At 49.3% G+C, this 72,089-nt stretch overlaps 1 protein-coding gene across 1 annotated transcript; it reads left to right on the plus strand.

The window, feature by feature from the left end:
* Window positions 1-14,728: 14,728 nt before the first annotated feature.
* On the plus strand, window positions 14,729-15,829 carry LOC119442676 (uncharacterized). The gene has a single exon (XM_037707643.1). It carries the CDS (start codon window positions 14,729-14,731, stop codon window positions 15,827-15,829), a length of 1,101 nt encoding a protein of 366 aa, XP_037563571.1.
* The last annotated feature ends 56,260 nt before the right edge of the window (window positions 15,830-72,089 follow it).

A 72,089-nucleotide genomic window follows, 5' to 3' on the forward strand; every position in this document is an offset into this window, starting at 1 on the left:
CGGGGGATATAAAATAAGGCTTGCCCTTTCTCTGGCCTGATGCTGCATTGAAACGCGCAGCAGCAAGGCATTTTCACGGAGAACGAATCTGAGATTCCTACGAAAGGATGGAAAAACTTGGGAAACACACGTTCGGAGCGGCAGGGCGACCACCACTTGGACTGCTCATGGCGAGCGGGAGAAACTAAAGGCGCGCGAAAGCAAGTTTCGCGCCGTTTTCGTGACGTCAGGGTCACCTGACGGGGTAGTCTCGAGCGCCGCAGCCATTCAGCGTGGCGGATGCGCTGCCTCCGCGAAAGAGGGAGAGAAAAAGAGGAGGTTGACCGCGCCGGCGAGGGTGTTGCGGCGTAGATCAAAGCGTGTCGCTACTTTCTAACATCAAGGGGCTTTAAAGCAGGCCTTTAGAGCAGGCTAAAGTCCCTTGATGTAGGAAAGTACCGCCACTCTTTGTACTTTGCCGCCGGCGCGCGACCTCCTCGCCTCCTCCTTGCCCCTCGCGAGTCCCCTCCGCGACAGACGGCCTTGGGCGCGTTTTCCTGCTCGATGATTGGTCTCCCTGCCGTTGCGCTTGGAAACGAGCGGAGCTTGCGTTTTGCTTGTGTTTTGCTTTTTCGTTCGAGCCATTTTGCGCCTCAGCTCGGCTGGCTCGGCGTATAGAGAACGTCGCGCGCTGACATTGCACGCTGTTTCGAGCATTGTCTGCTGGGGCTATGCCGTGCTGCTGCGCATATAACTGCAGCAAGAAGCGTGATGATGGCTATGCAGTTTTTACGATACCGCAAGGAAAGCGTGATGGCTTTCGCAAAGTATTGGTATGCGTGTTGCTGTGTCTACCATGAAGTGATGTGGTGGTGACGGACCATGAAAGACGTAAAGGGGCTGCAGCTGCCTCTATTAAGTCGAATGCTTTACCTAAGCCTTCGAAGAATGCTTAGCAGTCAAGCGTCAGACTCGCTACGCCACTTATACCAGTTAAGCCAGCTTTTTGTGTGGCATATGAAGCCAAGCTCACCAATGTTCACTGCATATATACAGCTATTTTGTAAATGTCACTTGCGCTTTTCATCAACTACACTCGGACAGAACTCAAAACTTTTTACTCATTTACCTTCAATCCGGTAAGTGGCAGCGGCCAATATTAATGATGTTGCGGTTAATGGTATTTCGAAGAAGCTCGTATCACCCAACTGCGATGTCACGCTAGGGGATTAAGCAGGACGTCATGACAAACGGTCGATACCCTTGGTTGGAAGACACGCTTTGAGGGGTGTTTGCCACTTCGTTCTTGGGCTGTATCCAACTATAGAGCTCTTAAAATTAAGGACTCGATTGAGCATGCGCGCCCAGTATGAAACGAATCTCCTGAGCATTCGCGCATGGCATATTCTTTGCAAATAGTGGCTCGGCTCAAAAGAAAACGTGGTATCTCTTACACTTGGAGTGTCGTTTTGATCGCAACAGAGCCGCTTTTTGGAAAGGACAAGCTCTTAGCGCAAGAACGAATTGCCCGTCAACTTTCGGCCGCACTGATACTGCTTTATCATGTATTAAACGGTGTAGGTTTGTGTCATGGGGTAATGTTACTACTGTTGTTTTCTTGGGCATGTCTTTTTCTCAGCTGCCATCCGTACTGCATGGCATATTTGTACACTAGCAATTTTTCTCATTCTGAATATTATATGATACTTTTCTACGTTATCTGTATCTTGTCAAATAAAGTTTTTTGCGCATGCACGAAAATGAAGCATCTTACTGACCATTCTTTTTGTTTTTTGTGTGATCAATGTTTTTCTGATGTCTAATCAAAATCATAATTTTAACTATCCTACTACATAATTTAACGGTATGTTGGTGTGAACTATCAAAATACCTTTTCCAGAGGCGTATCTTTTGCCTAAAACTATAGAATGCCTTCTCCCATAGGTATACCGAGTATTTTTTAAGCTTCATTGACACCGACGCCTAAAGAATAATCTGTAAATACCTTTCCTCAGCTTCTGTTATTGTGGGTGATGAGTGGCTGCCGGCACCGCTTCCTCGCACTGAAATTGTGCAACCGTCCTATTCAATGCAGAAACCACAGCGCAAAAGCTACTTTGACATTGAGACAAACATATGGACGGACGATGCTCTCGCCAGTAATTCATTATAAGAAGGCACACTGAATATAATACCTGCGGTGCACATGCGTGCACATACAAGAAAAAACTGCCAAACATAGAGCGATCTGCCACAAGCAATACTAGATCAGATGCAAAAAGTAAAGCAGCGTATCATGTGGCAGAAAAAATAACTGGAGTATATAACTCGCCTCAAAGCTCCTTTTACATCAGTGTGTGTCATTCATACGGCTTTAAGATAAAACCAACCTCATCATAAACGTTACCTTCAGCATTCTCAATGCTGTTATCATCATTTTTCAAAATATTCTACGCCACTGGGGCGCCAACTGGCCCAAAATAACGCGCCTCCATGGAATTCTGCGGCCCGTCCGCGGGAGCCCAGGCGCAATAGCATGCCGTGCGCAGCGCGCGCAGCCGGCGGGTGAGGAGAATTGAGGAGGAAAGCGGGCGTGTGGAGGAGAGTGTCGCTACTTTCAGGCCAGACTGCAGCGCTAACGGCGGAAGTGGCGGTAGACGCAGGAGACAAACGAAATATAGCCTCCGAGATCGTGCGCCGTGCCATGTCAGTGAGCTCGGAGGCCATTTACAAAGCGAGCTTCCGGCGTTGCCGTCCGCGAGTGCCTGTGCCTCGTCTGCGTCCCAAACAGCCGATCGCTCGCGCGTGCTCCGGCCATTGCAGGTGGTGCAGCTTTGTACGGCATCATAGATAATGATGTATACTCTTTCCAGACAGGGACATGCAAGGAACGCCGAAGTGCACACTTAAGGCCCGTCCACGTTACCGGCACGCCAACTCGCCGTACGCCGTTCGCGGGTCGCCGTTTGACGGTGGTTTCGCTCGCGAGCGGCGAGATTTCCTTGCCGTAGACAGGATGGGACCGGGACCCATTTGTGCTGCAGCTGTACAGCGAAGTGGCCAATCAGTGACCGAGGGGTGGTCACCCTGGCACCGACGGCAGCCTCACCGCCGCTGATCGTTCGGCGGCGCCGATATCGTCGCTAGGCCTTCTCCGGCTCACTCGAAAGCTTAAGCTGACGGCGCTTCGGAATAAATCCCCGATGCTCACCAGCCGCGATATTTTCTCACCGTTGTTGTCGCTCTTCGCTATAATTATACACAAAGAAGAAAATGCCCTGATATTAGCGGCGCCGTCGGCTGCGATGCGGGCACAACCGAGCCGGTCGTCTGCCGCCGGTAGCCGTGCACTGCAGCTGAGCTCGACAAGTATCGGAGCTCTCGTTCGTGCTTAACGTTCGACAGCGGATATAGTTTTTCATACAATGTAGAATTTACGCGTCACGTTATCTAGCGGAAAGTATTTTGCTAGGAACAGAAGCTGCTGGTGATGCTATCCATGCTATGCGACTGGTGCTACGTTTTTCAGCACAGACAACCAGCGTATATGTTTGCACTAGAGCTACGGACAATTTTTATGAAGTTTTAAAGTAGAAGAAGTCCTTGCTTAGTAAAAACAATTGTTCTGTTAGCGCAACATTTTGCAAAACTGACCGGCTAAATTCGGGGCCAAGGATCTGGCCACATTGCGCCACGCTTGAAATACGTCGACGCCGAGAGTCTCTTGTGGTTGAGAGCCGTCAATAAACCTCGTTGAGCGTCCACGCCGCGTGCCGCCGGCCGGCGCCGACGCCGAAAATCCGTCGGAAATCCGTTCCTTGTGGTTGGGCCTTAATTCTCCTACCACGTGTACGGTATGTTGCAGAAGTCGCGGGGTGCTTTTCTCGTCGCGACGATAGATTGGGAGCGTAGGTCTCACGTAGGACGCGCGGGCTTTGGCGAGCCCCAACACAAGGGCCAGCCCGGGTTTTAGCTGTGGTGTTCCCGTTGCCCCTTTGGTGTCCTGGAGGCGCCGACAATACGAAATGATGAAATGTTATTACAACTTGTAAATAAAAGCTATTAAAGAAATATTATCACGCCTAGGCACCAACCTGTGACTCAGCGCTACCGCGCCCGTGTGAGGAGAATTACGGAACGCCAACGAGGAATTTACCGAAGGTCGCAGATGACACGCGAAATTGCGTAAAATGATCACTTTTGATGACGGTACGTGGGTCAAAGAATGAACATACCGCTCGCAATAATGCGATAATGAGCGCCACCACGCCGACAAACGTACGCAGACTAGATGGATGTGGACGAAAGCGGCAGCGGCGGCCGCGGCAGTAGCAAAACAAATGTGAACAACTTGGACAGGCGCGGAAAAGATTTTCCGCCCACTTTGGCCTTTCCGCCCGCTTGCGCGCGCGAAACGTCTCTTGTTTGCGATTGCGCCCCTACGGAAGGCTGGTAATTACTGTTGTGTTGTTGAATCCCAAACAAGCAATTACAGAAGGCTGGTAGTTGCTGTTGTGGAATCCCAACACAACAGCAATTGTGTTGGGATCGCGTTTGGTGGTGGAATCCCAAACCAGCAATGTACACGAAGGGGGCGATGACAGCAGTGAAATTCCACTGACTCGCAACAGAATGCACGAAACAGACAGCCGACAAGCATGGATTACTGCTGTGCGCAGTACAGCGTAAGTAAACTCTTGTTGCATGCGCTGACAGTTCTCGTCGGCGTTCACGCGTCCTGAGAAATTGATTATGTGCACTATGCACTGAACAAGACCGGAGTTCATTCCTGCGTCACTAGTACACCAATCAGTCGAGATTCTGTGGCCGGCCGCTTCCTGTTTGCACCGGCGTAAGTTAAGCAGAAATGAGTTGCACGCACTACTTAAAATGCGTACACATGCCATATCTGTGCTGTGCGGTGAAATATTCTGTACAATTCTGCATCTATTGACGTAAAGGCAAATGACGGCTGCACGCTCGCACACAGCGGAAGACACAGCGGCCCATGCACTTGCCGCAGGAAATGCAACCCTCTCGTATGAGGGAGCAGGGCGAAAAAGGCTTCGAAAAAAAAAACCTTACGCGTTTTTGCGCGTATTTAGGTTTTCTAGCGCAAAGACGCAGCGAACAAGCTATTGCTATGGGAGTAGGTATAGCCTGGTCACACGTGCATTTTCACGCGTATAGCCGTCCTTGACTTGTGAAACGCACTTCGCCCCGACGAGGACGACGCCACCTATGCTTAACGGAAATTAACAATTAATGATGTCTAATCCGATCGGACGGGTCGTCTCAACGATGCGTTTTCGAAGACTGGTCCATTCAATGGCGCGACTAGAGACCGTTGCTCCAAACGCCCACTGTACCTGTCGTACTTACTGTATTTACTGAGCTTACTTTACTTTTTACCTCATTTCGTCACAAGCACACGCACACGCGATGGGGGGGGGGGGTCCCATGTCTTTGATATACATGTATAGAGTCTGCTTAAACTACCGATATTGATTATCGATCCCGTCACGTAGAGGAAAGCAGAAGCTCTACCCCCCCCCCCCCCCCTCTACCCCCCCCAGCAGCCTGACACAGCAGGGGACGGTGCGGCAGACGAAAAGATCCCGCATACAAGTACGCTCTCCAGTCCCCCCCTCTCATCCGCTTCCACGAGCCCTTCCGAGAGCTTCTCCTCCCCCCCCCCCCCCCGCCATCGACCGAGAGCACCCCCCGCAGCGAGGACACCTCCTCTCCAACTTGCACCCGATCCCCTTCCCCGCCGGATCGCGAGGCACCCGAGCTCTGTACCCGAGCTGTCAGAGGGAGAGGACCCAGTCGAGCAAGTCCACCACGTGGCCCACGCGCTGGCAGAGGTAGAGGAACCGGTTGCTCAACCCCCCGCACATCACGGGGCACCCAAGCTCCCGGAGGGAGAGAAACCGGTAGAGAGTCAACATGGTATAATTTTTTTACTGCGCTAACACACACTGACAAGGACGAGGCAGACACGACGTGCGCAGACTCGCAACTGAATGTTTAGTGGGTGAAAATGACGTATATACAGAGAAAAATGAACACATCTGATTGGCAATCCAACCATGGATACGTTGACGTCACACAGTAGCATCTAAAAACGCCATCTCGCAATCAGCTAGTGACACCGAAGGTTCGCTTACACACCCACGTGTAGTTTTTATCTTAAATGCCTCAAACAGTTCCCTAGTACTACGGTCCCTATGACGGTACAAAATTCTAGTTTGTTTAAGAAGTGGGAGGCAAGTTTCCTTGTTTAGTTTTTTACAGTCATTACAATGCTTAGCCACGTGGGAATAACCATCTGAAGTGCTGTTTGTTTTATGTTCTTTCAGCCGAACGCTAATACACCTAGCCGTCTGGCCGATGTATACACACCCACAAGAAAAAGGAAATTCATACACAACTGCGCAGGCACAGGGGACAATGGTTGACCCTTGCTTATGCTCAATTTTGCAGACAAAAGGGCTATGGTTAGATGCCCTGTCAATTACATTCATTACTCTAGCACATAAACGCGACATTTTCTGAGGGGCTGAGAATACGACGCTGACCCCATACCGCTGCGCTACATTCTTCAAATTGTGTGCAACTTTGTGCTGGTACGGAATCACAGCAAACGCTCTTTTTTCTTTATTAGTGCGGGGTGAGTGCACACCACTACTTTTAACTTTCCTTACTAGTTTCTCACATGTTGCTCCAATTACAAATTTTGGGTATCCAGCATTCGTCAGCCTAGTCACTTGGAAACAGATACTCTCCGTTACTACGTGGGGGCATGACTTCTGTAGTGTTGCATCTATGCACGACAAGGCAATTCCACTCTTTACAATCTTCGAATGCCTGGAGGAAAAATTGAGGGGGGACTTATGGGACCTTGGTCTATAAAACCAACATGTATGGAATAACTCAAAACGCAGACGTATGTCCAGAAATTGCAATTCATTTTCGTGGGGAAGTTCTGTAGTGAAATTGAGGCCTAGTCCCGACCTACAAAAAACTTCCTTTACTTGAAGAGACAGTTCTTCAAGCCTACTTCCATCTACAAAAATCAGGTAATCGTCGACATAACGAAAGACACGGGAAGCCATACTAGAGACTGTTGTATTAACAGCCCTATCCACTTTAACCAGGAAGATGTTGCTGAGAGTAGGGGCCACCCTAGAGCCTATGCACACCCCTGATTTCTGGATGTATTGCTGCCCTCGCCAGCATACATATGTGGACGACAAATACATGCCCAGTAATTCCAAAAAAGCCTCAAGGGAAACGCCACACTGCATGACAAAGCAATGTTCATCATTAAACTCCTTAATGCACTCTTTCACTGCTACCATAAGTTCGCCCTGCGGTATTGCATAAAACAAATCCTCAACATCTAGGCTGAAAGCTTTGCACCCGCCTGGGTTTTCCTTCTCTAGGTAGCGTACCAAAGCAGTAGAATTAGGCACCAAATACGGATCCGCTATCTCTAAATTGGCGAGGTGCTCTTGAAGGAACCCTGCCACAATGTACAGCCATGTACCCTTTTCTGAAACGATGGAACGTAACGGAAAGCCAAGCTTATGGGTTTTCACAGAAAAAAACAGCTGTAGAGTCAACCCGGTACTGTTCTTGATACACGAGCGTAACTTAGAGATGTTCAGGTCCTCCAAAAGGGCCATAGCCCTGTCCTTCATCCTTTTACACTTCACAGAGGCGGGAATGAAGTTTTTTGCCAATGCTGTACGGGCCTTGTCTAAGTACGCTTCCTCTGTAACCACCACAAACATGCCTTCGTTATCATACTGAAGAAGGTACAAATTAGAAGCAGTCAGGTGATCAACAAGCTGCTTAGCTTTCCCCGAATCATGTTGTCTTCCTGGTGCACTCTTGAGGACTTGCCATGCATTCCTGCGTTCACCTCAGGCGGACGTTTTCCGGCACCTGACGGCAGATGCCTCTTGCCATGGCCAGCTTCTCTGTGGGGGAAGACGCCGGTTCGTGGCAAAATTTCGGGCCTAGTTGCAAAATCCTTTTAAGGTGCTCCGGTAGTTCCGCACCATCTGCACACATGACATTTTCTTGTGATACACATGCTCTCCTTTTTCTTTTCACTAGCTGTCACTAGCTGATTGCGAGATGGCGTTTTTAGATGCTACTGTGTGACGTCAACGTATCCATGGTTGGATTGCCAATCAGATGTGTTCATTTTTCTCTGTATATACGTCATTTTCACCCATTAAACATTCAGTTGCGAGTCTGCGCACGTCGTGTCTGCCTCGTCCTTGTCAGTGTGTGTTAGCGCAGTTAAAAAATTATACCATGCATGTCAACCAACTAGCCCGACTTGGAGCTCTACTTCAGAGAGTCAACAACTTTCAGAGCACGTGGCGCACAAGCTCCCGGCGGGAGAGAAATCTCCCCAGCGACTCCCCCCCCCCCCCCCCCCCGGCGGACCAGGTTGACACTGCTTTGCCGGAGAGAGGGAAACCGGTCGGACAGCTGCCTTCCCCGGCGGAAACGGCGCGACGCAGCTGTGTGCTTGGTACCCTCGCCCCCCTGGTCGCGGATGCGTTCCCCCCTCTACCCCTCCAGGCAAGCCGCCCCTCCCCCACCCTGGCACAGAGGCAAGCCTGCCACAGGCAAGGAGGGAGAGAGACAACCAGCTGAAGGAGTCAGCTGTGGCTCCACGGAAGCAGCCCAGCGACCGGGCCAGCACACGTGCACTCAACGGTGCCCCGCCCCCTCCGGCGATGTGAAACCGCAAGCGCCGCCGCCGCGGATGCCGTCGACAGCGTCCTCGCCGCGCCCCAGCCCTTCTGCCTTTGCGGGAACCCTGCGACACTGTGTTGTATCGCCCCCTCGCCGGGATGACAAACTTTCTAGCACACTCGCAGGAGGCGATTGCGGCACAGCTGTCGCGGGTGGCTGGCGCGCACCGGATCAGAGTGAACTTCCTACTCAACATTGTCGCGGCTGATGCTGCCACCGACGCTCCACTGGACCCGCTCCTCGCAGTCACAGAAATATGTGGCGTCCCGGTTCGCACGACGACGGCCCCGGCCGACTCCTGCACGGGATACGTCTTCGGCGTCGAACGCAACCTCAGCGATGACACCCTGCTGGCCCTGAGTGGCCCTGAGTTGGCCCTGAGTCGGGTGTTGCGGTACTTGGGTGCTTCCGTGCGGGCAGAAACATTGTCCTCCGTTTCGCGGGCAGGAAGCTCCCTGCTGAGGTCGCACTGTTTAAGGTGCGCCGGTCCGTGCTCCGGAAGCGCCCGCGTCCTAGGCAGTGCCACCACTGTGGCGCCTACGGCCATGTGGCCGCGACCTGCACCTCGGAACAACGTTGCCTTCGTTGTGCGGGTGCCCACAAAACGTCCGGCTGCACGGCCAGACAAGCCACCTGCCTGAACTGAGCGGCGACAGAGCCACCTGCCCTCACGCGGCGACAGAGCCGCGCTGCCCTAGCTGGCAGCACGAAAGGAAGGTCGCTGAGACCCTCGCCTCGTCTGAGCTGCCGATATCTCGCCGCCAAGCTCCCGTCCTAGTCCGCACCACGGGACAACGCACCACACAGGGACCGCAACAACTCGCCGTCTCCCGTGTCTCGTCCCGAGTGCAACCTGGCCGGAGCTTATCCGACGCCGCGGGCGACCGCCCGGCGAGGATGCCCGTCGAGGGCAACACGTCGACGCCTCCGCCCCGATCGCCCTCGGCGTCTGCCGACTCACGCGACGCCGTCATCGCGCTGTTGACTGCCGCGCTCGCGTTCGCGACAGAGTTTTTGCCGCAGGACTGCCCCGCACGCCCACTGTGCGCGGCCGCCCTTGCCGCTCAACGAACACTGGCCAGCCATGGCAGTTAGACCTCAGGGTGCCTCTCGGCCGCGCATATTGCAGTGGAACTGCAACTCCCTGCGCCGCCGACACGCTGAGCTCGCAGAGCACCTTCCTCTGCACGACTACGAGGTCCTCGCTTTACAGGAAACTTACGCACGTGCAGAGGAGGTCTCGCTGCCGGGCTACATCGGCTACAGCAGTGCGTCGGACTGTGCCATGCCTGAGTGTAACGCTGCGGCGTGCTCCGATGACGCGCATCCGCCATGGCCGCCCCCGCGTCGCCGTCTACGTGCGAGCCGCCCTTCCTCATGCGCGGATCCACACGGACCACCTGTGCTCCGCGATGATCGAGTGCGTGGCTGTCACTGTGGGCGTGCGCGGCACCAACACCTCGGTGGCCAGTGTTTACGTTGGTGCGGGTTCCCGTCGCGCCGACTACTCGTTTGTTGTGCGCCTCACCGCGCTGCTCTCGCCCGACACCGTCATGTGCAGCGATTTCAACGCCCACCACGTTGACCGGGACAGTGCCAGGAGCAATGCGCGTGGAGGGGACTTGTCGTCTGCCGTCGCGGCTGCGGGCCTCACCGTCCTCAACAGTGGGGAAGCGACGTTCGTGCGCCGGGACGGAGTCGCCACAGTGATCGATCTGGCGCTTGTCTCGCAGCGCTGCTCTTACTCCCACCAGCGTGCTCCGGACACCGCCGGATCGGATCACTACCCGATCACCCTGTGCCCCAGCAGGCCAAGTCGCGGAGCCACGCGCGTGTACGCTGTCGTGCGGTGACCGCTTTCCCGCGAGATGTGTGCGAGACCGTCGCGCTCCAGTGATTACTTCGCGCACATCGCGGAGTGCGCGGGCCGTGCCACGACGCGCGTGATCGTCCCCGCCGGCACGCCCTGACCCGACATCAAGTTGCTGAACGTCCGCGCGACTCGCCGACGTGCTCAGCGACGCGCGGTCCGCTCCGATGCCGCCGCGGACAGGACTACGTACAACCGTCTTGACGCGGTGTGCAGGCGACAGGCGAGGCAGCTGCGCCGACGTAGCTGGGCGGGCCTCTGCTCGTCGCTCGCAAAAACCCGCAACCAACACCGCGGCTGGCGCGTCCTGAGTGCGCTGCTGAACCCCAGGACACCACGGTTCCCTGTGCTCGCCATCGCTGTGGCGCACGGCATCAGTGAGCTGGCGCTCGCCGAACAGCTGGCGGACGCCTTTGCTGCTGTCTCTACCGCTCCCATCCTTGGTGTGCCTGCGGTCGCACTGCGGGCGCTCTACGTGGCTGTGTTCGTGCGGGGTGGAGATCAGTCAACCCACGCGCAGGCAATCACAAGTCTGTGCGAGGAAGACTTCACCTTTCACGAGCTGCTGCGCGTGCTGTGCCGAGGACGGCGCCGCAGTGCACCCGGGCAGGACGGAGTCACCCACCAAATGCTGCGCAACCTGGACGAAGATCAGCGACACCTCCTGCTCAACGCATTCAACGGTGTCCTGCGTAGCGGGTGCCTCCCGGAGTCCTGGCGCTCCGTGCTCGTGGTGCCAGTGCTGAAGAGTGGCAAGCCGCCTCGCAGCCTCGTTTCGTACAGGCCCGTCTCTCTAACGTCAGTCCCTGGCAAGACGATGAAGGCGATGGCCTTGTCGAGGCTCCAATAGATTGCGGACATCCGCGGTGTTTTTCCGCCTGAACAGTGTGGGTTCCGCACGCATCGCCCCACGGCCGACTGCCTTGCCGCCGTTGTGGGCACGCTGGGGCAGGCGAGTCGCGATGGCCACGCCGCGTTCCTGCTGCTCTTGGACGTCCAGAGCGCGTTCGACTCCCTGCCCCACGACACCATCATCTCGGCTGTGCGCGCTCTTAGTGTAGAGGGCAGGCTTCTGGCGTACGTGCGGGCCTTCCTAACCGACAGGTCGTCCGTTGTTCGGGTTGGGCGGGCGACCAGCTCGCCCCGTTCAGTGACGTGCGGTGTGCCTCAGGGGAGTGTGTTGAGCCCCTTTGTGTTCAACCTCGCACTCGCGCCCATCAGCGAGTGCGTGCTCAGCAGTGGGCACCTCCCTGTGCGTGCCGTTGTCTAGGCGGACGACGTGGCGCTCTTCGTCCGTGGCCCGCCGGCGGCGATGGCGCGGATGCGTGTGCGGCTCCAGGCGGCGGCGGATGCGGTCGGCGACTTCCTGCGGGCCATTAGCCTGCGCTTGTCGGCGGCAAAGTCGGAGGCCATCATGGTCAGGAGGCGCTGTCATGGTCCATCCGCGCGCTGCTGCCCGGCGCCGCACTGGGTGCCTCGATGCCAGCGCAGCCGTTCAGGGTGGAGACAACCCCGCTGGCGCCGCCATATTGAATCACACGAGCTCAGCCTGAGCTACGCTTGCGTTCATAAATAGTGTTACTCGCGGCGCGCTTCCAAGTGCTTTGCCTTGATGAGAATTTTTTTATCGGTATCGCATCTGCACATCTTTATAACCAATAGCCGTTAACTCGTCGAAGGTCGAAGACGTAAATGTATGGAGCCGGGAACATGCCCCAAGTTTCCTAATTCAATTACATTTAACATGCCATGTGCATGTTTGAAATACGCACTACTTTTTTTGCGCTTTGATGCTTGGTATATAAGGTGTGCGACCCCCTGTGTGTGGAAGTTTTTCTTTTTCGTTGTTGTATTTTGGTTTGCGCGTCACGCCTCCTTTACCGTAGCCAGCCACTCGTGCACAGCGGTTAGTTTCCCTTGCGTTGCGCGTGCTCTTCGCGTTCGTTGCAATTATTTGACGATATCTACGCGCAATTTTGCTTTTTTGCCCACAAAACTGTGTGCTGACAGGATTAAGCTGGTGTAAAAATAACTGCGGTTTGAAAATAAGGTTTAGTTAGTGCTGTAGAGAAACATGTAACGTAACTTGTCTCTGTCAATCTTGCGTAGTACACACAAGAAACCAAACGATGGACAAAATACATTTACTTAGTAATGTCTAGTGCAGTCAATCATGAAAGAGATATGTACATGAAAAATTATATGTACTGTGTGGCGCCTGAAGGTTATGTTGAAAGACGAATTAAAAAAAATCGCAAGGTAGGTTTGACAAACACAATGCGGGATAGGGAGAGTTTTTTTTAATTTATTCATTACATGGAGGAGAGGGGGGATTTCAAGTGAGTACATCAACCTTATTACACACAATATCAAACAAGAATACAAACAAGAAAACGCAACCGCGGGTAATCTGAATCACGATATTCAGCCAGAATACATCAGCTACCATCGAATACGACGCATCAGCCAAACACATCGATGGCGAGTACACAACATTTTATAAATAACCATTAGAACACTGATAACTACATTGAAAAAATAAACAACACTGCATACATATCGCGTACAAAAACCTTAAATGAAACTAACACAGTCAAATACAGATTAGCAATGTTTTTCACTTCGAAAATATAGTCCATGATGATGTAAGGCTGTTGACTTTAACAGACGGAGCCCATCCTGTCGATTTCCCTCGTACTGGTCATCTTCAAAGTGTTTCTAAGTACAAGCAAAACAAAAGTGATTATTGATATGAAAAGTTGCCTTGTAAATACAGCTAGAGAACCCATTACAGTGCTTAAAAATAAATTTTTGCAGAAGTAATGCTGTATTACCTCGCTTCAGACGTTTCGAAGAAACGCACAGGCTACAATAGACACCATGCCAGAAAGCGCCGAAACATTTTGGTCCCATGATGCCCCTTAGCTCTACTACACCTGGGCATACCGTGCACAGGCATTTAAAGACCGTCACAGTACCCACTACGATCGGGAATGAGCACGAATGACCATCGGCTTACGAGCACCACGCTACAAATATATTCGTCTAAAAAATCTCCTATATAACGTAACAGCCTGAGATCCGCAAGATATCTGCTGATAAATCAGAGAAAATCACAATGCTTAGCTTGCCACGTACACAAGAGCCGCTCTCCCCAGAAGAAGCACTGCGTTCTTTAGTCCCAAATAACCAGTAGCGAAAAAAGAAATTGAGAAAAAAAGAAGAGAGACACACACGATGTGTGCTACCCGTGATAAAGTAAAATAGGTGGTTTACATGACGATTTGTAGCTAATGTAAGACTATTTCGCGGAGAAGCATCTTCGTCAGTCCTTAAAATAAGGGTACTACTCGCATAGACTGCGCCGATCAAAGCAACAAAAGCCTATGTGACGCGCGCTCGCAAACCATAGGCTACTCAGACAACATCGGTGCAGTGCTTAGTTCGTGAGCGAACGTAGGTACGTGAGCGAGGATCAGAGAATACTTTCTTATTTAAATGAAAAACACGGTGCGATAGTCTAAACTTTCTTGACACTTACCTCGCAAATGTAGAAGCTATCCATTGCCTTCCAGTGATACCGCTTTACTTGGGCTTCCCATCTCTTCCTTCGCTCTGGGTCCCGGGGGAAGCGTAAACAACGAAGCCCTTTACGCGTCGATCCGGTGCACTTGGGAACACAACAGCCCGTCATGTCGACTCGATGTACTTGACAAGCTTGCCATTCATGCGGCTGAACACTGTCCAGCAAGTAGAAGCGTCAGCGAAGCATCCGCGCGCACGGTGTCTCGAACTAAGCACCGGCACCAAGCAATCGCAACCGCTCGCTGTGATTCAAGATGGCGTCGCAGCGAGAAAGCGGCGGCGCGGGGGCGGTCAAAGGATGACACCACCCTGAACGGCGGCGCTGGCATCGAGGCACCCTATGCGTGGTCGTCGACGGTGTCCCCCTTACCCGGCGGCTGACGGTGCGCTACCTCGGACTCACCATTGACCATCGCCTGACAACTTTCCGCGCTGCCATGCGGAAAGTTGAGGGCGCGGTGCGCGCGCTCCTCGCGCGTGGTGACGGCTGCCCCCCCCTCCTTCGCGGTTGGCATGTACGGTGCAGTGGCGCTGTCCAGGGTCCTGTACGCACTCCCACTGTGCAACCTGCGACCGCATCTGCGGCGACGCATCGACGGCGACCACCGACGAGTGCTTCGCATGTGCCACGGCCTGCCCAGCGCTTCTCGTGTCGCAGAAACGCTCGCGGAAACCGGCGCCTGGCCCGTCTCCCTCACTGCCAATCTGCGCGCCTTTGGCCACTTGGAGCGCCTCTCCCGTGCCCCTGGTGCCGGCCCCATGCTGTCATACCTGCGCGAACTGCCCAAGTCGCGTGTGGGGGAGCTCCTCGAGCTCTTCGACAGCCTGGTGGTCGACGCCCCGGCCTCCCCTGCAGCCTGGCCGCCACCAAACCAGCGTGTGCCGTTGCGCGTGTGCCTCGACCTGCCGGGCGTCCGCTCCAAGCACCGCACGCCTCGTTGCGCTGTGGTGCAGGAGGCTGCTTCTCGGATACACGATGACCTGGTTGGGAGGGCACACCTGTACACTGACGGTTCTGTCCGCCAGGACGGTGCCGCGGCCGCCTCCTGCGTTGTGCCGCACCTCGATGTCGCGAGACAGTGGCGCCTGTCCTACCGAGCTTCCTCCACCACAGGGGAGCTTGTGGGACTCCATCTGGCGGCCGACATCCTCGAAGAGTCGCCGTTCCTGAACCGAGTGGCGATTCTTTGCGACTCGAAGTCCGCATTGCGCCAGCTGCTGCTCGACGAGCGCGCGCCGCCGCTGGCACAGCGCGTTGCCTGCAGGCTGCATGCTCTGCAGCAACGAGGGTGCGACCTGTGCCTCCAATGGATACCGTCGCACGTCGGTGTCGCCGGGAACGAGGCAGCTGATGACCTGGCAAAGCGCGCTCACGATCCCCTGCCCCCGCTGTCGATGCGAGTCAACTCGTTCGACGTGGCGCGGCTTCATTTCAAACAGGAGCTCGCGCTGCGCCACCCTGACAGCCGCGTCGCGCGCGGTCGCCCGCCACGTCTGCTTCCGGAATCCGGCTTCACGAGGAGAGAGCGAGCCTTCGTCGCACTCCGGACCGGTTCCGTCTGGCCCGCCGAGCGCAAACACCGCCTCCGCGGAGCCTCCTCGCCCCTGTGTTAGGACTGCGGTGCTGTCGAGACGCTGCAACATCTGATGTGCGAGTGCAGTGCTTTGTCGACGGCGCGCGCCACTCTTGCCCGCGTTTACCGCGCGCAGAACCTCCCCTGCTTGACGGTGGAGGACGTCTTGCACCCTTCGGGCTGCACATCGAGCCACGGCAAACTCTTCCGCGCACTGCTGAACTTTGCCGACGACGTGGGTTTGGTCGACCGCCTGTAGGCCTCCCCTGTGGGCTCACGGCGGCTCTTTCGGGGCCGTCCGGGATGCTGCGGTGGCGTCGGGGTCCGGCGGGTGTCTCTCGGCGGCTACGCCCTTCCTCTGTTTGTTTGTTGTTGTTGTTTTTGTTTTTTTTTCATGCGGCGTGTTCTCTCTCTGACAGTGTGCGACGTAAACCCCACGCGCCTGTGGCGCCTTAGATGATGCTGCTGCTGCTTCTGCTCCTGCGCCTGCGACCTCTTTCCCTTCTCTTATCTTTCAGTCCCCATCCCCCTGTGCAGCGCGGTTGAGGTGTCCTCTATTGAGAGACAGTTATCGCGCTGCACTTTAACCCACTTTTCCACCATTTCCAACTATAATTCTCTCTACTGAGGGGGAAAACTGATTTCCGCAGTTCCTGAGGCACGAACTGCGTCGTCGACGGAAAATCGAAGTCCTCGCTTCTCCCCCGTTAACGTTATTGAAGTTTCAGTGGATGGCATCAAATCTTTTGCGCTCGTCGATGCAGGTGCCGCCACATCCGTGATTAGTTAAAAGCTTTGTCGTTTATTACGTAAAGTGACCATGACGCCTTCGGTACTATCGCTTCGAACAGCCACCGCTCAACAAGTTCAGCCAGTCGCTATGTGCACTGCCAGGGTGCTGATTCGAGACATTTTGTACTCTATTGAATTCTTTGTGCTAACCTGTTGCTCCCACGACGTGATTCTCGGCTGGGGTTTTCTGTCGCGCCATCATGCCGTCATTGACTGTGCACGTGCTGAGGTTCAGTTCTCCGTTCTGTGCGATTTGCCATCTCACGACTTGCAAGTTCCTGATGTTAGCAGGATCTGTGTAGCTTCAGACACTGACCTTCCTCCACACAGTGTTGTCCCTCTTTCATGCACATCGCGTGCCGACGCGACGGTCTTGTTCACACCCGCTGCCGTCTTCAGTCGCCGCCACCCTATATCGTTGCCTTTCGCCCTCCTCACGGTTCACCATGGTGCTTCGGAAATACTGGATTCTAACCCAAATTCGCACACTTTGGCTTTGTGCTGTGGCGAGACTATTGGCACCATCCAGACTGTGGACGATAACGTTATTGTGTCTTTCCCTGCTGCCGACGACCAGGCTACAACTAACGTAACAGCACTGACGCCCCATGTGCCATCTGACCGGATCTCACCAGACGTTTTTTGTCGCTCTATTGCCGATGACCTCGACCCGACACAATGTGAGCGCCTACTTACCCTTTTAACTGACTTTCACGCCTCTTTTGACTTGAACCAAGCGTCATTAGGCCGCACAAGTACCGTTTGTCACCACATTGATACGGGGCGACACGCACCATTACGCCAGCGACCGTACCGCGTGTCATCCACCGAGCGTCGTGTCATTACTGAGCAAGTTGCGGACTTGCTTGAACGTGGTGTTATCAGACCTTCATGTAGTCCTTGATCGTCTCCCGTGGTACTAGTTAAGAAAAAAAGATGGCTCGATTCGTTTCTGTGTGGACTATCGTCGCCTTAACAAGATTACACGAAAAGATGTCTACCCTCTGCCGCGTATAGATGACGCCCTGGATTGTCTACATGGTGCCGAATTCTTTTCTTCTTTGGACTTGCGATCGGGTTTTGGCAAGTCCCGATGGATGAGTCCGACCGCTTGAAGACAGCTTTCATTACGCCTGATGGCCTGTATGAATTTACGGTGATGCCATTCGGCCTATGCAATGCACCCGCGACATTCGAAAGAATGATGGACAATCTTTTGCGAGACCTCAAATGGAAGACGTGTTTGTGTTACTTAGACGACGTGGTAGTTTTCTCCCCTGATTTCACCACTCACCTCACTCGTCTACGCGAAGTTCTGACTTGCCTTGCCACCGCCGGCCTTCAACTTAACTTGAAAAAGTGCCGCTTCGCAGCCTGCCAGTTGACCATACTTGGTGACGTTGTTTCCAAAGACGGCGTCCGTCCCGACCCTGACAAGCTTCGTGCTGTCGCAGAATTTCCGCGGCCGACTACAGTGAAAGAGCTCAGAAGTTTTGTCGGTCTCTGCTCTTATTTTCGTCGCTTTGTGCGCAATTTTGCCTGCATCGTCGCACCTCTGACGAAGCTCCTGGCTGGGCCTGGTGACCTTCGTGATTGGACTCCGGCATGTGAACAAGCCTTCATCACTCTGCGTCGTCTACTTACCTCACCGCCAATTCTCCGTCACTACGACCCGAGTGCTCCGACCGAAGTTCACACGGACGCCAGCGGCGTTGGTCTTGGAGCCGTCCATGCGCAACGCAAGCCTGGCTTCCCGGAATATGTGGTTGCCTACGCTTGTCGTGCCCTCACAAAGGCAGAAACCAATTATTCTGTCACAGAAGAAGAGTGTTTGGCTATAGTTTGGGCTTTAAGCAAATTTCGCCCTTACTTGTATGGCCATCCCTTTGACGTTGTGACAGACCACCGCGCGCTGTGCTGGCTTGCGTCACTGAAAGACCCGTCGGGGCGTCTTGGACGTTGGGCTCTTCGACTCCAGGAATTTGACATTCGCGTCATCTATCGCTCCGGGCGTCAACATTCTGACGCGGATGCCCTCTCCCGGTCATCCACGCGATCCGACGACCCGCCACCCGCATCCAGGGACTGCCCGGTCTCTGCGCTTACTGTTTCTGACATGCCTTCTGAACAGAGAAAGGATCCGTGGATTGCGTCTCTCACTGACATTCGAACTACTTCTTCAACGGATACTTGCCCTCGAGCCCTTCGTCGCCAAGCCACCCATTTTGTGCTGCGGAACGCCATATTGTACCGCCGGAACTATCAGCCAGACGGTCGCAAATGGCTACTCGTCATCCCTCGCCATTTGCATTCCGACATATGCACGTATTACGCCAACCCACAACAAGCACATGCTGGCGTCCTGAAAACGTACGAGCGGCTCCGCCAGCGGTACTACTGGCAAGGCATGTATGTATTCTTATGTGCGCAAATACATTCGGTCATGTGCAGCCTGTCAGCGACGCAAGACAACTTCTCATGCAACAGGCCCACTGCAACCTTTACCGTGTCCTGCACGTCCTTTTGACCGAGTCGGGATCGACCTTTATGGGCCCCTTCCATGCACTGCTAACGGAAATCGTTGGATAATTGTCGCAGTAGACCATCTAACAAGATACGCCGAAACTGCTGCACTTGCTTCGGCTGCTGCTCGCGATGTCGCAGCGTTCCTCTTACGGCATTTCATCTTATGGCACGGCGCACCGCGAGAGCTGCTCAGCGACCGAGGCCGCGTCTTCTTGTCGGACGTTATTAATGAGCTACTGGCAGCGTACCGCACTATTCACCGCACCACTACGGCGTATCACCCACAGACTAACGGCCTCACGGAACGGTTCCACTGCACTCTTGGTGACATGCTCACAATGTACGTTGCGTCGGATCATTCCAATTGGGACGACGTCCTCCCTTTTGTGACTTACGCGTACAATACCGCCACTCAGGCTACCACAGGCTTCTCACCATTTGTTCTTCTTTATGGACGTGAACCATCATCTACCCTTGACACCGTACTTCCGTATCACCCGGACGCCTCTGAATTCACCCCGCTTTCAGAAGTTGCTCGACATGCTGAAGAGTTACCGAAAGTTACCCAAAGTTTCATGCTGAAGAGTGCCGTCAACTGGCTCGCTCATTCACGTCGGATACCCAAGGCATCCGAAAAAGTTGTCGCAGTTTCACCTGAAAGGCGAAGCATCAATTGCGATAGCAAATTTGTAGAAAGCTATACGGAGTAATGATAGTAGATTTATCAGCTGTATATACTTGGACATGCAGCAGCACCGGCAACACGCAGAACTGTTGTCGACGCAGTCGGCGTTTTGCCCGCGTTCGCACAAAATGTGCGCGGCGTTGGTGACTGTTGCCGGAGCCTCTGATATAAATAGGCACTTGGTGCCGCAGCTAAACGTGGCCTCCCTTCCCTCTCCCCCCCCCTCCACGGCCTTTCGCGCGTCGGAAGAAGGCGCGTTTGCTCTACATACATGGTGATTGTAAAGGAGGAGGAGGAGGAGGAATGAACGTTTATTGCTAGAAACAGCGAGAAAGTGTTCTTTCTTCGCCCTAGGTGGGCGGCTCTCTCAGTCCAGAAAGCCGTTGGCTAATGCCGCAGCCCGGGCCCGGTCCACCAGACTTCGCTGATCCTCCAGGCTCTGTGCCGTTAACATTGCCTCCCACGTTTCTTCGGTGGCTTGTATCGTTTCTGAGGCATCGTCTTGACTGTTTTTCTCGCGGTGTGGGCACACCAACACCATGTGTTGTAGGGTGTCTGGTACATCACAATATCTGCATAGGTATGAGAATTTAGTGGGATGCATCCGGTGCATGATAATTCCATGGACATATGTATTTGTTTGTAGTCTGCGGAGGGCGGTGGCTTCTTTCTTGCTTAATTTTGGATGTGGTAAAGGATATTCTCTTCTTTCGAGTCGGTAATGTTGCAGTATTACGGCGTAGTTGATGGGAATGTCCTCCACCCTCGTCGATTTCCGGATCCCGTGCGGCAGGAAATCCCGGCTGGTATGTTCTCGGGAGACAGCATGTGCTGCTTCGTTTCCTGCCAGGTGTTCGTGGCCTGGGGTCCATACGACGTAGGTTTCGGGTAGTTCTTGGCGTCTTGATAGCTCTTTTAGAATTTTCACGGCTGCGGCAGAGATTCGGCCTTTTTGTAAGTTTCTACATGCCGTTTGCGAGTCGCTCAAGATGACTGCGGTGTCCTTGCATGTGGCGATGCCGAGGATGATGGCCACTTCCTCCGCCGTTTCTGGATTTCTGGCCGGTATGGTGGCAGCGACTAGCTCATTCCCTTTGTTGTTGGTCACGGTAATTGCGTAGGCTCTTCTACCTGGGTATTTTGCCGCATCTGTATATCTCGTGTTGGGGTTCCTTGAGTATTTCTTGCTTAGCGCTCGAACTCTTGCTTGTCTTCTGTCTTTGTGGTGTGTTGCATGCATGTTTCGAGGTATTGGAGCGACTGAAATAGAGTCACGGAGAAGTGGTGGCAATCGGGCTTTCACGTCTGAGTCCGCTATAAAGTTTTCGCTGTATGCGAGTTTGCGAAGTACTGCTCTTCCTGTTTGAGTCAGCTTAAGGCGTTCCAGCTGGCTGGCCCTGTGCGCTTCACTCATTTCTTCCCAGGTGTTATGGAGGCCAAGTTTGAGTAGTGTCGTGGTTGAGGTCGTACTGGGAAGTCCTAGTGCGCTCTTGATTGCCTTTCTGATGACGATGTTGAGTTTTTCAATTTCAGCTTTCTTGAGGAGTAGATACGGGGTGCCATATGTTATCCGGCTTATAAGGAGTGCTTGGATAATTTGGACGGTTTCTTGCTCTTTAAGTCCTCTTCTTTGAGTGGTTATACGCCTAATGAGATGAGTTACTTGTGTTAGGGTCTTCTGAAGCTTCGGAAGTGTAGCTGCACCAGAACCATCTTTATGGAGGGTGAGGCCAAGGACGCGGAGGGAGTCAACTTGAGGTATATCGATTCCATTGAGTGTGACGTTGGGATCTGGGTCGACGTAGGCTGGTGGTCTTCCCCGGGTCCTTGCCTTGAGTATAAGTAGCTCTGATTTTTCGGGGGCGCACTGGAGACCGCATCTTGATAGGTACTGTTCTATTAGATCGATTGCCTCTTGCAGGGTAGTTTGCTGTCGGCCGGTTGTCGACGCTTTTGTCCATAACGTTATATCGTCGGCGTATATTGCATGGCTTAAACCTTCGATGTCATCGAGTTGTTGCGGGAGCTTAATCATAGCGAGGTTGAACAGCAAAGGTGAAATGACTGACCCTTGTGGAGTGCCTTTGTTGGGCATTTCGAATTTGTCGCTTCGGATGTTGCCGATGCCCACCGTAGCCGTGCGATCCTTGAGAAAGTCCTGTACGTAATGGTAGGTCCGGATTCCGCAGTTTGTGTCTTGGAGATTCTGGAGGATTGCATCATGCTTCACATTATCGAAGGCTCCTTTTACATCTATTGCTAAAATAGAGAACTTTTTGTGGCGTTCTAGGTAGTCCAAGAGGTCTTCCTTGAGCTGTAAAAGTATATCTTGGGCTGAGAGGAGCTGTCGGAAGCCAAACATTGTGTCAGGCATGAGTCCTGAGTCTTCGAGGTATGTGGTGAGGCGATCGTGAACCATGTGTTCGAGAAGCTTTCCAGCGCAGGAAGTCAGGGATATGGGCCGTAGGTTGCTGATTTGTAGTGGCTTGTTGGGTTTTGGAATCATAATGACTTCTGCGTGCTTCCATTCTGCCGGGAGCTTACCTTCTTCCCAGCAGTTATTCATGTAGTCGAGGAGCCAATTTAGGGCCTTGTCCGGGAGGTTTCGTAGGATCCTGTTGGTCACCTTGTCATTTCCTGGCGACGTGTTACGGGTCAATTTGGCAAGAGCGGCGTGAAGTTCAGGAAGCGTAAAAGGGCTGTCGAGGGTCAGGTTTGGTTCGCCTTTGTACGGTCGGGGATCCGAGACCTTGGGGGCATTGTCTCCGACAAGTTTACGCTTGAGTTCTTCCAAAATTTGTTTCTCAGTTCCTGGATGAGAGTGAATGATTTTCTTGAGGTCATGTCTTTGTTGTGTCTTGGTTTTGGTGGTAGCTAGAAGGGCTCGTAGTATATGCCAGGTCTTCTTTGTGCTGAGTGTGCCTTGAAGTTGGTCGCACTGTTTATGCCAGTTCTGACTGCTGAGTTTATCTCCGTATTCTTCTGCTTGCTTTGTTATGTGAGCGATCCGTTTCTGCAGTTTGCGGTTATGTTTCATCTTTTTCCACCGCCTCAGTAGGCCTCTTCTGGCATCCCAAAGATGTAGGAGATGAGAGTCTACGGCCGGTGTGTCCATTGTGAGTTGGATGACTTTAGTATGCTTCTCCGCCGTCTTGACTACTTCGGTGAGCCACTCTTCAATATTTTTGATGTTCTCTTCTATGTCATGCTCTCTAAAGGCCTTCCAGTCCGTCAGCCTTGCCGTTCCGGTTCTGCTCGGCTTCTTATGGTGCAGGATTTCTAGCTGAAGGATGTGGTGATCGCTGCCGAGATTTTCTTCCAGTCGGGTCCATTCGGCCTTGGAGATACCTATTGTAAAGGTGAGGTCGGGATTTGTATCCCTGGATACACTGTTGCCTATTCGAGTCTTTAGTTTAGGATCATTCCAGAGTGTGAGGTGATTCTGTTGTGCCGAATCGTGCACTCGCGCTCCTTTCTTGGTCGTGTGCTGGTAACCCCATGCTGTGTGGGGGGCATTAAAATCCCCCATAATTACAAGTTTATGGCCTTTAGATAGCCTTCTGGCTTCCGTGATGAACTTTACAAAGTCAGATAACGGATCCCTGGGTGGACTATATAAGCATAGGACATATAGACTTTGGTGTGTCTTCTTCTCAGGTAGCACTTCCACTAGGGTGTGTTCCACGGTTGTTCCCTGGATTGTGTGATCTTGCGTGGTGAGATTTTTCTTCGTCAGGATGGCTGTTCTCTGAGATCCGGTGTGTGTATCATATCCATGTATGCGTAGATTGGTCTGATAAGTTTCTTGGATAGCGATGATATCTGGTTGTTCCTGTTTGGTCAGTTCCTGGAGGTTTGTTCTTTTGGTTCGTATAGAGCGACAGTTCCATTGCCACAACTTCATTGGAAGTTGTGGGAATCTCTTCTCGGGATTACTCGCCATCTTGATCAATATCGGTGTTATCGCCCCAGGCCATGGATTCTGGTCTGGCAGCATTATGGAGGTCTTTACGTGCTTTCTTGCGAGCCGTGTCGGTGTTGTTGAGCAACTTTTCTACTGTGGCTTTCGTTACGTGGTTCTGCTTGGCATAGGACATGAAGTTGCTGAGGTCTTGGAGGGTAGCATGGATAGGGGCAAGCTGAGTGGTGATGTGTTGCTGTAGCTGTTGGGTTATTTCCTTTGCAAAAGTGGTCATGGCCTCCTGTATCTGCTTCCGGACCTCCATTGTTACAATTTCCTTGATTCGTTCTTCGGTAAGGGGCGGTGGCATGTTGGGCATTCCTTGAGGTTTCGAGGCTTGATTGGCGGTGTCTTGTTCTTTGCACCTTCGTAAGAGCTTGTCAATGAGGGCTTGTTGATTTTGGAGTTGTGCCCGCAGATCTCGTTCGGTTTCCGTGGGTTCTTGTGCTCGTGTGTTTCCCCCTGCAGCGTCTGCATACGTAACTCGCTTTTGTGGGTTGCGGGTACGTGATCCGGACCGTGATCTTGACCGGGTTCTTTCGTCTGCTTGACCGCCTGTTGATTTGGAGTCACTTCTAGATCTTCGTGGACTCTGTAGTGAGGTACTGCTTGATTCGGATAGTGCCGGAAAGTCGGAGTCGGAAGTTGAGTTCCATCTGCGTTGCTGCTCTTGGTTCTTGTTTTCCCAATGCAATCTGATCTTGTACGGTGGTGGAGTTGGTTTGAGTTTATGGCGGCACTCCTTTCTTGCTGTCTCATGGGGTTGTTGGCAGATTCTACAGCTGGGTTGGCAGTCATGATCTTCCTGTCGATTTTCCATCCCGCATATATAGCAGAAGTTGATAAGGGGTTTCGGGCAGATATCTTGCCGGTGCCCTAGTTCCCCGCAGGCTCTGCAGTATTGCACGGATTTCCTGTATGGTTTGCAGCGGTAGTCACAGCATTTATATATGATGTTGTATGGGACGTGCGGTCCGTCGAAGTAGATGAGTGCTGTTGACGATCTTCCCAGCATGCGTGCTGCGAGAACCGTGTATCTTGCGGATACTCGTAGCCCTTGAAGTAGTTCTTCTTCGCTCGTTCCTGGCGGGATGTTGTAGATTACGCCCTTGCTGATGCCATCTGGTGTCTTGACATTTGCTTTAACTTCGTAATTGGATCCTAATCGTAATTGGATTGTAAAGGAGGAAAAAGACGCCTACTTCTGCAGCCCTTAAGGGAGCACGGCGCAGAACGCGCGTTTGTTCTCCGCCGTGCGTTCACTCCCCGTGAAAGCGCGCATCCCTCGCGCCCTTTCAATCGCACATACAGCGTTCGGCGCGCGGCAACGATTTCATCCCCATTGACGTCATACGGAACCTCACGGCGACGGCGACGACGACGGCGACGCCGACGGCAGAAATCTGCTTTGGAGTGTCCATATAATTGCTATCGCAATAAAAGATCGCCGCGACCACGATCAGCCAACACAGTCCTTCGCCGTGGATTCTCACGTCTGGCTTCGGCTACCATTCCAATCTCCAGGCCTTAGCCCAAAGTTTGCTCCAAAATATCAGGGTCCGTACCGGATCGTCGAATGTACATCGCCTGTCAACTATGTGGTCGAACCGGTGACACCATCTTCGGACAAGCGCCGCCGTGGCCGCGAGACGGTTCTCATCAGCCGCCTGAAGCCGTACCACGACCCCCTCGTCGTGTCATCACCTTAGGTCGCCAGGATGGCTCACCTTTTGCAGCGGGGGCAATTGTAGTGGGGAATATGCATGTAGGTGCCGTGGGCACTGCCATCGCTTCGGCGCGAGACCCGAGCTCGATCTGCGGATGCCAACAGCAAGGACTGTGCCTAAAAAGCAACTTGCGATCCATCGGACGAGTTTCAATAAATCCCCCTTTCAATATATATATATATATATATATATATATTGAGCTAGAGTTATTCTATCCGGCGGACATTAGTAGCACGAGAAATCGAAACTCATATCGATCTAATTCACAAAAATTGACCAATTATCTTCTTGGTTAATTACTTTACGACACATATTGCGACTTAGGAATTGGAGCCGGTGAGCTTGTCAGGCGTATCCACTTGGAATGAATTTCCAGAATGACGCCAGTTTGGAGATATGCGCCATCAAACTCGCCGTAAAATGTACTGTTGTTCCACTTACTTTTTTTACCAAAATGCTGTTTTATACATTGAAGCAGGAAAGTGACTGGAACGCCCATGTATTTTGTTTCACACTTTGGGAAATATTATCTCGAAAGTGGCGTCATCCTGAAAATTCATTTCAAGTGGATGCATCGTCTTGCAAACTCACCGGCTATAATTCGTAAATTGCAATATGTGTCGTATGGTAATTAACTAAGAAGTTCATTAGTCAATTTTTGTTAGTTGAATATGTGTTTCGATTTCTCGTGCTACTAATGTCCGCCTCTTCGAATAACCCAGCTCAACGATAAGAATTATATGCTACCTGACGACAGGCGATTTTTAAAAATTCCGTAAAACTAAAAATGAACCCCCCAGTGGCGTAGCCAGGGGGGGGGGGGTTGGGGGGGTTCAAACCCCCGAAATTTTTTCCGCAACCCCCCCCCCCCCCCACTTCCCGCCCTTTGTTTTCGTCGCTTCGCGCTGACATAATTCATGAAACCGGTGCTACTGTCACAATTTCATTCTTGGGCGCTTCCGTTTGGTTGGTAATTTACAGCGAATCATGTCTGCATATGGAAAAAACTGTCACGGTGTTTGTCAAGGCTTTGACACTCTGTGAAGTTTTGGGCGAGAATGTGGCGGGCCGCATTCTGAAGCAACAAATGTGCAACAAATGAAGCAACAAATGCGGCAGCCGCATTTTAGATGATGGCGAAAACGCTCGAGGCCCGTTTACTTAGATTTAGGTGCACGTTAAAGACCCCAGGTGGTCGAAATCTCCGGTATACATTTCCGCCGCTTCCCTTCAGGTGCCGGTTAGGCCGCGCTCGCGCAGGATCTTAGGCTACGTTCACACTTGGTCTCGAAGCTGTAGGAAGCGGCAGAATCTTGCAAAAATCCACCCGTCTAGGCGGCAAAACAGGCAGAAAAACAGGCTGCGAGCCAAATCAGTCTCGGGCCGATTTTTTTCGCCACGGCGAAGCGGAAACGCGGCGGAAAGTCGTTCTGCTTCACTGCAAGCTACACTAGCATGTAAACAACCGGTCGTAAAATTGAACATGGCACCAGAAGTGTACGCTGTAATGCTGATCGACGCGATCAAGAACCAGCCCTTGCTCTACGACAAGAGTGGCACTAAAACGTACTGTCAGCAATACTCGCGATAGTATTCAACGTCGCGCGACCGGAGGTGCGGCAACGAAGCCTTGGCGTGACCCAACTTCTCGCGCTTTTGCAATGCCAGGCGAACCCACCACCGCCGTTTCCGAGGTTCCGCGTCTTCCGTTTATTCATTGTCCATTTCTAGAAAACAAGTAGGTAGAAGTATAAAAGCCATTTCTTCTTCCACTTCCACGGCAGACAATAGTTAGGCAGATTCCTCGTTGGCGCTTCATAATTCTCCTCGCACGTGTACGGTATATTGCAGAAGTCGCGGGGTGCTTTTCTCGTCGCGACGATAGATTGGGAGCGTAGGTCTCACGTAGGACGCGCAGGCTTTGGCGAGCCCCAACACAAGGGCCAGCCCGGGTTTTAGCTGTGGTGTTCCCGTTGCCCCTTTGGTGTCCTGGAGGCGCCGACAATACGAAATCATGAAATGTTATTACAACTTGTAAATAAAAGCTATTAAAGAAATATTATCACGCCTAGGCACCAACCTGTGACTCAGCGCTACCGCGCCCGTGTGCGGAGAATTACGGAACGCCAACGAGGAATTTACCGAAGGTCGCAGATGACACGCGAAGTTGCGTAAAATGATCACTTTTGATGACGGTACGTGGGTCAAAGAATGAACATACCGCTCGACATAATGCGATAATGAGCGCCACCGTGCACGCCGACAAACGTACGCAGACTAGATGGATCTGGATGAAAACGGCAGCGCGCGGCGGCCGCGGCGGTAGCAAAACAAATGTGAACAACTTGGACAGGCGCGGAAAGAAATTTCCGGCCGCTTTGGCCTTTCCGCCCGCTTGCCGCTTCCCAAGTGTGAACGTAGGCTTAGTCTGCGCGAGAAACGTCTCTTGTTGGCGATTGCGCCCCTACGGAAGGCTGGTAATTACTGTTGTGTTGTTGAATCACAAACCAGCAATTACGGAAGGCTGGTAGTTGCTGTTTCAGTTGTGGAATCCCAAACCAGCAATGTACACACGAAGGGGTTGATGACAGCAGTGAAATTCCACCGACTCGCAACAGAATGCATGAAACATACAGCCGACAAGCATTGATTACTGCTGTGCGCAATACAGCATAAGTAAACTGACAGGCGCTGACAGTTCTCGTCGGAGTTCACGCGTCCTGAGAAATTGATTATGTGCACTATGCACTGAACAAGACAGGAGTTCATTCCTGCATCACTAGTGCACCAATCAGTTAAGATTCTGTGAGGTACGAGGCCGTTTCCTGTTTGCACTGGTGTAAGTGAAGCAGAAATGAGTTGCGCGCACTGCTTAAAATGCGTACACATGCCATATCTATGCTGTGCGGTGAAATATTCTGTACAATTCTGAATCTGTTGACGTAAACGCAAATGACGGCTGCACGCTCGCACACAGCGGAAGACACAGCGGCCCATCCACTTGCCACAGGAAATGCAACCTAGAGCACTGCACGGGCCTGATTTTTCGGCCCGAGCCCGGCCCGGGCCCGCTTTACGAGGCCCGAGCCCAGCCCGGGCCCGTAATACAAAGCCCGAGCCCGGCCCGGGCCCGAGCGTACATGACCGAGACCAGCCCGGGCCCGGCCCGGGCCCGTGGTTCCAAGCCCGGGCCCGACCCGGGCCCGTGTTACTGAGCCCGGGCCCGGCCCGGGGCCCGGGCGTTCATTACTAAGCTTAGCTAGGGCCCGCATGTGCATGACCAGGCCCGGCCTGTAAGAAAAAATTCCTTTTTTTTTTACTTACAAATTGTACCGTATCTGTCAGCCTCACCTTCTCGAGGTTTAATCAGCTGCAGTATATAAGCAATAAAAGGCCGAAATCTTTGTTTCTCCCACGGGAACATCAGTAATCCGGCCCATTGCCTGTGCTACTATTTTTCTGGTGGTGCGCACGTACTTACCTTGATTTGTACGATATGGTTCTATGATGTCATTTAGCATGCAAATATACAGGGCGTTTCATTTTAGCTGAACCAAATTTTTAAAGATTGCCTGTGGCAGATAGCACAGTTACAATCCTTGATCTAAACTACTCTATGAGGCGGCCATTACTTCCCCGAGAAATCAAAACGCCTAATTGAAGAATTAACATAATTACGCTAATTAACGTTTTAATTAATTATTTCATGGCACATCTTTCAATCCACTAATTATATCCGCCGAGTTCGCAAGGCGTATCCACTTGGAACGAATTCTCAGGACTTAACCTGTTTCGAGATAATAATTTTCAAAGTGTCCGACGAAATCAATCAAATCAAATCAATTTATCGTCCAGTTTACATGCTGAACGGTCATTTTGGACTAAAAGCTTCATATGTAGCTTGACATGACCCGAAAGACCACACATGCAAAATAATTCACATAAAGTTCCAGCTATCGCTGGAATTCCTCATAGACGAAATAGCTATGAATGGAAAGGCAAAGAATATTTGCGTAACGGCGAGTTAACAGAATTGGAAAAGTTTTAACAGAATGCATTTTAAACAACACTACAATAACAATACTAGCTATACAAAACAACGCAGCACCAGCTATACAACATAGCATGAGACTGAATTTTACAAGATCAACATTTGCTAAGAAAACGAAACAGGATTTACATTATATACTCAGAACCATACAGAAAGGCAGAATAATAATCACATCAGATACATTACAAGTGACCAAAGTGTCAGCTGAGTTCCTTCTTACTGAAATTACCGCCATTTTTGTATCTTTGGAAAGTGAATGGTAGGTCATGTATTAACGACTGATGCTTATAGGGTGTTCTGAAGTATGGAATTGACCATATCTCAGGATTTATTGTGTTCGCATTAAAGCGACGACGCTCTAAGGAGGCTAATTGTTTTTTGTAGTTACAAGCTAATTATGACATGGATGGCCTAATGGATGGTAAAAACGCCTACTTGAATATTTAACATAATTACGCGAATTCACTTTTTAATTATTTTACCGCACATCTTTCAATCTACGAATTATAGCCGCTGAGTTCGCAAGGCGTATCCACTTGGAACGAATTCTCAGGACTGAACCAGTTTCGAGATATTAATTTTCAATATGCCCGACAAAATTCATGGGCGTTCCAATTAACCTTTTGAGGAAAACGCTGTTTTATGCATTGAAGCAAAAAGTAACTGGCCTTAGCGCTAAAATAATGCCATATTATCGACACTGGTAATAGTGCGATCGCAAAAGCGGTAACATGGAAATGGTTTGAGGAGTGGTTCTTTGTATAATTTATTTTTCCTTACGCGGAAACAATGTTCGTTTTTGCGGAAAAGGAAAAAACAAATTAGCGTAGCTTGCACTGACTGCGCAATGCTAAAGAGACAGCGGAGATGATGGGCACCTAGCTAGTCCTGGCTTTTGGACTAGACTAAGCACTACCAAGTCATCCCCAGAATTTCCCGGAATTTATTTATTATTAATTATCGATTAGCTATTGATTGGCTATTGATTGTCTATTGCAAAATATTGGCCACGTATTTGGGATAGGCTAAGCACTACCAAGTTATCAGAATTTATTGATTATTGATCCATTATCGATTAGCTATTGATTGGCTGCCGATTGGCTATCGTAAGGTATTGGCCACGTATTTGGGCTAGGCTAAGCACTACCAAGTCATCCCCAGCATTTTCGGGAATTTATTGATTATTGATCGATTATCGACTAGCTATTGATTGGCTATCAATTGCCGATCGATAGGCAATTAGTCCCCACTATTCTTAGCTAGACTTATCCAGGCTCAGCTTCGCTAGTTCACAGGTGTATGTGCCATTGCGCTTGGACCCTTTCTGCACTGCTGCCAGGATCGGCCCACATTTTTGGACTCAGCGGACACATTAGGCCCGGCTGAAACAGCTCCGCTATTAAAAATGAGAACTTCATCTGTTTTACTATTTTCTTTGATAAGATATAGTCATCTGATAAGATATACAGTCAAGAGAGCGGTGTGGATCTGAGAACAAACGGGGATAACCGATATTCTAATTGACATTGAGCGGAAAAGATGGAGCTGGGCAAGCCATGTAATGAGTAGGATGGATAACCGATGGACCATTAGAGCTACAAAATGGATACCAAGAGAAGGGAAGCGCAGTCCAGGACGACCGAAAACTAGGTGGGGTGATGAAGTTAGGAAATTCGCAGGCGCAAATTGGAATCAGCTAGCGCAAGACAGGGTTAATTGGAGATCGCAGGGAGAGGCCTTCGTCCTGCAGTGGACATAAATATAGACTGATGATGATGATGATGACAGTCATCTTGCACGTGTCACTTCAGCTTGGCACAGAATGCATTGAACCATGCAATGCATAACGGTCGCGTGTGCTCGAAGGCCTACTTAGGCCCTTCAATGAGCGGGCGCGAGTCTGGCCCGGGCCCGTGGCTTCAAGCCCGAGCCCGGCCCGGGCCCGTGGCCTCAAGCCCGAGCCCGGCCCGGGCCCGCGGCTATAAGCCCGGGCCCGGCCCGAGCCCGCCGACAAAAGAATTCGGACGGCCCGGCCCGGCCCGCGGGCCGGGCCGGGCCCGGGCTTTCGGGCCGGCCCGGGCCCGTGCAGTGCTCTAATGCAACCCTCTCGTATGAGGGAGCAGGGCGACGAAAGCTTCGAAAAAAAAAGCCTTACGCGTTTTTGCGCGTATTTAAGTTTTCTAGCGCAAAGACGCAGCGAACAAGCTATTGCTATGGGAGTAGGTATAGCCTGGTGACACGTGCATTTTCACGCGTATAGCCGTCCTTGACTTGTGAAACGCACTTCGCCCCGACGAGTTGGACGCCATCTACGCTTAACGGAAATTAACAATTAATGATGTCTTCTCCGATCGCACGGGTCGTCTCAATGATGCGTTTTCGAAGACTGGTCCATTCAGTGGCGCGATGAGAGACCGTTGCTCCAAACGCCCACTGTACCTGTCGTACTTACTGTATTTACTGAGCTTCCTTTACTTTTTACTGAATTTCTTCACAAGCACACGCACACGCGAGGGGGGGGGGGGGTCCCATGTCTTTGATATACATGTATAGAGTGTGCTTAAACTAGTGACATTTATTATCGATCACGTGACCTAGAGGAAAGCAGAAGCTTGCCCCCCCCCCCCCCCCGTCGGGCCGGTGAACCCCCCCCCCCCCCGAAAACAATTTCTGGCTACGCCCCTGGAACCCCCTGTATAATAACATACTGCTATACAGATGGTTCTATTATCGCGGAATGCAGCTGTGTAGATCTACAAGACACTTCTCTTCATCACCGAGCACGCGAGTGAATATTCAACTACGGCTTGTTGATTTACTTGCTCACATTTTTCTAGTATAGCTGCCAAGTTAAAAGTGAGCGTACCCTTGATTACATGATGGAATATGGCAGTCCCACACAGCGCTCGTGTTTGTTCATTCTGTGTTACGTCGTTGCTCCATTGAAGAGAAAAGCCGGCGAAGCAGTGCCCCCGGGCCCGACCAGGTTACTTGCAAACTTTTAGCTAAACTCGAAGATCAGGCCCTATATAGAGAAGCTTTTACTCCACTTCAATGACTTTTGGACATCACACAAGCCAGGGGTTTATCCAGAATTTCGACTTTGGGGGGGGGGGGGTGGATACGAAGTATTGCTTATCTTTTTTTTTGAGCGAAAGGCGGGGGGGGGGCGCTCTTTTTCCCACGTTGTGTTATTTAATTAAGGCTTAACGCTTTTTTTTCAACAAATGGTGACGCAACAGCTGCTAATTAGCAGAAGTACACTACTTATAACCTTTTAAGCAAGTATATTAAACCACATCTTACGAAGGAGTTTGTACTTGTTGGTGCAGCATGTATTGCTGATATTGTTGCGCAAACAATACTACAACGAAGGTGGAGGCAGGCAGGCACGAACGAGGGCTGTATAGAAGGCCGAAGTGTGTGCCTAGTTTTTCGGGAATATAAATTCAGTACTATATTTTAACACCCATGGCATTCTGCCACCACGTTTGAAGATTGCCCGTTTGGGCAATCATGCCCGTTTGGGCAGCCCCGAACTCAACGACCAAACCCTCGCCGTCCAGAGTGCCCGCGATCGGGCCGTCAAGCTCGGCTTGCCGGTCCCTACGTGGGACTAGCCGGGTGGCGCGGGTTGTCCCCTGCGTCTTCTCTGGACCCCAATAAACTTATTTCACTCACTCACTCACGTTTGAAGATTGCAAGAACATAAGGGACAGCATTTAGAGTTTTCATTTGATTGCACCAAGTTTATTTTTTTTTCTATGCAGAACAAAGTTCTTAATCTACAAGTACAATATCACTTTGCACGAGAAAAAAAATAACAAGCACAATAGGCACAGAGAAGCCATATACCTTGAACAACACAATTAAAATATAACTAAGAACAAAAAAAAATCCGGCAGAAAAAAAAAGTCGGCAGATCCCACACTCTGTGGGAATCTGTTATGCGAAGCAGTATGTGGGGAGCCTACCAAGTTAACGAAACGACCATGAGAGCACCAAGACGTAGGCGGCTTTTTCATTGCCTACATGACACGCATGTCATGACCTATCATTTATGTTGGTCATACACTCTTGTCCTACTATGCCAATCTTGGTACATACCAAGTTAACGAAACGACCATGAGAGCACGAAGACCTAGGCGGACAGAGAGACAGATAGATAGATAGCTAGCTAGATAGATAGATGATAGATAGATAGATAGATAGTGAGATAGATACCCTCGAAGTGGTATATGATCGCCAAGAAATGATTCGCATTTAAAAAGAAGATATGCGCATCATGCCCGCTACAATCCGGTACATACAATATCCACTGAAACTACTGGGCCAACTGTGACTGCCACACTCTCAAAATAATAATGAAAAAAAAAGGATGGGACTACACAATTGCACCGTGTCACCCCGCACGTCTCTACAATACCCGACGTGGTTTCTTGGTTCACATCATATAGGTTTGGTTTGGTTTGGTGCATATATGTATAGCACAACCCGCTACGGAGCATTGGCCTTGAATCGGGCTACAGTGAGTAGAGAAGGGAAGAATACTCTAATAGTATTTTCTTATTTAAAAATGAGATGGCATATTATCTTAAAGTTTGAAGTTAATACTTTTGTTTTCATGTAGGCTTGGTCCACAAACTACAAATATTCATCCTTTTCTTCGTCTGTTGCGTTCCTAATATTAGGGATACTCGAAGCTTCCATAGAAATTTTCATCAGCGCGTCGACATGGGCCGGCGTCATGTGAGATCTATATGATGTTAGCCTGTTCATGGCGGAAAAGCTTCCTTCAACGGCAGAGAGAGAGAGAGAAACGAGAAGGGAAATGTAGGGAGGTTAACCAAGGACGTGCCCGGTTGGCTACCCTACGCTTGGGGAGAGGGAAAGGGGAAGAATAGATAAGGAGCGAGAATACGAAAAAAACACACACATAAAGAGTCAGTTATTCACACAGTCAGTCGCAGAGGAAGGTACACTGTCACAAGCGCTTATATAGTCCAGTCTCCTTCAAGAACTGAAGAAGAGCTTTTGTGGCCTTTCGCATGCAGGAATGCGTAGGCCATGGTCCCAGAATCTTTTCCTCTGACAGCACTCTGCTATCTAACATGCTGAGTTGAGTTTGAAGAATCCGTCGTTGAGCGTCAAAAGCTGGGCAATGACACAGAAGGTGCTCTAGCGTCTCATCGCAGCCGCACAAATTGCATGCCGCACTGTTAGCCATTCCTATTAGGAATGAATAGGAATTTGTAAATGCGACGCCCAACCACACGCGACACATTAAAGTTGCTTCTCCACGGGAGAGTCCAGGTGGCAGGCGAAGTCGCAATTCAGGGTCGAGAGAATGCAAGCGTGAGTTGCTGAAGCCTGGTGAATTCCATCCACAGACGGCCTTGTAGACGAGCATCCGCAGCGGCTGTGGGAGGCAAGTGCTGCCGCCGGGTACCTACCGGTAAAATAGGTACAAGCGCGCTCCCGGCCTGGTGCTCGGCCATTATGGGACCTGAACGCTTGGAAAGGGGTGTTTGACCTCAACCCGAAGGTGCCCCCACCTCAATAGGTGCTTGGGGCGCCACATGGGAAATGACCGCCATGGGAGCGGCCCAGACACCACTTTTTTCCGTGCTCACGTTGGTTTCGACGGGAATTCAGGGCGCAGGCTCTTTTCCCAAGCGTATCACCTCTGAAGGAAGCCGAACGCCAGGCCGGGGTACGCTTGTACCCTTTTGAACCAGTGGGTGCCCGGCGGCGGTGGGAATCGAACCCACAGTCTCCCGCAGCCGAGGTGGGCGTTCTACCACTTCCTAGAGGAAGAAGCAGTATCTTCATTGCAGCTGATGACAAAGCAGGGAACATTCTTTTTCTCTCGACTTCGCACGCAAGCATCATCAGTGCTTGCTGTGAAGCCAGCTCTCCAGGATACCGTCTGTAAATTTATTCAGCTCATTCCCCAGTCTAGTCGTTCGGAGCTTAAGGATAACGAGAGGAATGTGCCACATTGTAAATTTTACGACTAAGCACAGGAGTAGTGCTCGTACTGTACGTATTGTGCATACGAGTACGTTTACTTAAATATGGAAAAACAGAAAGACCAAACATGAATCTCGCATCTCATTCACGCACAAGCGTTTACCGCGACCTCAAGGATTCTCCGCTCCCTGCAGGTTGCAGTGTAGCACTGTCGTCTGCGCACTGAACATCAAAATTGGGCCTCAAGATTAGGGAAAGGTAGCGTCCACCTCCGCAAAGAGTACATATTTCTTAAGGTGGCGGTCCCACTCCGGCGGCACGCGCTCGGCATTTTAGTCATTGTTTGCGGGCACACTGTGCTTCCTCGCTCATTGGACAAATGTGAACTTTATTGCATTAGAAAGCTTACTTTCTGCGCTTTCCAATGATACTTAGTATTATTGCCTAGCCTGAAGCGTTACCTAATGGCAGTCAAAACAGTGGGAGCAAAAAACTGCGTTTTTGCTGTACTAGCCTCCGCTGTACTGCCATTCCGACTAAACTGTTGAACATAACAAAATGAAGTTTGCTGTGTCTTTAAATGAAATGTTATACAAGGTTTCTATGAAGAGAAATTGCGTGTAAAGCAATTATAAATTTATATAGGCGCCAATAAATATGGGCAAAACTACAAAAGTTTATGAATGAATATCTTTTTTCCTTGTAAACTCAGGGCAACAACATTTAGTTGTTTTCTAGGCTACAGTGTACTTATCATCTATGCAGAGTTGTTTTGTGTTATAATGAACAGTTCGTGAGGTATTATTACTTACATTTGGCAATTTATAACTATACTTGGTCACGCATTACTGGCGACGGGACAAAACTATTCGAGCTGAAACTCTGAAATTTTCAATAATCAAGCAGCAAGCCCTTATCTCAAATTCTATGAAGAGAAAATTGGCTTATGTTAATTAGGGAATCTACAGGGGAGTAGTGAATTTAGCTAATTTATCTGCTTGCCAGGTCCGTGCAAATTGACATTCTTTTTCATGTACACGCTAATTCACAACAATTGTTGCACATTACTATAACCGTACAGTGTCATGTAATTACTAGCACTCACGAGTTTTACTAAGCAGTGCTTGAAACAGAAGATTTTCAATAAATAATAAATCTCACAGGCGATTTTTGGTGGTGGCGCCATCTGTGCAAAAAGATATCAAGCTGTTTCACGTCAGTTCCAACGTTTGTAAAACGTGGTGCCACTAAACATTACAAAGCTGGCCAAACGCGGAGGGAATTCTTTCTCCAGGTTTGAGTGTTTGGCTCAGTCTAGTCACGGCGCCTCCCCCACTTCCTTCAAGCTCACGTGTTTGCAACCAGGCCCCCCTTCTAGTACACTTTAACCACGCCTTCAATGTAGTCCTACATGAGTTCACTAACTTGTGGCTGCGGGGAGAAAAATAAAGAAAGAAAGGAAGCGCCGTGCATGGTACACCATGAGTGCATGCCAAATAGCCAGCAGGTTAGGCTATTGTGCCAAGGAGAATTGCAAATTGCCCTCGCCCCCTCCAAAGTAGTACCTTGTGAGGACGAAATTCCAAAGTAGTACAAAAAAATTCAGAGCCCTTCCACTACTGTGAAGATGGAAGCCCGCGAAGCTGTGACAATGGTGGGTCTGCTGTAGTGAATGTTGCTATAGTGAATTCATATATTATTATTATTGACAATATCGAGCGTCCTCGGCATGTTCGTCAAAAAGCAAGGCAACCAGCATCTTGTTTTCGCCCGGCGCGATGGCCAAGTAGTGCATTTGCGGCGCCAAGTCCGCCCACGATGCGCTCCGCATCGCGGGCCCGATCTTCTGCCGAGGCGTTGGCGCGATGCCGACGAGATCTCTCCCGCTCCTGTTCTCGGAAGCTCATACCCACATATCCAACGCGGGTACGAGCCACACGTGATTTCTTTCATACCTTCCTTCTTTCTCTCTTTCCTTGCCAATTTTGCTATATACCAAGTGAACGAGACGCCACAAAATAGTTGCCTACTTCCGGTGTACACGGACGCGGAACCTAGCATGTAATAGCTTCGCTGTAACACAGTCGATTCTATGTGCCTTCTCGGTGGGCCTCTTGTAAAAGCTGGGCCGGTATCTTGTAGCGATGCCTTTCCGGTAATAATGCCTTTTCGCACTTATCGCGCGTTGTCAGTGGTCAGCGCGACGGTCCGCTCGCGTTATCAACGGGATCAGCCGGCCGTGAGCGGTGGATGATAAGACTGGTATGGAATAGGTCATAAGGCATCGCTACAAACTAGCGGCCCTGAGCTAGTGTTCGGATGTCGGTTCCCCATGCGCGCGGTCGCGAAATATGCAGTAGCTGTCGGAGAGCAACGCCGCCCCCCCCCTCCTCTCCCATCCCTGCACGGCCTTTCGCGCAACGGAAGACGGCTTCCTTTTAGCTTCCCTCTTTTGCGGGCGCCAGATTGAGCCGTGATCGTCGGCTCCCCTCACGCGCTTTCACTCGCACATATGGCAAGGTATATGTAAACTGGTAGCGAAGCTTCCATAGAAGCCCATACGTTCAAAACATGGCGGCTTATCGGCGGTTCATGGGGCTTAGCGCCACTAGCGCCACCTGTGTGAGGAGGGAACACTTCCGGCGGAAGAAAAAAATAATTTGACGTCATATCCGTTAAAAACAAAAAGTGACGTCATTTTGTTCTCATAGGCGCGAAATTTGATTTCGGAGGCCTGCCATTAGATCTGTATATTCAAATGCCCCGCCATTCGACTTGATGGGCGTTCCGAGCTTTCAGCGCGGAAAGCGATGCAGGAAAAGGTCAGCCGTACGGGTGACGAAATCGCATCGCTGCACAGAACATACTTTCTTTGGACGCCGACGAACGCTTTGGGCGTAGATTGCGTAGAGTGCTCGTCCTTTCGTCGGACGCCAAGCCCGTCGGCCAGCGCTGTCGCACGAAAACAACTAAAGTAAACAAGTATCTGACGGTCGCAACTCACTGGTTTTGACTGTACAGGTTAAGAAACAATAAAACTACCCGCGTCACCTACTTCAGTCAAATGTCGACATGCAAAACAACACAACATGTGAGGGGGGCGTATTGTAACAGGTGAACTTTACGAGCGTGCCTTTCCACTCACTCCCAATAGCTGCATTGCATTGCAAGTGATAGCGGCGTCAACGCCCGCCGCTATCGATGGGCGCTCTCACGGTGGGCGCTGAAAAAATGTATTTATTAATAATGATCAAGTAAAATAGAGTTGTATCTTCTCGCCATGCGTATATAAAATGGATTAGGAATTTTATTCTTGTTGAATGAATATAACTGCGTGTCGCTTTAATTAAAAAACGTCTTTTTCTTTCCCAGTGTTTATTCCCTCCAAACATAGTCGCGCTTCAATCGCTGCTCCCATAACCACCCTTGCTGATGTTGTGACAATTGGTTCTGAACCGCTTTTCGCCCGAAGCTTCGCGACCTGTGTGGATCGACCATGCATATGGCGTGCGGCGACGGTGTTATCGCACTGAACATCACGACGACGACGGTGGCGGCGGCGGCGGCGGCAAAAATGCGCTTGGAGTGACCATATGCTATCGCAGTAAAAACTGCCTCCCATATAGTGTTTCGCTGAAGGTCAGTAGTGCCTTAGTGTGTGTGTGTGCCCTTCAAGTATGTATGTTGCGTTGCTTGACATTATCTCCATCTCTCTGCCTTCTCGATTGCTTGAGGCCACTCTGGCGTCAGGACTGCAGGAAGTGTTCGAACACACACATACACTATATATATATATATATATATATATATATATATATATATATATTGTGTGTGTGTGTGTGTTATTGGAAATTCCGCAAAGAACGGTTTGAACTTCAATCAGAAAGTCGGTAAGTCACGGTAACGGTTTCATTGGCTGGCGATCACAAAAGGCTAAGGAAAAAAATAATATATGCCGTAGCGTAATTATAGCGCACCGCACTATACTATCTCGAAAGGTGCGGGTTTGGGGGATAGTGGAGGAGAGAGAGGACTCCCCGAGAGCCGGCGCTCTTCCAGGTATTTCAACTTGCGGCGCCGCAACTGGCAGTTTCCATAAGGCTGCCGGACGTGAATGCAGAGTCGACCCGTTCCCCTCCCCCTAGTGGCCGCGACGGCAAGACATTATAGAGAGAAAAACTGGTGGAGGGGGGGGGGGTAGGTGGATGAGCAGGAGCTGATAGTTGGGACAGGATCATGCAACTACTTTGTCCTACGGCCCAGGTGCTACGCCCACGTCCCGATGGCATTCTGCTCTTCGTACTAAGTGCTGTCTCGTGTTTTCCGCGAATTACTGACAAAAGTTGGTGCACGTACCAAGGTTTTCAGACGCCTGGCAAAGCGAACGCCTGAAAACACAACGTTTTCCGAAGTGTTTCAAATGATATTGAACAGAACAATAAATATGCACCTCAGTGAACAACGAGAAAAATGATTGAACGTAACTGGAGCCTCAAATTTCAAAACACTTACCTGTGGTTGGAGACATATTTGTTCCCACTTGAATGGGTCCTGAAGTGGCAGGCAGTTTCGTACATGTGGGTAGCGCAACCGCAAACACGGACAGAATAAAAGAACACGAGTGCTGTCAGTACCGTCATGAACTGTTGCAGCCAGCTTGTATTTCGGTTGCTGCAGATTGACATATACAACGACATGAAATATATACAACGACATGAGATATATACAATGAACAAAAAAGTTCGAGGCGTATAAAAAAAGTGTATGTGTTAGCGATCCTTCCGTGGTACTTTCTGATTGTGAAGTGCAATTTCTGGACGCAAGAATGTGACGACAGCGTTTTGGATGACCACTGAGCATGATGAGGTCTCTTTTGTTCATCGCATATATGTCGTCTTTCACCCAATAAAATTCAGTTGTGAATATGCGCGCGTCCTGGCCACTTATATTTATGTTGCCCCTGTTTTTATAGCGCAGTATCCCTCTTTTACAAGATGAACATCCACTAACTAACCCACTAATCCGCTCTACTGTATCACACAAGGTTAAGATTTGAACTATTCCACGACAGGCGGAGCTATCATCAGTCGGCGTTCCTGGAAGTGGTCTCCTGTTATACTAAGCTTATATCAACGCTCAGGAACCGGTACTCTGGCAGACTGGCACCATAACATGACCGACGCCCTAGGAATAGGTTCGCCAGCCCATTCCATTCCATTCCAGAATGGACGGTTGTCCGCATCACCATTGGATACTTCGTCGTGTAACTCTGTAAAAAAGTCAGCAATTGCCTGTCAAACTGTTTCCGGCCGCTCATGGCACCGGCCGTCGCAAGAGATGCGCTGCACGCGATGCCTAGACCCCGGCGCGAGTTGACGATGATGTTGATGATCCTGATGCAAGATACTCATTCAGTAAGAGGAATTGGTTGATAATCCGGCAGTCAAAGCAAACACATAGCTATTAGGTTTTCTTTGGAGAGGAAAAAGGGGAAACGTGTGCTAGTAATCCATGCATAACGCATAATTAAGAAGCCAGAGTGACTTAACCTGATTTATTATTTACATAATTATTAAATGATGAAAAAATTGAGGCCGGTGCGAAAGGAATTTGAAGTATACAAAGAAACTGAAGTTAAAAAATAATGTCTGTGGTTTTGCGTGCCAAAACTGTACGATCTGATTATGAGGCAGGCCGTAGTGAACCCTGGATTAATTTTAACCACCTGGGGTTCTTTAACGTGGACTCTATGCACGGTACACGAGCGTTTCTTTTTTGTGTGTGTGTGTTTTGTTTTCGCCCGCATCGGAACGCAGCCACTGCAGCCGGGACAAAAAAGTTGCGTTGTCAAGAAGGAAAGAAGGCGAGTTCGGTTTCAGCCAAGTCTCTGTAGCCGGCTTTGCTGCCTTCAGTCCGCGTCGCTAAGCAATTCCTGGGAGCCGCAGCCTGCGTCCATTTTCAAAGCGGAGAGCATGGCCGTATTAAGCATCGCAAGTGAGGGCGTCTTCTCCCTGCTTTTACTGGCGCTGGTTGAATTTTCACCAATCACCGAGGAACTTGCCAGCGCTTTGGCCGAAAAATGGAGTTGTCGGCTCATCCTGCGATTACGGACCATGAACTGTAGAAACGTCCGCGTCGAAGTTGGAAGTTGTACTGCTGCTCACTGCCCCACCGAAGTCCAGGAATGAATCGATGTTGTCGTCGACTACGGACTGATTTTGGGGAGTCGGAGGTGACCATGCACAGGCACTGTTTGACTGAATCTATATATGTATCTGTTGTAACGCCGTGGCAGAGGGCGAAGAGGAGGGTCGAGGCCGGACTTGAACTCCTGCAACATCTGGGCCTAAGTTGTAAGTTGGGGTAATGTGCTAGTACTGGAAAGGTTGCGGTAATACTGGAAATGTGCGCCGCGCCATCACGCCACCGCCACGCTATCGCCGCCGCCACAGCTGGTATGACGTCATGCTCCCCCGCACCTTCGCGCTACCGCCGTGCACCTTTTCAGTATTACAGCCGCGTCTTTCCAGTACTAGCACAGATGACGTACCCGAGTTTAGGCGTAGCTACAACGAAGGTTAAACCTCTACATATCCAAGTTCAACCTATAGCTACAACCAAGAGACGCAATCAATTGGCCAGCTTCGCTGTGTCTTGAGCTTTGCGTGGCCTAGTGCAAGCTTTCGCCTTTTTTTTCTCCTGGCTCAGCGCGCCGCGGACAGAAGAGAGGTGGGGGTCGGGGAAGGAGGGATCTGGCGAGCTGGAGACCGCGTGACCAAGCGCCGCACCGCCCTCCTGGTTGTCGCCGCCCTCCTGGTTGCGATGGCTACGGCACGGCAGTTTCTTGATACGAACCTCACATTACGGCTGGCTTAAAAACCTTCGCTGTTAGAAGTTCTTGAAATTTTCTCGGGTTCTGGGCAGAATTGAAACCGCGTCATATATATATTCAGACGATCTTGTATGAATGTATGCATGTATGTATGAATGTCTGAATGAAGGGGCTTGGCGGCGGTGTCACCAGAGGGCGCAGCGTGGACAGAGGGAAGGGCGAGCCCGGCTGCAAACACGACTCACATACGACAGTGTCGACTGCCCAGACACGCCAGCTCGACTGCAGCGGAGGTGGCAGGCCTCCACCTGGCCGTCGATCTACTCTCCGAGGAGCTTCCTGAGGTACCGGCGGCCATCCTCTGCGACTCCAAGGCAGCCCTCCTCGGCCTGCAGAGGCCAGAAAGCGCCAGCCTTGGAGTCGCACTGCTGTCTACCCAGCTGACAGCGCTGTAGGACGCAGGCCACCCGGTGTCCCTGCACTGGATCCCCGCCTACGTAGGGATCCCGGGCAACGAGGCAGCCGACACCCTGGCGAAGGACGCCCACCACACCACTGTGCCCCTCAGTCGGGCCGTGACGGAGGGCGACTTCACATGATGATGATGATGATGATCTATTGGCATCCCCTTTGAAACGGGGCGGCGACAAATAGTCACCTAGCCTGCTTGATTTAATCAGGTATACTATACATGTTCTTTATCTTGCATTTTTGTATACCTATCATTATTTTTCTTTTTCAAAAATTTACCTTGTACCGCTGCCTATGATTTTAAGAGATCAGGTCGCATCCATCTTTTCCCTACTTTTTTTCCACCAGTACTCTAATCGTTTCTTGCTGATCTCTACGGCTGATCTGTTTATGTTTCCTTCCACTTTAAACCCAAGCGCTTCTGGGAGTTGCACGTTACCTACGGTTCTCGCTGGGTGGATCCCGTCGCATTCCATTTGGATGTGCTGAGTGGTCTCTGGATCTTTACTGCAGCATACACATGTCTCATCTAATTCCGAATATTTGTTCCGATATGTTTTCGTCCTTAGGCAACCGGCTCGAGCCTCAAATAGCAAGGCACTGCCCTTTGTGTTATCTTCTAGCTAGCTGCCACGATAGAAGAAGGAGAGAAACAGGCACGTGACGCAAACGCCAAACGTCTCAAAGGGATCGTTGGCTTTGGTGCGAGAGAATTAGGTGTGAGTTCGTGGTCTGAGAATGGCGAAAGTCCTCCAGCAATGTGTTGTCACTGGGATGTTAGTGTGCAACAGTATAATGATTGTCAAAATATTCAATAGAGAGAAAAAAACGATCGTGGCCTAATTCTTCGAGCATCAGGATGCTATGCTAGAAGACGGAGGTTCGAATCCTCTATCGGTTTCGCATTACGTTTTACCGAGGAGGCCCGAAACTAGGCGACCCAAAAATCTTGCTACCCTACAGTGAAGTGCCCATGAAGCGAGGCAAACAATCATCATCATCATCATCATCATCATCATCAGCCTATATTTTATGTCCACTGCAGGACGAAGGCCTCTCCCTGCGATCTCCAATTGTCCCTGTCTTGTGCTAGCCTATTCCAACTTGCGCCTGCAAATTTCCTAACTTCATCATCCCATCTGGTTTTCTGCCGACCTCGACTGCGCTTCCCTTCTCTTGGTATCCATTCTGTAACCCTAATGGTCCACCGGTTATCCATCCTACGCATTACATGGCCTGCCCAGCTTCATTTCTTGCGCCCAATGTCAACTAGAATATCGGCTATCCGCGTTTGTTCTCTGATCCACATCGCTCTCTTCCTGTCTCTTAACGTTACGCCTAACATTTTTCGTTCCATCGCTCTTAATGCGGTCCTTAACTTGTTCTCGAGCTTCTTTGTTAACCTCCAAGTTTCTGCCCCATATGTTAGCACCGGTAGAATGCAATGATTGTACACTTTTCTTTACAGCGACAGTGGTAAGCTCCCAGTCAGGATTTGGCAATGCCTGCCGTGTGCACTCCAACCCAATTTTATTCTTCTGTAAATTTCTTTCTCGTGATCAGGGTCCCCTGTGAGTAATTGACCTAGGTAAACGTACTCCTTTACAGACTCTAGAGGCTGACTGGCGATCCTGAATTCTTGTTCTCTTGCCAGGCTATTCAACATTATCTTTGTCTTCTGCATATTCATCTTCAACCCAATGCTTACACTTTCTCCAATGAAGGTCCTCAATCATTTGCTGTAATTCGTCTCCATTGTTGCTGAATAGGACAATGTCATCTGCAAACCGAAGGTTGCTGAGATATTCGCCGTTGATCCTCACTCCTAAGTCTTCCCAGTCTAAGAGCTTGAATACTTATTCTAAGCATGCAGTGAATAGCATTGGAGAGATTGTGTCTCCTTGCCTGACCCCTTTCTTGATAGGTAACTTTCTACTTTTCTTGTGGAGAATCAAGGTACGTAGCTGTGGAATCCTTGTAGATGTTTGCTAAGATATTCACCTATGCCTCCTGTACTCCTTGATTACGCAATGCCTCTATGACTGCTGGTATCTCTACTGAATCAAATGCTTTTCATAATCTATGAAAGCCATATAGAGAGGTTGATTGTACTCCGCAGATTTCTCGATTACCTGATTGATGACATGGATATGATCCATCGTAGAATATCCCTTCCTGAAGCCAGCCTGTTCTCTTGGTTGGCTGAAGTCAAGTGTTGCCCTGATTCTATTGGAAATTATCTTGGTGAATATTTTATACAATACTGAAAGCAAGCTAATGCGTCTATAATTCTTAAATTCTTTAATGTCTCCCTTCTTATGGATTAGTATAATGTTGGCATTCTTCCGGCTCTCTGGTACACTTGAAGTTGTGAGGCATTGCGTGATGTCTCCTCCATCTTTTATTAAATCTACTGTTATTCCATCTTCTCCAGCAGCTTTACCCCTGGTCATGTTTTTCAAGGCCCTCCTAACTTCATCGCTAGTTATAGAAGGAGCCTCTGTATCCGGTTCATCACTATTTCGAATGAAAGTAGCTTGGCTGTTTGTGGCATTGTACAGGTCAGTATAGAATTCTTCCGCTTCTTTTACTATGTCATCGAAATTGCTGATGATATTACCATGCTTATCATTCAGTGCATACATCTTGCCTTGGCCTTTACCAAGCTTTCTTCTTACTGATTTAATGCTGCGTCCGTATTTTACGGCTTCCTCAATCTTTTCCATGTTATAATTTCGAATATCCCTTACTTTCTTCTTGTTGATCAGTTTTGACAGTTCAGCGAATTCTATCTGATCTCTTGAGTTGGACATTTTTATGTTTTGTCGTTTCTTTATTAGGTCCTTTGTTTCTTGGGAGAGCTTACCTACTGATTGCCTTGGTGCCTTACCTCCCACTTCAATTGCTGCTTCTGTGATCAACCTTGTTACGGTTTCATTCATTACCTCTATGTTGTCTTCATCTTCCTTTTCTAAAGCTGCATATTTGTTTGCGAGCACCAGCCTGAATTCATCTGCTTTTACCCTTACTGCCTCTAGGTTGGCTTGTGTCCTCTTGACTAATTTCACTCTTTCTCTCTTCAAATTGAGAGAAATCCTAGACCTCACTAACCTATGGTGACTGCACTTTACCTTAACTAACACTTCTACATCCTACACTATGCTTGGATCGGCAGAGAGTATGAAATCAATTTCATTCCTTGTTTCTCCATTAGGGCTTTTCCAGGTCCACTTGCTGTTACTGCGCTTCCTGAAGAAGGTATTGATTATTCGGAGCCTATTCCTTTCCGCGAATTCCACTAACATCTATCCTCTTGCATTCCTAGAATCGATGCCGTAGTTGCCAATTGCTTGCTCACCATACTGCTTTTTTCCCACTTTTGCATTGAAGTCGCCCATGACTACAGTACACTGAGTTTCCACCTTTATCATTGCTAATTCAACATCTTCATAAAACTGTTCTATTTCTTCATCACCGTGACTAGAGGTTGGGGCGTAGGCTTGTACTACCTTCATTTTGTACCTTCTATTCAGCTTTATTACGACAACTGCTACCCTCTCATTAATGCTGTAGAATTCATCAATGTTGCCCGCTATGTTGTTATGGACTAGAAATCCTACCCCGGATTCTCTCTTATCTGGAAGACCTCTGTAGCAGAGGACGTGGCCGTTAGTCAGCACTGTGTAAGCCTCACCTGTTCTTCTAACCTCACTAAGGCCAATAATATTCCAGGCAATGCCTGATAATTCTTCAAATAGTCCTGCTAAACTAGCCTCACTCGAGAGGGTGCGCGTGTTGAACGTTGCCAGGTTCAGTTTCCAGTGGCGGCCTGTACGGACCCAGAGATTCTTAGCATCCTCTGCCGCGTAGCAGGTCTGACCGCCGCCTTGGTCAGGTGCTGCGCAGCCACTGGGGACTGAGGGCAAACAATACCTCGCAATAAAACAAAGCAGGTACTTGGTCTACGATACCAGGCTGGAGACTGCGTGACCTACCTGGTCAAGGTGAATATGTTTGCTCACAAGCATTGCCATTAAAGCCAAGCGGACACTTAGAGATATCACTTTCTTCGCCCGGTAACACACGTTCCAAGCGTTCAAATAGCCAAAACGTAGACGCCGTACATGCCGAAGTTTCTTGAAGAGGCTCTCAGGCAGCTGCGACCAGCTCTTGCACTGGGGACCCCCAACAAGCCGAGCCTTGTTCTTATTCCTTAGTGAAGTGGTGCAATCCACTCTGGGGGATCGACCACGAATCGGACGGGGAGAAAACTGTTATTATAATTTTTTAGGGAAATAATGTGAAACGAAATAACTATCTTCTAAATGTGAATTAACATTTCTACTTTTACAGATATGAATAATGATCAAATATCTATGTATTACAGTACAAATTACATCCTATATGAAGTAAAAAGAACAATTTTAGCATGCAATTCTGTTTGTCTCGCGCAGAAATTTGCGGAGGCTGCCAAGCCTTTTCAGAAATAGCATTTCGTCTATTTCTTCAACTGATCACGCGCGCATGTGTGCCATATGCAGACGCGACAAAAAAGGAACCTCAGCACATGCCTGGAAGCTTCATCTGCTGCTTGCGATGCTGCGTCAATCTCCAGCAAGGTGTCCTTTCCCTGTAAGTCCGAGACGCCTTGCTCACTCGTCAAAGCACCATGCAACGAGAGTGCGTATGTCAGGCGTGCCCACCGGCCTTCAGCTTCACATGTTCTTCAGCACTGAGACTTCCGGCGAGAACTGCTGCAGCTTCGTCTCGTCGAGAAAGGTGGACCACTGGTGCCGGAAATCGCCTGCCTTGGCCAGCGAAACATCGCCAGCTGGAAGGAGCTCGACAGCGCGAAGCACGCCGACGGGAACTGAACACGCCGCACCGAGAGCCACGACTAGCAGGTCGGCGTGCCAGCAGCTGCATCAACGTCGTGCCTAGCTGCTTCCGGAAGTTAAGCCTGCGCGAGCACACCGGCGACAGCGTGAGCGAAAGAAGCGTCGTCGGTGAGCGCATCCAGGGGACTGTGACGGGGTTCGGCCTACAGGAATTCATCGCCAATACTCCCCGAGTCCTGCCCGTGGCGAGCCCAGCGTCGGCGTCCGTGGCTACCGCTGGCACAAGTTCTCAAACACGCATTTTGGCGCTGAGCAGACGCTGTTGAGGTTCCGCAGCTGTGCTCGCCTAGTCCGACGCCAACGAAGACTCCGAGGTCACGGCGATGCGAGAGCGTGAGCTCGCCCCGGACGGACTGCGCAGCAGCGCAGCAAGTGGCCTTGCGTGTTGCAGCACCAGCGGCAAAAGATTCGCACCTGTAATTTAGAGAACATTTTTTCGGTCTTGTGTTATTCTTGTTTTTTTATAATTGTAAAACGGTATTTATGAATAAGTGAAATATAGCACGTCAATGTGTTCAAGCAGTCTCTTACTTATCAGCGCCCGCGTTGTGGCTCACATACGACCACCATAACTCACACTTATGGGTTACACGCCATTTAACTTGTAAAAGTATCGCGGCAGATATAAAGTTTTTATTCTCAATGAGAGGAAGTCCTGGCGAGCTCTTATTTTGATGAGCATGATCATGCCTCGGAACAATATCAGCCGCAAATCAAGTTTCTCAACTCTTATTTCGACGATTCAGGGCTGGGCGGATTCCGGCAGCGAAATAGCAGCAGTTCGATATTTACTTGACGCATTTGGCTAGCGACAACAATAGCTGCGCGTTCGTCAGAAGTCCCTAAACCGTCCACTACATGTTCGGGGTTGCTTTTAGTTCGTGCATTAGCAGTCGCGAAAACGGAGCCATACACGAAAGGCGCGCTGTAGACAAGTATATGGATATTTAGCATTTTAGGAGCTGTTTTTTTGTGAGGCATAATGCGTATGGGCAGTCATTGCTCCCCTAAGTGATTATGGTACATCAATCTTTACGACTAGGTCTTCGGTTGCAGAATAATTCTTGTGGTTGGGTCCTCACCTCAGTAATTACTACTGCTCTCAACTCATATAGTGCGCATTAGCAGTTTCTCACAGCCACGGAGTTTCTTACCATACTACCTAGAGGGAAATCTGGGGCCACCGTCTATGCATATTTCCTAAAGGGCGCTGTGCTGCCTTTGGAATGCCGGGATGTGGGGCTTTGGCTCGGACCTGGCTTGGCCTAAAACACGGTAATGGTTGCACAGATGGAGCTTTCTTAAGACAAAATCTTGAGGAAAAGACTTGACTGATCCTTGCTGCGTCTTTCAATGAAGTTTACTTATATATAACGCAAGAGAGAGGAAAAGAAAGACAGAGGATTGTCTGTTTGACATTATCGTCTGTCGTCGAACTTTAGCGGCTCACTGGTACTTTCTGCGTTTCATCTAAATGTGCATCCAAGCACATGTCGTCATGATTGAATCAAACTTGTATTTGCGTAATAATAAAGAAGCAACAGCTTTTTATGCGATTTTTCAGTAGTCGGTCCTAAAAAAATGGCAACAGACCGGTTACCTATAGGCTCCGTACAGTCGAGTTTGCGGCTGCTCTGGCGCAGCGACGCAACAGTGTTGGGAAGTGGGCGCCGCAGCTCGGCCGGCTCGATGAGTATTCTTTCCCGCGCGCTACATTTCGTCTCGGCCACGGTTGAAGCCGTTTTGCTTTGTTCACCAGCCTCCTTATTTTTTTTTATACGTCTTGCAACGGTGCAATGGCATGCGCTTCATCAGCAAGCTTCGGAGGTGAAAAAAAAAGGCAAGTGGAACCGGCGATACTGCTGCGTAAAGGGCTGTCACAACCACGAAGGCCAGCCCGGGATAAAGTTGTACAAGTTTCCTGGCAAGTATTATGAGATCGAACGGCGAAAGAAATGGATCGCAGCTGTGAGGAGAGTAAAGTAAGTCTAAAGTAAGTCAGCTTCTTTGATATTTGTGAGAAGGTTTTGTTCTGTAAAGCGTGCTACACATACGCGTTTCAGAGCTCGTTGTGCGACGCCAGCTGCCATGGCCAGCTGCTGAACATTTAAAAGAAATTTGTCGCGACTTGCCTGATTTGACGACTGCTTGCCGTTGTCTTAGCATTCGGTATGATCAACATAGCACTGGCATGTGCGATGAGCAATATTTTATGCCAAGGAAGCCTATTTTGTTCTGGCGAGCACTAATTCGACTATCCTCGTTTCGGCCGCTGGCGCTTGAGAGGCGCGGTTTCACATGGAGCGATTTTTCTTGTGATATACATTTGCGATGTATCATTGTAAAAGCAAAGTGCGTATGCAAGGAAAGAAATTCGCAAGCAAAATCGTATCTTGTGAAAGGGGCCTAATTACCCTCGATCATTGTACATGATGAAAAACGAACATTCGCGTCATGTAAATTAAGATCGCCTAGTTAATAAATCTCGTTTATCAGCGCAGTAGGTGGCTCCGACTGGGTCCCAAACGAGTCAACGAGGATAGCATGGTCACCGCCACACGATCCAACAATCCGAATCGTTTAGATCACTCGACATGACTGTGCTGACGACAGCCTACGAGTGAGCGTAAAAAAAATTATGGCGTTTTACGTGCCAAAACCAGTTCTGATTATGAGGCACGCCGTAGTGGGGGACTCCGGAAATTTGGACCACCTGGGGTTCCTTAACGTGCACCTAAATCTAAGTACACGAGTGTTTTCGCATTTCGCCCCCATCGAAATGCAGCCGCCGTGGCCGGGATTCGATCCCGCGACCTCGTGCTCAGCAGCCCAACACCATAGCCACTGAGCAACCACGGCGGGTTACGAGTGAGCGTGTAGCTGCACGCGGTCCAGATCGAGCTGTATGACAACCTAAAGTAACAGTGTGACAGGGGCATCAAATGATAGGCCGCGGCGTACAACGCGCCGGAGCGAAATGAGGCATGCATTGCCAACAGTGAGGCGTCGATTAAAAATCGGTCAACTACAACGTTTTCAGGGTGCCAGTTTAGTGACGTCAATTTTAGTATAACAGTAAGCTTTACTCACGTGAAGGATGACGTCGTATACTTGCTTTCCCTGTTGCGAACGACACTTCGCGTGAACATCCACGCCGTCCACTTCTTTCACACAAGCAACATGCGAAGCAGCGTAGAGCTTGTCTCCGCTGGTTAACGCTGCACCGTGAAAGTAATCGTCTATTGCTTTAATAGGCCTGAACCCCGCAAAAACTATTTGTGACATCACAGAGGGCCACGCTTGTACTTTCACGTACACACACGCACAAAAAAAGAAGGCGGATCGTGGATATACGTGCGGCTTTCGGAGGCGTGTATACGTATAGTTCCGAAATCTCGCCGTCTTCCCTCCTTCCCAGTTTCGCGCCGCCCGCCACATGCGACGCTGAGCATCGCGCCACCGCTGCTGCGCAGCAGCGCCGCCTGTTCGATGTACGGAGCCTATACGGCTATTTGACTATAACGAAAAAAAAAAACTTTTCAAACATGCGCAAAAGCTAAAAGACTCCGGCCTATCACTCACTCTTGTTACCTTCGCGAAGTGCTCTTAAAAAAGATGAAGGGGGACTTTCTGTGAAGTTTATGAATGATAAGCTGATCGTTTATGAAAAATCATTTACATGGGACGCTGAAGCAGATAAGTTAGTGTGATGCAAGCAAAAGTGACGTAACCCCATTGCGAAGCAGGTCCGTATTGTTATCTTGTTAGTTGTCAACTGTCGTAATCTCAAATGTTTCAGACACGTTGGACTGCTTCACTTGTTTTTGCGTTAAATGGTATCACGCTTTATTTTCCTTCGTGATAGAAACGACATATTTTTGAGAACAGTTATGCAAGTCCGGTTGCAAAGGCTACTCCTCAAGCCACGGCTGCTCCATGGTTCTGGCTTAAAGTGTGCCTAGTGCAGGGGCGTAGCCAGAAATGTTTTTCGGGGGGGGGGGGGGGGGTTCACCGGCCCGACCGGGGGGGGGGGGGAGGGGGGGCAAGCTTCTGCTTTCCTCTAGGTCACGTGATTGATAATAAATGTCGGTAGTTTAAACACACTCTATACATGTATATCAAAGACCCCCCCCCCCCCCCCCCCCACTCGCGTGTGCGTGTGCTTGTGAAGAAATTAGGTAAAAAGTAAAGTAAGCGCAGTAAATACAGTAAGTACGACAGGTACAGTGGGCGTTTGGAGCAACGGTCTCTCATCGCGCCACTGAATGGACCAGTCTTGGGAAACGCATCATTGAGACGACCCGTGCGATTGGAGAAGACATCATTAATTGTTAATTTCCGTTAAGCGTAGATGGCGTCGTCCTCGTCGGGGCGAAGTGCGTTTCACAAGTCAAGGACGTGAAAATGCACGTGTGACCAGGCTATACCTACTCCCATAGCAATAGCTTGTTCGCTGCGTCTTTGCGCTAGAAAACTTAAATACGCGCAAAAACGCGTAAGGCTTTTTTTTTTCGAAGCTTTCGTCGCCCTGCTCCCTCATACGAGAGGGTTGCATTTCCTGGGGCAAGTGCATGGGCCGCTGTGTCTTCCGCTGTGTGCGAGCGTGCAGCCGTCATTTGCCTTTACGTAAACAGATTCAGAATTGTACAGAATATTTCACCCACAGCATAGATATGGCATGTGTACGCATTTTAAGTAGTGCGTGCAACTCATTTCTGCTTCACTTACGGCGGTGCAAACAGGAAGGGGCTTTGTACCTCACAGAATCTCGACTTATTGGTGTACTAGTCATGCAGGAATGAACTCCGGTATTGTTCAGCACATAGTGCACATAATCAATTTCTCAGGACGCGTGAACTCCGACGAGAACTGTCAGCGCCTGCAACAAGAGTTTACTTACGCTGTACTGCGCACAGCAGTAATTCATGCTTGTCGGCTGTCTGTTTCGTGCATTCTATTACGAGTCGGTGGAATTTCACTGCTGTCATCAACCCCTACGTATGTACATTGCTGGTTTGGGAGTCCACAACTGAAACAGCAACTACCAGCCTTCCGTAATTGCTGGTTTGTGATTCAACAACACAACAGTAATTACCAGCCTTCCGTAGGGGCGCAATCGCAAACAAGAGACGTTTCTCGCGCAGACTAAGCCTACGTTCACACTTGGGAAGCGGCAAACGGGCGGAAAGGCCAAAGCGGCCGGAAAATTTTTTCCGCGCCTGTCCAAGTTGTTCACATTTGTTTTGCTACCGCCGCGGCCGCCGTTGCCGTTTTCGTCCAGATCCATCTCGTCTGCATACGTTTGTCGGCGTGGTGGCGCTGATTATCGCATTATGTCGAGCGGTATGTTCATTCTTTGACCCACGTACCGTCATCAAAAGTGATCATTTTACGCAATTTCGCGTGTCATCTGCGACCTTCGGTAAATTCTGCGTTGGCGTTCCGTAATTCTCCTCACACGGGCGCGGTAGCGCTGAGTCACAGGTTGGTGCCTAGGCGCGAGAATATTTCTTTAATAGCTTTTATTTACAAGTTGTAATAACATTTCATCATTTCGTATTGTCGGCGCCTCCAGGACATCAAAGGGGCAACGGGAACACCACAGCTAAAACCCGGGCTGGCCCTTGTGTTGGGGCTCGCCAAAGCCTGCGCGTCCTACGTGAGACCTACGCTCCCAATCTATCGTCGCGACGAGAAAAGCACCCCGCGACTTCTGCAACATACCGTACACGTGCGAGGAGAATTATGGAGCGCCAACGAGGAATCTGCCTAACTATTGTCTGCCGTGGAAGTGGAAGAAGAAATGGCTTTTATACTTCTACCTACTTGTTTTCTAGAAATGGACAATGAATAAACGGAAGACGCGGACACCTCGGAAACGGCGGTGGTGGGTTCGCCTGGCTTTGCAAAAGCGCGAGAAGTTGGGTCACGCCAAGGCTTCGTTGCCGCACCTCCGGTCGCGCGACGTTGAATACTATCGCGAGTATTGCTGACAGTACGTTTTAGTGCCACTCTTGTCGTAGAGCAAGGGCTGGTTCTTGATCGCGTCGATCAGCATTACAGCCTACACTTCTGGTGCCATGTTCAATTTTACGACCGGTTGTTTACATGCTAGTGTAGCTTGCAGTGAAGCAGAACAACTTTCCACCGCGTTTCCGCTTCGCCATGGCGAAAAAATCGGCCCGAGACTGATTTGGCTCGCAGCCTGTTTTTCTGCCTGTTTTGCCGCCTAGGCGGGCGGATTTTTGCAAGATTTTGCCGCCTCCTACAGCTTCGAGACCAAGTGTGAACGTAGCCTAAGATCCTGCGCGAGCGCGGCCTAACCGGCACCTGAAGGGGAGCGGCGGAAATGTATACCGGAGATTTCGACCACCTGGGGTCTTTAACGTGCACCTAAATCTAAGTAAACGGGCCTCGAGCGTTTTCGCCATCATCTAAAATGCGGCTGCCGCATTTGTTGCTTCATTTGTTGCACATTTATTGCTTCAGAATGCGGCCGCCACATTCTCGCCCAAAACTTCACAGAGTGTCAAAGCCTTGACAAACACCGTGACAGTTTTTTCCATATGCAGACATGATTCGCTGTAAATTACCAACCAAACGGAAGCGCCCAGGAATGAAATTGTGATAGTAGCACCGGTTTCATTAATTATGTCAGCGCGAAGCGACGAAAACAAAGGGCGGGTAAGTGGGGGGGGGGGGTGCGGAAAAAATTTCGGGGGGGGTTTGAACCCCCCCAACCCCCCCCCCCCCCTGGCTACGCCACTGGCCTAGTGCGTGCGTGATTGTGCACGTCAGGTCGCAGCCATCTCGCTGAATAAAGGTGTGGCGTAGTTCGTGCACTAACATGCTGCACTTTACGTACTACCAGGGTCCTTCAATACTTAAGTATTGAAGGACCCTGGTACTACGTTAAGTGTTCGTATGTGGCGATCAGGAGGCTGCCTTAGTGCCACACGCGTACTTCCCATTGCGGCTCGTTACTTCATGCCAGAACTCGTGCCCCGATTGTAAAAGCTAATGCATTACCAATATGTGTTACAAACGAGTCTAACCCCGATTGTATAACTTCATGCATAAGCAAATGTGCAGCAGTCTCTCGCCTTCTTGTGCTACAAGAGTGTAACACCTGTCGATATTTTTATTTTTCCTTGATATTACTGGAGCGCCACCACAATATGAGAAGACGTGCATACCCGTCGTGGGGCCTTAATGTCTCTGATGTTGCGCTGCCTGAGCACGAGGTAACGGGCTCGATACCCGTCGTGCCTGCAACAGTCCGATTGGGACGAAAAAGAAGAAGCCTCGTCTATACCACTCTTCAGATGCAAGTTAAAGAACCCCAGGTGGATAAAATTATTCCAGAGCCCTCCAAAAGACATGTCTCTTAACCCACCGTGCCGGTCCGGGACCATGTCATTTATTTTAAGGCATTCTTGTTATCTTCCTAAAGTTTCTAGTTGTCACATAACGTAAAATTAGAACTGCTATTCCATGTTGTTTCATACAAATATGTTGTGACCCACCGCGGTGGCTTAGCGGCTAAGGTGCTGCTGCGCGCTGCTCAGCATGAGGTCGCGGGATGAAATCCCTCTGCGGCAGCCGTATTTCGATGCGGGCGAAATACTAGAACGCCCCTGCGTTGGGGGCACGTTAAGGAATCCCAGGTGGTCAAAATTAATCCGGAGTACCTCACTACGGCGTGCCTCGTAATCAGATCGTGGTTTTGGCGCGTAAAACCGGTGAAATGAAATCAAATAATTAACAACTATGCTTTTTTTATCAGCAAGAGAATCGAAGTCTTTAAAAAAAATATGTAAATCTCAACCGGAAACCCTCCTCAAAGCAATTGCGTAAGACGACGCAATCACAAAGCGGCTCAAACATGCACTTGGGCTTCCCATGCATGCAGCAGTACATGTGAAGAAGTGCCTATGAAGAAGGAGAAAACTTTGAGGAACAAAATTTTCGTAGGCATTGTCGCGGGCGCAGTCACGGTGGCGTACGTGAAAGATTTTGTGCGTGCTGCTGAGGCACTTGTGTACAGAAATGGCGTAACGAAATGCACAAGTGACATTTGTTTCATGCGCATCACAAAGCTTTTATGCGCTTAACTTATGATACAGGCAAAGAGCAGGTTCTTCGGTCTGATCTGGCAATCGTTCTATCTCCTTGAACACATTGCACTTGTGGCCAAGTTCGCTGTCGATGAAGACGCACTTGAACCGCGTTGTTGCCAACTCCCAGCGCGTGTGCTATTATTACTCGGGCACTCGCGTAATTTGATCTGACTGTGGTCCCACACTCGGGTTGTTGGGTGTACCCTGGATAATCCCGGTAAATTCTGATGGACTGGTTTCAATGGCTACGTCCCCTGCGGTCTCCGAACAATTACTGCAGGCTTGCGCACGAGACTGCCTTGCATCGCTCCAGCTCGACGCACTCGTGGATGGTTGGGACTCAAGCGCTTGCCTCAAGTCTCCTGCACTCGGACACGTTCCGCCGTGGTTTAAAGGGGTTGGGCGAGGACTGACATCCTCTGTCTTGCTGCCCGAATATCTTCATGCCATTTCTACATACTAGGCGCCGAATCTTAGCCGAGCCGCCGTTAACTTTCTGTAACAAGTTACCCATGTGTAAGCGTCATTACTCCTGATTGGTGGTGGTTTATATTCGATGGATTATACTTACTACGGCTGTGCGAGCTCACTCAAATGCGACCGCTCCCACTCGGATCGACAAACGCAATGCCCAGCTACGCCTCTGTTCAGAACGTCACGCGAGCCTAAATTTAGCTCCTATTGCTTCATGCGAGGCGCGAGAACGCTCGAGAATACCTTCCCTACATGCGTAGTTGGGTTAAACCAAGTTAAGACCTAGCAGCAACCAAGTTAATACTTAGCAATAGCAGCCAGTAAGGCTTGAGGATCGAAAGTTTCGCTGTGCCTAAACTTTGCACGACCAAGTGCAAACCTCCCGCTTTTTCATGTGCAATGCAGAATATGAGGAGGGAGAGAAAAAGCCGTTTATGGGCAGCTTGACGAAGCTCTCACTCCCTGTATCTTGGACATGGGTCAGCATTAAGTCACCGACCTACTGACTGATACATCACATGGTGAACTACATACAATTCATTTGAAGGAACAAATGCAGACGCTATAATCACATGGAAGAGAAGTAGAAGAGAAAAGTTGCGATAAATATCTGGTATATAATTTCACAGGATTCATGTAATGGTAAACAAATAAAAAAATCAGTTAATCTAAGCATGAGAAACTATGCGCACAGAATACAGTACACAAAATAGAAAATAGAACAGAAAATAGAATACAGTACAAAATCAGCGCTACATATAACACCGCCTAAGGTGGTCGAGCGTGAAATACTCTATATTTAAATTGTGTTGATCAAAATTATTTCATATTCTAGGAATGATGCAACATGACCTATCTTCACCATAATTGGTTCTGCTGGGAGGACTTCCTAATATTCAAAACGCCTAGTGTTATAGGTATGTGTTTGTATACTTTTAAGTTACCCAGAGTGCGTACGGTAAAAAGTATTTTTCTTCATTGCATTTCGTAGCGCTAAAAAAATTATAGAGATCGTCCTAACTAATTAAGCCGTACTTAAGACCGAGCTGGATGATCGGGATTAGCAATCACCCTTATCATTTTGTTTTGAAGTCTTTTGAGCTCAGAAATGTTAGTGGAAGTGGTGGTTCCCCACACGGGAAAGCAGTAATTGATGTAATACATAAATAAAAAGTGGTAAAACAAAAGCCTAGTCTTTACAGGTAATGAGTCATGGTGACGGTAGATAAATCCTAATGCACAAACTGCCTTGTTAGCTACAAAATTAAAATATGGGAGTCCCATGAAGTATGTTCAGTAAAAACAACACCAAGAGTTTTGAAGTTATTAACTTCAATGCAGCTTCCGTTTAGTAGGAGTGGACTACGTTGTACAAATTGCTTGCTTTTTGCCCGAAATACAATCGCACGCGTTTTGGAAACATTAATTACTAAACCATTACAGTATGTGCATCCTGTTAGTTTAAGAACAACCTGGTTTCCGCGCTGGTAGAACCTCTCATAGTCATCGTTGACTTTAAACAGGCTCGTGTCGTCGGAAAACGTTCGTTCGTTTGCTTGTTCGTTCACTCGTTCATGTGCACCTATGAAGCGATTCCCTTACGAGCACACCAACACCACCACCGTGTGAAGATCTGTCATTGTTAAAAATACTGGAAAAAAACCTTATGGTCAGCTATTGTAGGATCAAGCCAAGAATCGGTGCCAATAACGATAGCAGCACTTACACTAGTTATCAAGCTTTGCAGTTCACCAACATTAACTTTAAGGCTTCGGTAGTTGACGACTAACAACACTAGAATACGTAGCAGTGTCGCAATGCAATTGCATCACTTTTGCTTGTATCGGACTACCTTATCTGCTTCAGTGTCTCTTGTTCATGATTTTTCATAAATAATCAGCTTATCATAGATAAGTTTCAAAGAAAGTCCCCCGTCATGCTTTATTTTTAATCACACTTCGCGAGGGTAATATTACTAAGTGATAGGTCGGAGCCTTTTAGCTTTTGCGCATGTTTGAAAAGTTGGGGTTCTTTTTTTCGTTATAGTCAAACAGCCGTAAGATAAATGGTCTGTTGGCATTTTGTGTTTTTAGTACCGACTACAGAAAAAGCGCATAAGGAGTTGTTGCTTTTTTCTTATTACGCAAAAGCAATTTTTATTCAATCATGAAGACATGTTCTTGGATGTACAGTCGCGAGCAAAAGTTTGTGGACCAAAGGTGCCACGATTTTATTTTTTTTTCTTCGCAACCTGGGCATTCAGACTGAAATCAAGAGCGCACGCCTAGGTGCGCGTGTTCGATCAATACAACGTATTAAGCCAATTCGAGGCCGCGGAGCTGCGCTTAATTATATTGAATTTTTTTGCTGATGCCATGGTCTCCAAACTTTTGCTCGCGACTGTACATTTACATGAAACGTAAAAAGTACTGGTGGGCCACTTAAGTTCGATGACAGACGATAATGTCAGACAATCGTCTGTCTTTCTTCTCCACTCTTGCTCTTGTGTTATGTATAAGTAAACTTTATTGAAACACCGTAAAGATCAGTCAAGTCTTTTCCTGAATATCTCTTAAGAAATTAAGCTTCATCTGTGTAGCCATCAGTATATTTTTGGCTAAGCCAGGTCCGAGCAAAAGCCCGACATCCCGGCATTCCAAAGGCGGCACAGCGCCCTTTAGGAAAGACGCATAGACGGTGGCACCAGATTTCCCTCTAGGTAGTAGGGTAAGAAACTCCGTGGCTGTGAGAAACTGCTTATGCGCACTATATGAGTCCAGAGTAGTAGTAATTACAGAGGTGAGGACCCATGCAGCCACAAGAATTATTCTGCAACCGAAGACGTAGTCGTAAAGATTGATGCATCATAATCGCTTAGGGGAGCAATGACTGCCCATACGCATTATGCCTCACAAAGAAACAGCTCCTAAAACGCTAAAAATTCATATACTTGTTTACAGCGCGCCTTTCGAGTATGGCTCCGTTTTCGCGACTGTTAATGCACGAACTAAAAGCAACCCCGAACATGTAGTGGATGGTTTAGGGACTTCTGACGAACGCGCAGCTATTGTTGTCGCTAGCCAAATGCGTCAAGTAAATATCGAACTGCTGCTATTTCGCTGCCGGAATCCGCCCAGCCCTGAATCGTCGAAATAAGAGTTGAGAAACTTGATTTGCGGCTGATATTGTTCCGAGGCATCATGCTCATCAATATAAGAGCTCGCCAAGACTTCCTCTTAATGAGCATAAACAACTGCCGCGATACATTTACAGGTTAAATGGCGTGTAACTTATAAGTGTGAGTTATGGTGGTCGTATATGAGCCACAACGCGGGCGCTGATAAGTAAGAGACTGCTTGAACACATTGACGTGTTATATTTCACTTATTCATAAATACCGTTTTACAATTATAAAAAACAAGAGTAATACAAGACCGAAAAAAAATTCTCCAAATTACAGGTGCGAATCTTTTGCCGCTGGTGCTGCTGGTCGGCAGCACCAACACGCAAGGCCACTTGCTGCGCTGCTGCGCAGTCCGTCCGGGGCGAGCTCACACTCTCGCATCGCCGTGACCTCGGAGTCTTCGTTGGCGTCGGACTAGGCGAGCACAGCTGCGGAACCTCAACAGTGTCTGCTCAGCGCCAGAAGGCGTGTGGAAGAACTTGTGCCAGCGGTTGCCATGCGCGGCGACGCTGAGCTCGCCACGGGCAGGACTCGGGGAGCGCTGGCGATGAATTCCTGTAGGCCGAACCCTGTCACAGGTCCCCTGGATGCGCTCACCGACGACGCTTCTTTCGCTGACGCCGTCGCCGCTGTGCTCGCGCAGGTTTAACTTCCGGAAGCAGCTAGGCACGGCGTTGATCCAGGGGCTCGCACACCGTCCTGGTAGTCGTGGCTCTCGGTGCGGGGTCTGCAGCTCCCGTCGGCGTGCATCGCGCTGCCGAGCTTCTTCCAGCTGGCGATGTTTTCGCTGGCCAAGGCAGGCAATTTCCGGCACCCGTGGTCCACCTTTCTCGACGCGATGAAGCTGCAGCAGTTCTCGCCGGAAGTCACATTGCTGGAGAGCATGTGAAGCTGAAGGCCGGTGGGCACGCCTGGCATTCGAATTCTCTCGATGCATGGTGTACTTTGACGAGCGAGCCGGGAGTCTCGGATTTGCAGGGAAAGGACGCCTTGCTGGACGTTATTACTGCTTCGAACGCAGCAGATGAAGCTTCCAGGCGCGTGCTGAGGTTCCTTTTTTAGCGTCGTCATGATTTCATACACATGCGCACGTGATCACTTGACGAAATAGAAGAAATGCTACTTCTGAAAAGGCTTGGCACCCTCTGCAACTTTCTGCGCGAGACGAAAAGAATTGCATGCTAAAATTGTTCTTTTAAGGCGAAGCTTTATATGGCTAGGTGAAACGAAAAAGCATCCGTTAGTAGGTTGTCTACAAAAAAATATTATCATCATCATTGGCTCGAGCGTCGCGGCCGCATTCCGAAGGGGGCGAAATGCAAAAACACTCGTGTACTTAGATTTTTGAGGTGCACGTTAAAGAACCCCAGCTGGTCCAAAATGTCCGAAGCCCGGACTACGGCACGCCTCATAATCAAATTGTGGTTTTGGCACACAAAGCCCCGTAATCTATTTTTTTTTCGTCTTCTTCTGCAGCTGGCTCGTTGGCGCTCCTCGGATTGCGGCTCGTGACGCGCTCGTGCCCCTTCCCCGCGTTCGTCGTAGCCGTCTTTTTCCACAGCCGGCTGCGTTACCGCTCATAATTACAATGTGGAATTTCACTTCAATTCTGTCCTCGTAATTGGGAGGCCGCGTTTACGGGGGTATGAGCCATTCATTGTCTTACGAAACGGACAGATTTAATTTTGAAGCAATTGAATTTCGAAGAAACGTAAGCGGCAATGGTGGGCGAATACTGTTAACCACGCCGCCGAGCGAACTGGAGACATCGAACGCAAGCGACAACGGAGGACTGCGGGCATACCGTTAGTGACGTCGTTCTCTCCGTCGCAGCCAAACGTGCGTGTACCTCATTAAGGAACACAAAGACTTAACCAATAATTGAGAAATAATTTATTGAACCGTCGGGATTAACCGAGTGATAAACACCGGAACCGCATGTTTCAGCTTCCCTGGTTAACCATTCGTACGGAGTGCTTGGACGGTGATTTTTCATTTACTTATATGATCACATCATTTTTAATGTAATACATACATATTTTATCATTCATATCTGTAACAGCAGACGTCTTAATTCATATTTAGTCACATTTAGCCAGCCAGCCAGGCGCTGTAGGCCAAACCGTAGGCGACGCCCAAGTCGGGACGGGAACGTGGTGACGTTCCGCGAGTACTTGGGCCCTTTCAACGGCCTTTAGTTGGAGTTTGAGGTCCAAATTTTGCGGGCTTGCACATTATTTTCCTCAAAAAATTTGATAACAGTTTTCTCACCGCCCGATCGTGGCCGATCCCCCAGAGTGGGTTGCGCCACTTCACTAAGGACCAAGAACAAGGCTCGGTTTGTTGGGGGCCCCCAGTGCAAGAGCTGGTTGCAGCTGCTTGAGAGCCTCTTCAAGAAATTTCGGCATGTGCGACGTCTACATTCTAGCTATTGAAGGCTTGAAATGTGTGCTACCCGGCGAAGAACGTGATAACCCTAAGTTTCCGCTTGCTTTTAATGTCAATCGTTGTGAGCAAACGTAATCACCTTGACCAGGTAGGTCACTCAGTCTCTAGCCTAATATAGTAGACCAAGTACCTGCTTTGTTTTATTGCGAGGTATTGTTTGCCTCGCTTCATGGGCACTTCACAGTAGGGCAACAAGATTCTTGTGTCGCCTAGTTTCGGGCCTCCTCGGTAAAATGTAATGCGAAACCGATGGAGGATTCGAACCTCCGTCTTCCAGCATAGGATCCTGATGCTCGGAGAATTAGGCCACGATCATTTTTTTTCTCTATTGAATACTTTGACAACCATTATACTGTTGCACACTAACATCCCAGTGACAACACATTGCTGAAGGACGTTCACCATTCTCAGACCACGAACTCACACCTAATTCTCTCGCACCAAAGCCAACAATCCCTTTGAGACGTTTGGCGTTTGCGTCACGTGCCTGTTTCTCTCATTCTTCTCTCACGGCAGCTAGCTCCTTGAGATGCTTTGTTAGACTGCACGACGTTCGGGATCATTCCCCACATTTTTCCTTACCGCAGATTACACCACATATAAGTTGCACGACACTAGATAGCACCTTAACGATCGGGTCAGGTTGATGCAGCTTTAACGTTTCTTTACCGTATTACAAACGATTGTCTTCGTTCTGACATAGACCGCATGACTGAGACGTAGGTGCGTACGACTGTGTAACACTTAGTCGCATACGACGTCGAAATCTGTGCTTCACTCCCTGACAGCCTCTGTAGAACCCAACAATCGGCATGTCGTATAAACTCGTGTCGTGAGCAAAGAGTAGCAAAGTTCCGGCAGAACCCATCTCACTATGAATGTCGGTGTTAATTCGATCAGCATTGAACCAATGTAGCGCTGACGCGCCGCATCGTCGGTGAAGGCCGAAACGCGTCGTATGTGAGTCGTGTTTGCAGCCGGGCTCTTCTCTCGCCATTGCCTCTGCCCACGCTGCGCCCTCTGGTGACACCACCGCCAATCCCGTTCATTCAGAGATTCATACATACATGCATACATTCATACAAGATCGTCTGAATATATATATGACGCGGTTTCAATTCTGCCCAAAACCGGATAAAATTTGAATGATTTTTTTTATATATAACTGAAGAATTGCACGTACCTAGTGGCACAAAATCAGTGACCCAGGTTGGCTTCACACAGTCTGGTTACATGCACAACTATTCGGCCTAAACAGCTGCTCTCGCTTTAATGCAGAAAAGCGCTGCTCTCGCTTTTTGAGTCTATTATTCTTCAATGACGCGCCCCTTTCAAACGAATGCACGTACGAAACTTTAGTGCTTGGGATAATTCACGCAAGGCCTTATTTTAGCCTGATGCCGGTGAGTAAGTGAGATGAAGCGATTATCCCGATTGCGCGTAATATTTTTTCTATTTTCGCGCAACAGCAAATGGCTCTTACCGCCTCAGTACTGTGCAGTTCGTTGTGACACTCGTTATGTGGGAGAAATCTGTCAATAACATTGTTTTCAGTGCATTAAAATGTACACGTTACTTGTACTACCTCTCACAACGATCGGTTCTTTTGAACGGGCAAAAGACTGATAGTCTCCTGAGATGCATACGCAGCGGTAACAGTCACAGTGATACATACATGACTGCCTGCACATTTAGCTTAGTTAATGTAGTATAAGCTTATCAGTAGAGGCTGGATCTTTAGGCATTAAAAAAGCGCGTTTTAGGCACCTAAAATAGGCAGGCAAAACAACGATTTAGGCCTCCAACGTCGTAAATATAGGCACGATAAATTTTACATAAATGCAAATAATTTCAAACGAAGACGTGCGCGGCCTATATCTACGATAGGAAAACAATAAATGTTATTGTCTATGACGGCACAAAAGCGCCAATAGTTGAACCTAGCCGTGCAATTGCCCCATAAAACTGCTGGAATAATGACGATCAATTGACTTCATTCTATAAGCACACTGCTCATATTCATGTTCAATGGCAACTGTACTCGAGTGTCGCATACAGTGAAAGAGGCATGAAAAATACTTGAAAGCTGGGAATACTGATTAAAAAAACGATACTTTAGGTCTGCCTGACGCAACTAAATTAAGACACAACAAAAACAGACAAATAACAAATGCGAGAGACTACGATTTATTAAGAAATTAGCATGTTCTTAGTTGAGGACTGTTAGGTACAACTCTTCGCAATTTTCTCATATACACTGACATTATCCGAATTGTACAGGCCAGACGTCCCAACACTGCCAAATACACTTCCGCCCATTTGAAGTGTACGTGTTTGAAGAAATATGTTTGGAGAGCACGCGGAACGTAGTCGAAGAATCACTGTGAAGATTGTGGAAACAACAGCAAACTACCACCATCTCCAGATTTTCGGATTCAAAATTGTGCCTCTTGTCACTGAGAATGATCTCGTAAGCTTAGAAGGAACGCCCGACGGTGGTGCACACCTTAAAAAGTAAATTACAAGTAAAACAAAATCCGCGTGCACATCATATTTTTTTCTTCTTTTGCTCTTCACTCTCCTGACGGCTCTCCGCGGTTTCGCATTCGCCAACCGCTCGCGCAATGTCAGCGCGGCGGCGTGTGCTGGCCGGCGCGTCTCATTTCGATGCTGCTAGCAGTTGTTTTCCGGGAGTTGGTTGAACTAAATGACTAGGTTGAAGCCCATAGAGTTGCGAACAGTAAATGTTGCCCGGTAACATGAATAACGGTCTCTAACTGCACTCGAAAGTGAAACTTCAGGCTAAATAGTGTTCATATAGGCGCCGGTATTTTGAAAATGGGCATTTATAGGCACTATAAATACACTTTAAAAGCCCTTCTTAACCTCTAATTCATGGTCATATATCAAAGTGGGGCGATAGGAGCGCAAGGAAAAAAAAAAGGGATTTGCCTAAAATCCGGTCTCTACTTATCAGTCACCAAGTTGACCATTCGAATGAAACGGGCATAGAAGTGAATAAAATTCGGTGCCTCAAATGCCTTGGTAGTTTGCGCTTTATCTAAACTGTAGTCAATTAAGGACATTTCGTTATTAACAGCGGAGCTGTTTAAGGTCGCGGTTGATCGCTAGGGAGTGATCGTGCTCGCAGTTTCGCAGAAGTGAGGAGAGTGTGAAATGAGGAGAGAGGGTGCCGAGAGAGAAATAAGGGATACAGACAGATGGCGAGAGAAATAAAGAAAACAAGATAAACTTCCTTGGCGAGGCGTGATTCGAACCCCGGTACGCACGGTCCGCAGGCGACCGTCATCACCATTAGGCTATACACCCACGCTTGCGGAACGTGCATTTATGGGAACCACACGATTGAGTTGTTCCAACGATTATAACACAGCTTGGTACGGGCGAGAGAAAGAAAAAAATGAGAGAGAGAGAGAAACATAGAGAGAGAGAGAAACATAGAGAGAGAGAGAAAGGTTGGATTTGAACCCGGGTACTCGCGGTCCGAAGGCGAGCGCCATACCCAGTATACGCTATACATCCACGCTTGCAGAGCTCCGCTGTTTATTCAGATTTCACAAGCGTGGAACTGGCTTAAATTTTTCTTCACGTGCTCACAAAAAAATGTCCAGTGAACCACTACCTTTTAAATTCCTGTGCTTGCTACAACATAGGAACATGTGTTTATATCGGGGACGTTCCCGGTTTGTCATCGTGACTGAATACGCGATAAACTGCGATTACGCGCGTACGTTCGAGCCCTGATTGAGGTTTCCTTCTGTTCAGAAAATGCGCAGTGCAGGACGGGAAATCTTCGTTAAGGAGCGAGGCAGTGCGGCGAGATTAAAAGTGTACAAAATTGCTCTCATATATTCGCAGCTCACTGACGCTCCTAGCTGTTCATGTGCCATTAATGACAGAGCTAAATACCTTTTTTTTTCAGAGCTTCGTAGCCTAATATGTAAAAATACTCATTCACCTATGAGAGACAACCATTCATTTGCTAAAAGGCACTGTCCGCACAACGCGCAAAATCGCGTTTCCTCTTATTCGTAATGCACGTTACGCGATATCGCGTTGCGTCGGAGAGAAACAGAAATAACTTTTTATTTGCCGGCAAGCTTGTTAGGCGGGCCAACCCCACCTAGACGGCGGCCCATGGGCTCTGGTGGCGTCTTTGGCCTGCTGGACGCCCCATTTCTGGTCGTCGGGGGCCGAGCTGAGCAGCACGGTCCTCCACCGCTGTCCATCTGTCATTCTGCCCTGTTCAGCCGCTTTCGGGCAGGCCCACAGGATATGATCGAGGTTCGCCCTGTTACATAATTTGCAATTTCCGGAATAAAGATCTGGGAGGTAGTGGCTGAAGGCCACTGGGTTTGGATACGTTTTGCTTTGCAGGAGGCGCCATGCCACCGCCTAGCTCTTGTTTAAAGATTTGTGTGCTGGAGGATAAGTCGCCCTCGGAGGATACTTTTTAAGGTATCTTGCTCCATATGGGCGACATCTCTAAGCTACATCTTGCTTCGTATGAGCAATATGTTATCATATACAATCTTTATGGTTAGCACAAGTCCGTTGCCATTTCGCGGCAATTCATGAATTCCACTGCACTCAGAAGGAACTCGCTTTCACTCAAAAGGTGTCCTATGTCTTTGGAACTAGTAGCGCAATCTCTTCTGCAGACACCATAAGATACGCCATTCTATATAATTCGGACTCTGCCTCCACGACTGCGTGCTAATTTGACTGCAGAGTTGAGCGAAAATAGCAATATTTTGGCGTTGATATGTCGCTGGCATCGCCACAGCATGGTGGTCAGCCATGTTGCCGACACCTGGAAACCGAAACTAGGGAAGCATAGTTAATCCACCACCGACCGCACCCAAACCGTCGAGCAAGCGAACTCCGGCAACCATTCAGGAGTGCATTCGGGGTGGCTCCGCGCGTCCAGCGTTCATTCATTGACGTGTTAACTAGCGACACCGTCGGGGCAACTTAAAAGTTGTTTAAGCGGTGCCGACTACACCCTCGATGTTTCCGCCGACGAGGACACCGATTGTTAAAAAAAAAACGCCGTCATTTGGCTATGATAGCACGGTGTACTACTGCGCGGCGATTTTGTAGCAATGCATACCACTCGATACTATATGCCGCCCTTATCGTACATCATTATCTGCCGGCTGATATATATAATGCACGCGGAGCGCCGCAAGGAGTGGCAGCAGAAAAGGCATCGCTACAAATTCGCGGTCCTGTTGCCAAACATTGAAGATTCGGTGTATGCATTAACTGTACTTTCGTCTATTTGTGGTGACAGCACAACAATGGTAGAGATACGGACTGACCAGATCGTAGGCAAGCGTACGTGCGCGCAAGACCGTGATGACAAACTTCGGCTGCATTTTTGGACGATGCCTTTCCAACGTACTTTCAAGCGACATTTCGCGCGACTAGCACTGGACACGTCCACGGATGATAGTGTTCCTGGCACGCCATATGCTGCCACGCTGACGTTAGTGACGCGAAATCCCGTGAAAGTGAATGTATCCCTGAAAGTGGTCAACCGAGAAAAAGGTACAATATAGGCCACTGGGGGAATAAATTCAGTTCTTTTCTGGCGCATTTGGATATTTACGACTCCCAATTATTTGGACTTCTAGGCGGTCCCCATCGAGCCCGAATTATCGGTCGCCGTCGTATAGATAACGTGACGTTCGATTTATGAAGCCGCTTTAGTCATGCGCGCTATGCACGTCTGCAGGCCACTGCGGCCACACATGTAATGCGCAGTCGAGAATTTTGGCGCACTTTGGCGTAGGAAATCTCATGTGGCACAATCTGGCGCAAAAGTGGGAGCACTCGTAATACAGTCGACCTGGCCGTCCCGACAATATACTGACAGCCGAGAGTGGCCGCGCGCGCACCGGCCACTTGCAGGAAGCTCCAAGAAGTGTTATAAGCGCGAAAATCACGAGCAACTGCACGGGAGGTGCCGTCGCGTGGTCTGAGGAATGTGATCGGGTGCACTTTTTTTCGGAGAACGAATCCCCTCGCTGTTCGCGGCCACTGCCGGAGCACACATGCCGAAGCCATTCTGGCGCAGCTCGGCGCAATTTCGGTCAATTTTCTGCGTTTGGCGCAGGAATCTGCGTTTGTATCAAAATGGTGCAATTGGCACAGGAGTCCCACCCCTGAATGTGCTCTTAGTGCACAATGAAAAACATACTGCACAACAATATTATTTAACACGACATGATAGCAGGGGCCGTATTCTGTAATGCTTCGGTTTTCAAAGAATTTGCTTTGCAAACAGCGATTGGTCGCCGCCTGGGGACTATCGCCTCGGCGCACGCTCGCATATTATGACGACGTCACACACACGTCAATCATGCGAAAACCGAATTGGCGCCAGCTACGAAGCGAAGTGGCGTGAGATGCTTCGGTGATTCGAAGGAGCCGTGTGCAGAGCCTGTGCGTGCTGTGCGATTCGCAGGCGAGATTGGCGTTCCTAAAAAAATGACAGCGATTGTGATCCGTGTGGTGCCTGCATTCGGGCTTTTAGCGAGCATCCGTGAGAGACGACAACAACCTCGACATCAAAAAGAAGTGTTTGAGATGGCAGACGAAGAATTCAGGAGGCAATTATTTTTATTTACCAAGAACCTTTCCTAATTTGCTATATTTTCCATTGGTTTGTGACGTTCACTTCTAGAATAAACCAAAAAAAACTGCGCGCCGATTGGCCTCTGCGCTTCCTCACGTTCTAATTACGCCAGCAGACCACCTGATTGTGATGCCACCGCCAAACTTAGTTCTTCGAAAACTGAAGCGTTGCTGAACACGGCCCCAGGCTGCTGTTTTTGTCTCCATATCCTGCTCCTTCCTTAAACACTCCCACAATGAAACAAAAACAAACTGCCTGAAGAGTACAAAAGAGTTCATCATGCTGTGCAGTAGACGTGGCAGTTATTATCAGATCTGCTTGACAGCATGTGGAGCACAGAGCTAGTCAAGACCTCTGTAACTGCCAAGATGTGCTGGTGCCATCCATGAAACCTGCGGCAACACAAAACTCTTATTTTGTAAACATGCAAGAAGCGGGCCTCGGCTACAAAGGAATGGGCAACAGCGGTAGCTCTGTCATCCAGTTCCTTATGTTGGCTTGGATTGAAATATAACGGTTGCTGACCCCTCCATTATTTTCAAATAAGACAACAGATGCAAGCAAAGCTGTCATTGAGGAGCTTCTCAGACTCTTTCTTGTGTGTGTACTTGCTGCCCGTCGCCGTTGATGGACAGATAGTGCGGCCCACGTACCTGTAACAGACACACAAGCCATCGCTTAGCAACAGTAACTTGATAATGACCGACTCCTTCCCCCTTTTATTGTCACTTTCATTTGACACGTCCAAGTTACTTTGCCCTTTCTGAAAGCAGACACCTACACACTATAGATTGCAACTCCATGGATAATTCCTCTCTCCCTCTCACGCATGCACACGTGCGTGGAGCAGAGAAGGAACAGAGAACAGGATGGGACAAAATACAACAATTCAAACTTATTCTAGGGGAATAGCGAAGAGCCATGAAACTACCCCCCGATGTGTACTACTTAGTCAAAAGTTCGCAGTGTGAACGAGAGGTTTTGACCTTACTGTCCCTCGGAGAGGGACCCACTACAACCTCTGTCACTCTTCTATTGATGGTTTCAACTGAACCCACAACATGTGAGCAGAGCACAGTGGTCATTGGTCCAGCCGAAAACAGCAACACAATATGCGAGCCAAGGCAGAATTCAAAATACCGTGCAACCTTGTTACTACGAACACCACACTTACAAACTCTTAAGGAATCTCGTGCTTACTGCTTATGTAGTTTCAATGTAAATATAATTCAGTACTACAAACTACAAACGTACTACAAACTCCAGACAGCCAAACTTTCAAGATTAACGATCGTTAGCCAACGGCGTAGCCAGAAATTGTGTTCGGGGGGGGGGGGGGGGGGCTCACGCTGCAGCGTGGCCTCCTCCTTATAGAATTTGTCGGGGGATCAAATACATGAATAATAACTGCATTGTCATTGCCAATGGCGTTGTATATTAGATGCTGCAAACAAATTATTGAGCGCTACGCACTGTCAAGTAAAATATGTATTTTTTCGTTAACGAATATATTGGCGTATCCCAAAAATTGTGGCAGAAATAACTGATATTAAAGTGACAAAAACGCGGTAGCATTGATATCAGTTATTTCTGCCACAATTTTTGGGATATGCCAATATATTCATGAAGTGAAGAAATATCGCATGAACTTTAGAACTACAGTATAGACCACTTATAACGTAACCGCTTATAGTGCAGGACCGGATATAGTGCAGTCTTTTCAGACTCTGGTTAATTTTCCCATAGCACTCCATGTATACACGTATCGCTTATAGTGCAGTTGCGGGAAATGAAATACCGGTTACAGTGCGGCTGCCTGGGAGTACGGAAGTCAGCGGAGACGGAGAACACTGCCCTCAAACGGGCGCCCCAAGGAGTGCTCGAGGAAGAAAGAGACGAAGTGGAGAAGAAGGGCACGTGGTGTGAACGAACAGCCAGTGAGGCTGAAACCAGAACCTTGAGTGCGAGAAAATATCACGGCGCGTATAGCGAGCGAGGGCCACGAAACTGCCAACGCTCGCTTCACGATAATGGCAGTAAACGAAACTTCAGGGAGGGAACTGGCGGCGCCGGCACGGCACGGCGAAGGGTGCACGCGGAGACCGTGGAATGTGAGGGAGGAGGGTGGCAGGGAAGCGGATTTCGCCTCGGCAACTCCGCCGCTTCGGTGGCTCTTCTCGCCCTCCCTCGTAGCTCCCTCACTTTCGACTGTCACCGTGCGTGCCCGCAGGCACCACCGCTCCAGCCGGCCTGGCACCAGCTCCCCGAAGATTCGTTTTCTGCCGTTATGGGGAAGCGGGCGTTTGCCGGCGTGGGCAGTTTCGTTGGCCGGCCTGGGACAGCGCCGCTGCTTCCCTCTGCACCGTAGACGCAGCGTGCAAGGTGAACACGTGACTAAAAAGTAGAGGAAGCATAAAGGAGAAAGAAGGGTTAACTGCCAGTTTTTATGCGTGGTTACGGTAGCGTGGCTGAGACGTCGGCACGTACACGCATGTTCCGGCGCAACGCAGAATCGGCGACCTTGTCATTTGAGAGAGGGTTCGAATTTGATTTGGTTCAAATTAATGAGATTGGACTGTAAATTGAATGCAAACGTTCTAGCCACATTCCTCGACTGTCGCATACGCGTGGCGGCTCGGTGCACATGTTTTGCATGTGTGCGGGCCTTGAAAATTGTTGTTTTGGTCATAGTGCGGTACCGCTTATAGTGCGGATATTCACGACTCCGGCGACTTACGTTATAAGCGGTCTACACTGTATATTAGTTCGAAACCAGCAAAGCAATGCAGGCAGCTGATATGAAAAACGTAAAGGCCATAAAATGAACAACTTCAAGACAAATATTTTGATGAATCTTTGTCATTCAAGAACCTTGTTTACATTTTTGTACATCTGTAATGGCCAGAGAAATACCTGAAAGACTCTGTCCTTCGATGCAATAGATTGCGCAGGAGCAGCTCTTACCGATCGTGTATTGTAATTACACCGAGATTATAGTCACAACAGTGAGTACATATAAAAATCAGGAGTTCTGAAAAATACACATTAGAAATGCGAAGACAGAATGGAATATTCAAATGCGAAGATACAACTTCATAAAGGGCAAAAAAGTGTCGCTGGATACAAGGTTCACTGCTTGTATACACAAGACTTTGCAACAAGATATTTATATATACGTATAAGTCTCCAATGAATCTACATATTTAAGCAAACGTCACTGTATATAATGCGTAAACAAGACAAATAAGCATGTTGCGCAGTCACAGACAGTAAACTTTATGCATAGAAAGACGGACGATCCAGACATGAACAAAACTGATTGCAGAAATCGTGATGTATACTTGGGCCATGCGGTGATCGCGACCGCACCATATGGGTAGAATAATGGAAAAATAATCCAGGAATCTCTACGAAAATGTGTAATTTAACTGCCTGCAGAGCAACAACAAATATTCTGCACCCAAAATTAAAGTAGAAGGCTTTGCTTCGGTTCA

This window comes from Dermacentor silvarum, chromosome 1, assembly GCF_013339745.2.
Source record: "Dermacentor silvarum isolate Dsil-2018 chromosome 1, BIME_Dsil_1.4, whole genome shotgun sequence".
In the NCBI taxonomy this organism is placed as follows: domain Eukaryota; kingdom Metazoa; phylum Arthropoda; class Arachnida; order Ixodida; family Ixodidae; genus Dermacentor; species Dermacentor silvarum.

Excerpts from the sequence above, each read along its gene's own strand:
- LOC119442676 (XM_037707643.1), top strand. The coding sequence starts at position 14,729 with ATGTACGGTGCAGTGGCGCTGTCCAGGGTCCTGTACGCACTCCCACTG.